The following is a 72,089-nucleotide window of genomic DNA, read 5'->3' on the forward strand; positions in this document are numbered from 1 at the left end:
ATGGATATCCACCCTACATATAATTTTTTATTGGGGAGGCCATGGATTCATTCAGCAGGAGTTGTTCCTTCTTCGTTACATCAAAAATTGAAGTTCGTTGTTGACGGTCAACTGATATGTGTGGGAGCTGAGGAAGAAATCATTGCTTCTGTGACAAGTGATGCTCCGTATATTGAAACAAATGATGATGCTCTCACGTGTTCTTTTCGAGCCTTGGAGTTTGTCAATGCAACTTTTATTGTCGAGGGGGTAAAATTCCACACCCTAGACTATCTGATTGCACTAAAATGGTTGTATGACAGACTTTAGGCATAGGAGCTAAAATTAGAAGAGGTTTGGGTAAGAATCTTTAGGGAAGTTCAGTTCCTGTAACGGTGAAGATGAAAAAAGATCATTTTGGGCTTGGATTTAAGCCCAACTTTCAGCAAAAGAGTAAAGAGATGAAAAGAAGAGGTGAAGATAGAAGAGCAATACTAAAAGGTGAAGAAATTCTATGGGTATGTATGTATTTCCCTCATTTTAAGTTCACATTCAAATCTGGAGGAATGGTTATTGTAGAACAACAATTGGTTGATTCTCTTAAAGAAGAAAAGTTGACAAAAGATCAAGCATGGTTGAGGAAGCTATGGAAGGATTGTTCATCAATATGATCACAAATGACCACAAGACTGGCAAATACTTGCCTGGGATTCGCCCTTGTCTTCCTGGGGAAACACTCAACAATTGGACTGCTGAGGATCTCCCTATAGTTTTTAATATTAACTCAGAGTAATACCCAGAACCAACCTTTATGTTTTAGCCCAAGAATATGAAAAGTTTTTGTTCTTATAAAGGCAGTTATATTAAGTTTACTTAATATCAAATATAAGAAGTTTCTTAAAATTCACAAATGGCAATCATTCTTTATACTTTACATTTTTTACATTATTTACATTCATTATTTCTCATTCTTTATATTTATTTCATAAATTTACTATATCCTTTCGGAAATATGTACGACTTAAATTTGCAGGCGACACAATGTTAATAGCATGATTATTCCTAAATTTAATCATGAGATAAATTTAGAGCGGCCCATATGTTTGGAAGAAATCAATGAGTGTGAGGATGAGGTAGAATATGATATCCCTATCGAACTGTTAAGACTGATAGAAAAAGAAGATAAACAAATCTTATCTCACAAAGAAGAGATTGAGACTGTAAATCTGGGAACCAATGAAGAAATGAAAGAGGTAAAAATTGGTACTACTTTGTCAGCCCATATAAAACGAGAATTGATAAATCTCCTCCAAGAGTTCAAAGATATCTTCGCATGGTCTTACCAAGATATGTCTGGTTTGAGTACAGATATAGTGGTGCACAAACTTCGGATCAGTCCAAAATATAAACATGTTCAACAAAAACTCAGACGAATGAGGCTAAAAATGTTGTTGAAGATTAAAGAGGAAGTGATGAAGCAGATTAATGCAGGTTTCCTACAGGCAGCCAAATATCTAGAATGGGTAGCCAATATATAGTTCTGGTACCAAAGAAGAATGGGAAAGTTCGAATGTGTGTACATTACAGAGATCTTAACAAAGCTAGTCCGAAAAATAGCTTTTCCGTTACCTCATATAGACGCATTAGTGGATAATACTGCAGGACATGCATGATTTTCCTTCATGGATGGCTTTTCAGGGTATAATCAGATAAAAATGAATCCAGAGGACATGGAAAAAACAACATTTGTAACCATGTGGGGCACTTTCTGTTATAAAGTAATGTCATTTGGATTGAAAAATACAGGGGCAACGTATCAGAGAGCAATGATAACTCTGTTCCACGACATGATGCATAAAGAGATTGAAGTATATGTGGATGACATGATTGCCAAGTCCCGAACTGAAGAAGAACATATTCAAAATTTAAGAAAGCTTTTTCAAAGATTGAGAAAGTATCAGTTAAAGCTCAACCCCACTAAATGCACTTTTGGGGTAACATCAAGAAAGCTTTTGGGATTTATAGTCAACCATAAAGGAATCGAGATTGATCCAGATAAAGTAAAACCAATTCAAGATCTTCCACCACCCAATACAAAAAAAGAAGTTCGAGGCTTTTTGGGAAGATTAAATTACATATCTCGATTCATTTCTCAATTAACTGACAAATGTGATCCAGTGTTCAAATTACTTCAAAAGAACAATCCTGAAGTCTAGAATGATGAATGTCAAGAAACATTAGATATTATTAAGAAATATTTATCCAATGCCCCCATTTTAGTATCACCAGTGCCTGAAAGACCGTTAATTCTCTACTTGACAGTCTTTGAAAAATCAATGGGATGTGTACTGGGACAGCATGATGAGTATGGAAGGAAATAAAAAGCCATTTATTATATGAGTAAGAAGTTTACTGATTGTGAAATTCGATACCCACCAATACAAAAATTATGTTGTGTCTTAGTGTGGGTTACTCGAAGACTCGGGCAATACATGTTATATCATACCACTTGATTGATATCCAGACTTGATCCCTTAAAGTTCTTAATGGAATCACCATCTTTGACAGGCAAAATGGCTAGATGGCATATGTTATTATCCGAGTTTGATATTGTATATGTCAACCAAAAAGCAATAAAAGGAAGTGTCATAGCAGACTTTTTGGCCAGTCGTGTATCAGATGATTACCAATCTCTGAGTTTTAATTTTCCAAATGAGGATTTGTTGTGCATATCCACAGATGAAGAAGTCAAAATAAATGATGAATCTTGGAAGCTTTATTTTGATGGAGCATCCAATGCCTTGGGACGAGGAATTGGGGTAGTGTTAATTTCTCCAGAAAATATTTATTATCCTTTTACAAGCAGATTGGAGTTCTTTTGCACCAATAATATGGCAGAATATGAAGATTGTGTCATGGGATTGAAGGCAGCCATAGAAAGAAAAATTAAATTTCTCAAGATATACGGAGATTCATCGTTAGTGGTGTATCAACTACGAGGAGAGTGAGAAACGAAAGATCCAAAATTGCTAGAATACCGAGATTTTATCCTCGAACTAGTTAAAGAATTTGAAAGAGTCACCTTTAATTATCTCCCTTGAGAGGAAAATCAAATGGCAGATGCTTTGGCTACACTAGCTGCTATGTTTCAAGCAAATAAGAAAGTTGATATGATGCCGATTAAAATGCAAGTATATGAAATTACTGCACATTACTACAGTGTGGAAGAAGAGGCAGATAACAATCCATGGTATTATGATATCTTGCAACATATCAAGTATCAAATTTATCCACAAAATATGAGATTAATAAAAAAACACTGAGAAGAATGATGTTGGATACTTTCTTGATGGTGAGACTTTGCATAGAAGAAGCAATGATCAAATGCTATTGAGATGTGTAAATACTAGAGCAGCCAGAAGCATCATTGAGGAAGTACATAGTTGGATATGTGGAACACATGCAAATGGTCTCTCCATGGCTAGAAAAATAATGAGATATGGGTATTATTGGACTACCAAGCATACATATTGCATTGATTATACAAGGAGATGTTATAAATGCTAGGTATATGCAGATAAGATTCATGCACCTCCATCGCCCTTACATGTAATGACAGCACCTTGGCCATTTTCTATGTGGGGAATAGACGTCATTGGGGCAATCACACCAAAAGCATCAAATGGAAATTGTTTCATCATAGTGGAAATTGACTATTTTACCAAGAAGGTTGAAGCTACTTCATATGCCAATATTAAGAGGTCTATAGTTTGTAAATTTATAAAGAAAGAAATAATCTACCGGTATGGGCTACCAGAGAGAATCATTATAGATAATGCTCTGAACCTGAACAATAAAATGATGACTGAACTTTGTGCACAGTTCAAGATCAAGCATGCAAACTCAGTGACCTATCGCCTAAAGATGAATGAGGCAGTTGAATCCGCAAATAAGAACATCAAGATGAACATTACAAAGACTACTGAAACTTACAAGGATTGGCACGAGAAGTTACCTTTTTTCTTATATGCATACCGAACTACTGTGCGAACATCTACTGGGGTAACACCTTTTTCTTTAGTCTATGGGATGAAGTAGTCTTACTGATTGAAGTTGAAATCCCATGACTTCAAATCTTGATAGAGGTAAAATTGGATGAGGTTGAATGGGTCCAATCTCAATTTGATCAATTAAACCTTATTGATGATAAGATATTGAAAGCTATTTGTCATGGGCATATGTATCAGAAACGGATGATGAAGTCTCATGACAAAAATGTACATCTGAGAGAATTCCAAGAGGGTGATCTAGTGCTGAAAAAGATCTTGCCTATACATAAATATTTTCGTGGGAAATGGATGCCTAATTGGGAAGGGCCCTATGTTGTAAAAAAGACCTTTTTTCGGAGGAGCGTTGATCTTGGCAGAAATGGATGGAAAAGTTCTGAGAAACCCAATAAACTCAGATTCTGTCAAGAAATATTATGCTTGAAGAAAAAAGAAGAAAAAAAGAGAAAATATAAAATGAGGGTCAATATGAAAACCCACAAATGATGTCTTACAACCAAATGAAGGATTTGAGTTGAAAACCTGAAAAGACGACTCAAATGCTTATTGATATTAGGCATCTAGCAATTAAACCCTCTCAAGAGTTTGATATTTTGGGAGGAACTTCACATCTACAAATATTCTGGCAACGTCTGAGATCTTCCAGACATAAGCTTACCTCCATGCTCTAAATTATATCTAGTTGATTAGTTTAGAAATACTTATGCTAATAATTTGTTGAGTCATTTGAATATGTTATTTTTATCATTCCTATGGTTGCCATGATTTTGAACAAATTTCCATATATTTATTAATAAATTATGAGTTTATCTTTTCAAGATTCAATTTATTCTTTTATAAACATCTTGTAAATAGATTAACATAATTTTGAAATAAGCAAAAGATTTCTGGCTATCACTTTATTTTAATACTTTTGAGTGTACGGAATCCAAGGTAAGTCTTAATATCAACAATTGCAATCGTTGTTAAAAAATGAAGAAGTTTTCACCATCATATAGTCATTTGGAAGCAAGTAAAACAGAAAAGCAGAAAAGAAATTCTCAGCAAGGAGAAATGAACATGGTGCTTTGAGCAAATATTTCCAATCAAACAGAAAGGTATGAATAATGAAAATGGTGAAACATTGACAGTGGAGCTTTAATGCTGGTAGTTAAAGTATTTCACTTATATTCCCATTGAGCTTTGTTCTTTAATGTCCTTATAACATCATACAAAATCTCTGAACACTACACAAAGACTTCATTGATTGAGAAATCTGGGCAGAAGCTACAAGAAAGAATGAATGTGTTTTACGAACATCCGTTTAGAAACCACAGGAAAGGATAAATGTGTTGTCAAATGTTTTACGAACATGTAATTATGGTGTTAAACCGATGTTGCAATCATATGGTGTTTCCATTTATGGACCCAAAATAAAATTTATCTTCTTCAACCCCAAGGTTAAATAAATATTTCTATCTATAAGAAGGGGAACTGAAATTTCAACAACAAGAAACTAGTGGGGCCAACTAAGGTTGAATGATAGGTTGTTGTTAAACATCTAAACATGATATGGTCTAAATGGATTTATTTAAGATCTGATTAAATGTGGAGACATGAAAGGAATTAGGATAAATCCTTGTGATGCATTTCAAGAGTCAAATCAAAACAGATGTTGCTATCTTAATCTCTGCTGAGTTTGGCATATCTACATTCTCCAAAGATGATAGATTCTCTTTCCAAAGAGGAAAGCTTTATTGGATTTCTACACAAGTCCAAGCAAAGAAAGCCGATGTTATTCATGATAAAATGGGGCAACAAGGTCATAATTCTGACTGCAGCAAGAACTCTGTGAATGAAACATTTCTTCTGAGACTTTCATGCAAATGAAGCAAAGATGATATAGAGTCTCTTCCAAAAAAGAGAATGCCAGCTTAAAATGATTTTGACTAAGTGAAGGAAGACCGAGTTTGCCACTTTGAAATCAAATAAAGATGAACTTAATATTCATGCATCATATTTAGACATTTGCAAAATTAGGGGCATTTTCATTCATTTTATCAATGATGAATATTTGACAGGAATTTCAAAGACTAGCAAATATTTCAGCAAAGATTTGAATCCATCACTGAATGGATCAACATTTTCAGAAGAGTTCATAGTGAGAAGAACTCATCTGAAGAGGAAGAAGAAGTTCATAATGAGAAGAACTTGTTCAACCTTTTGCTCGATTCTATCATAGAATAAGATAAAACAGCACCGACATCGCCAGAAAGAGTTCATAATGAGAAGAACTCATCTGAAGAGGAAGAAGAAGTTCATAATGAGAAGAATTTGTTCAACCTTTTGCTCGATTCTATCACAGAAGGAGATAGATCAGCACCAGTATTTCCAGAAGTAGTTCATAATGAGAAGAACCCATCTGAAGAATAAGAAGAAGTTCATAATGAGAAGAACATGTTCGACTTTAACTTGATTCAGCACTTATAAAGATGAATGAAAGAATAACCTCATTTGGAGATCAACATTTTCAGAGAAAGTTCATAATGAGAAAAACTCATCTGAAAAGGAAGAAGAAGTTCATAATGAGAAGAACTTGTTCAACCTTGCCTTAATTCATCATATATGAAGTTGAATCAACACCTCTTTTGAGGATCATCATTTCCAGAAGGAGTTCATAATGAGAAGAACTCATATGAAGAGGAAGAAAAAGTTCACAATGAGAAGAACTTGTTCAACCTTTTGCTAGATTTCAACACATAAAGAAATGAATTGTCATTCCCAGTGGAAGAGTTCATAATGAGAAGAACTAGTCCAGAGTGGAAGAAAAAGTTCATAATGAGAAGAACTTGTTCAATGTTGTCATCTTAATCAGGAGAAGTCAAATAAAAAAATTATTATCTTTTCATCTTTGCTCTATTCTTGTTAACATAAGAATAAACAAAGAGGGGCAGTTGTAGACAATATATTTTTCCATTTTTTTATTATTATTATTATTATTATTATTATTATTATTATTATTATTAAATAAAAAAAATTTACAGGCCCAACCAAACCTGAGGCCCACTTACAACCAAACCCTAAGGCCCGTTTATAGTTGGCCTAGTAGAAACCCTAAACCTATTCAGGGTTTCTACTAGGGTTTCATCACCCTATCTCCAGCCGTCGTTTCCACTGCCAGCCGCCCCACAACGATGCCGCCACTGCTGCCACGTCCCAACCCTCACTGAGCTTTCCAGAAGCCAGTTGCCCCGCCACATCAATACCCTATGGTGAGTCACCACCATAGTCCGGTGACTCACCAAAAGGCCCTTCTAAGGACCGGTCCATGGCGAACACCGTGGTGGCTATAAAAGCCACCACCCCCTGTGAAATAAAAAGGATAGAGAGAGCAAGAACAAGGAAGCTAGAGAAAATACCCAACAAACAAGCACCCAAAACAGAAAGAGAATAGCAAGAGAAACTTACCGGGGAAGACAACACCTCGATCGGAGTTACCACTCGCCTCCACGCGCCAATAAAAGCCTTCGAAAACCGAAGGTACTTTCGTAGATTTGCTCCGATTGGGAGCTTTTTAAGGGAAACGAACACCGGAATCGTCATCAGGACGTTCTGATCTTCATTTGGGGTGATTTTGAAAAATCCAGCCACCGCGGCAGCGGAATACGGGGGCCGGCTTTCCTCTGGTTGGAGGAATTTAGAGAGAATGCAGACCAGGAAAATAAAACTCATGGCTTTTTTGGGCCGATTTTAGGGTTTAAATACCCTTCCTAAACGATGTCATTTTGGGGAGGGGTATATACGTAATTTCATACTGGGTAAACTATACCCGCAACCATTATTGTTTTGAAAATTTGCATTATAGTCACTGAAATCAAGTTATGATCATTTTAATTCGGTATCTTAATTTTGTTTGCTTTATAATTTAGTCCCTGCTATGCTTTTATATATTTTAGGTAAAATAACCGATTTAGCCACTGTAAATTTAATATTTAATATTTTAATCTCGAATAATTAATTAGGTTAAATTACACTGTTAACCATTATTTCTTATAATATTTCGAATTAGTATCTCTAATTTCAATATTTTATATTTTGACCCTATAATTTTAATTTTATTTGTTTTGATTATTATTCAATTGTAATTTATTTTTTATTACTTTTTATGTTCAATGTGTTTAATTTAATAATTTAATAATTATTTTATTTTTAGGCATAAATATATATATATATATATATATATATATATTAAATAATAATATTTATTTATTTTTTAATGTTAAGAAAGGGACTTTCTTAAAGCAACTAGATATTCTTTTTGATATTTTAAAATATATATATATATATATATATATATAATATTTATTTATTTTTTAATGTTAAAAAAGGGATGTCTTAAAGCAACTAGATGTCCTTTTCTGATATTTTTAAATAAATAAATATCCTACTTTTATAAATTATATATATTTAATTTAATTTTGTTTAAATTATTTTTAAATTATTTTTAGGAAAATGTTTTATTTATTTTTTAATATTAAGAAAGGAGTTGTTTTAAAGCAACTAGATGTCATTTTCTGATATTCTTAAGTAAATAAATATCTTATTTATAAAAATATAAACATATATATATATATATATATATTAAAATATAAAAATTAATATATTTTTCTTGAAATTATGCTAATAAATTTGAAATAACAAGATTATAAATTAAAAATATTTGAATTCTTAAATTTTTAATAATCGAGACAATTTATAATTAATGGGTACCAATTTTGGACGTTATAGAGGTGTTAATCATTCCCTAAACGTAACCGCCCACGAATCCCTTTTATTACTAAAAAAATAAATTTTTGGTTATACGCAGACATGTTTATCTTTTAAATTATGTTTTCCTAAAAATTCTTTTAAAAGATTATTTTCAGGTATTTGACCTACATAATCTAAAAAGGTCGATGGTGACTCCCAAAATATTTTTAAAATAAAAATAATTTATTTATTCTTCTTCTTTTTCACGCCAAGAAAATATTCGTACTCGAACGAAAACCCCTTATGACAGAGATAATGATGATTTGCTTTCGCCGTCAACTGGGAAATGGAAGATGATTAGTGCGAAGAATTGCGACTGTAACGTTAGAGTCGTTGAAGATTTTATGTTGTTATTCTTGGTTTTGACGTATTCTTTTGTCCGCTATCAACGATGTGGGATAGATGTTCAGTCAAAGAAACTATGGTAAATTACGTATATATTTAAGTTTTTATTTTTTTTAAATCATACTTAATATTTAATTTTTTGTTTTATTTTAGTATTTTATCGTTAAAAACTTAAAGCGTTTAGTACATAAACTATCAGTTTTAGTGTGTTTTAGTATCAATAAATTTTCAATTTTCCCCAAAATTTAAGGCTAAATTTTGAAAAAGGATACTAAAATAAAATAAAAATTAAATTTTAAGTATAATTTTAAAAATTAAAAAATTAAATATCAAAATGTAATATACTAATTGTTTAGGCTTAACATTCTCTTTCACTTACATACATGATTATCTGATGAATATAACCCAACCCACCAAATAAGCAGGCCCAATGGAGGCTTTCACAAGTGGGAAATATAAGTCCATCGTTATCCACAAAACCCAGCGTCAGAGAAGTAGTACTAGTGTGCATGGTCCTGTGTGGTTCTCTCTGTATCTCAAATTCGTAATTCTTCCCTCCTGGCAGGCTGGAATGTCGGCTTCTCGCTTCTTTTATTAAATTTTGTGGAGATAAGAGATTCCAAGTTCTGAGTCTTTGGGTTGAATGAGCTCCCATGCCTTTACTAGGTATGCTTTTTTGCTTACCTTACTTCTAGATTTTACTCCTTTGGATGCTTGAAGAAGAAATTAGCAAACATTTACATGTTTAGGTTCAATTTGGATTAATTTTATGGAATTTGTGTGGTCAGGGTGTTGAGAAATATTGGTGTCTTTAATTTTCCCTGCTCTGGCTTGCTTTACAATTTCAATTTTCAAATTTGGTTTTAAATGAGCTGATGAGCATGTTTATTGTTGTTCCGGTGAGTGTTCAAGTTTTGTCAAATCCATGGAAATCCTCCCCATTTCTTTGGAGGAGAAATTTTCATTTTGGGCACTAGGAGAGCCACTGTGGGAAACTCCAGGTTAGAGCTGTTGCAACCCTCGAGCCAAAGTGCTCGATTCTGGAACAGGATGGGCGCAACAATAAGTTACAGCTCGGTGGCGATCAAGCCCTTCATTGACTCGGCCCAAACCTTTGGGGACTGGAGACTCGGATGAAGAATTGGACGAGAGGGAAAAGTTGAGGCGGATGAGGATTTCTAAAGCAAATAAAGGAAACACACACTGGAACAAAGGCAGGAATCACAGTGCAGGTAATTTCCATTAAATTCTGGTTCGTTTTTCTTTCGTGCATTGTTGATTCGTTACAATGTTACCACAAATGTCTTCATTTTTATCTGCCTCAGAGACGCTTCAGCGGATAAGGGAGAGAACAAGCTTGCAATTCAGAATCCTAAGGTGATGTCATGTAAGAAATTTTTATGTTATCACGGGGATTGAACTTTGTGTGTTTTATGTTTGCTTGGGGTAGAATCAATCACATCTATTAAATCATTGTAATCGGACCATTTAGTTCTTTTTTGCATCATAATTTTCATTAGGATGAATGATGTACTAATGACGATTCCGATTGTGGAAACTAGTTAAGCGAAAAAGCCAACAAAGCAAACAATCGAATGCATAGTCTGTTTCAATGGTTCAATCTCTTGAACAAGGAGATCGCCTTACATCAATTGATATTATCTCGTATTTAAGTATGTTTAAATGGAATAACATTATAGTTTATTCACTCATAGAAATTTTGAAATGCAGGTTAAAATGAAGTTGGTTAACTTTGGACATGCGCAGAGGTGGGTGCTTTAAATTTAGCCACTCCTACCATTCAGATATATACATATACATGCTTTCATTTTGACCTTGTTAATGTCTAAACTTATTCTTTTCATGATTATCCTACAGTGAAGAGACGAGAGTGAAAATCGGAGTTGGAGTCCGAATGGGATGGGAAAGGCGTCGAGGGAAGTTAATGTTGCAGGAAACTTGCCACTTTGAGTGGATGAGCTTGATCGGCGAAGCATCTAGAAAAGGCTATTGCGGTGAGGAAGAGCTACAGTGGGATTCGTATAAGATACTAGATGAGCAGTTGACAAAGGAGTGGCCGGGAAGTGTCGAACAAAGGAAATCGATGCCTAGACCGAAAGGTTGCAAGAGAGCACCAAATTCCCTTGAACAAAGAAGGAAAATTGCAGAAGCCATTGGGGCCAAATGGGCTGATCCCGTAAGTGCTTGCACTTTTCTTTTCTTTTTCTCCACATCAGCAGTGAAAATTATGTCATTGATCAGAGGCATATACGGATTGTATTATTCCTATTCCGCTTCATAGATTTTAAACCTTTGCGTCTAAATGCGGGTGTTCGGTTCTTGTTATTTTCTGAATAGGAGTACCGCAAGAGAGTTTGCTCCGGGTTGGCTAAATTTCATGGCATTCCATCTGGGGCTGAAAGAAAACCGAAGAGGAAGCCAACAGCTGGTACACAATCTAAACAGAGCCCTTTGAAAAGGAAAGCTAGCGATATAATCGATTCTTCTGCTAGTGAGCCTATAAGCCCAATCGAGCGGATAAGGATACGAAGATGAAATAAACCACTTTACAAGGATCCTATGGCAAGTTCCAAGCTCAAGATGTTGAAGAACATAAGAGCACAAAGAGCAGCTGAAGAAACAAAGAAAACCGAAGCTGTTGAAAGAGTGAGGTTAGTCTTTTCTTATGTTCCACAAGCATATTATGTTAAATGTATCGATGCCATATCGATAATTCCGTTGAATCATTCCCATGCATCATCTTCCATCATTTTTAGTAGGCTGCTGCTAATTCACTGGATAATTTGGTGCTTGCATATATGACACTGCAGACTTTTAATTGCTGAAGCCGAGGAGGTTGCAAAGGCCCTCGAGGTGGCTGCAATTAAGAGCCCTGTTGCTCGAGCTGCCCTTATTGAAACCAGAAAACTTATAGCCGAAGCAATTCGATCAATTGAATCGATAGAGATTGGGCAAATTGCATCCAACGAGAACATCGGATACGTTTCTGTCGACTCGTTTGAACCGGTTAGCCAAGTGAGGAACAAAATGCAATTAGGAAACATCCGTTCGAACCAAGCTGAACCGAAAGAAGTAAACGGGAATCAATCCCTTTCATTTAGCAAGCATGAGGAGTTTGATCTCCCCAGATTCATTTTCCCAAAGGCAGTGAACGGCGACAGCGATGTACAACGTGCTTCTCTGAATAACCATAGTTCATCAACTTTGGCTTCGAAACTTCGATCAAGTCGGATTCATCTAAGCAACACAACCCGTTGGAAACAAACGGGGCCATCGAACACGAGAAGAGTCCTCCGGTAAATTGGAACCAAAGTTCAGTTGGAGGATGATGGTGTGCCTTCTAAACCAGTCGCTGTAACCAAGAAATGGGTTCGTGGTAAGCTTGTTGAAGTAACTGGAGAAGTTTCATAAGGTCAAATTTTGTTTTTAGTCCCTATACTAGACCTAAGTTGTGTATTTAGTTCATGTTTTTTAACTTGTTCAATAATAATACATACTATATTTTTTAGAAAAAAATTGAAATTTCAATTTTAACTTAAATAATATATGGACACAATGAATAAATTATAAGGAATTAAAAGATTTTATTTTAATGGAATTTATGATTAATATTTAACTCAAGACTAAAAATTTAAAAATGTTTAAATTTAGGGTAAAATATATAAATGGTTCGTTTGTTTTGTTGAGTTTCATGGTTGTTAAAAGTTATAAAATGGTCCTTTAATTACAAGTATTGATTTGTTGAGTTTCTTAATTATTAAAACTTATAAAATAGTTATTCGATTATTCATATATTTTAAGCTCGTCTTTTTTCGTTAAAAATTGACGACATTATGAGTTAGACATTAACATATTGACTGAGATATGATAGTTGTTTAAGATTTTAAGATCATATTTTATTATATCACAGTCAGCAGGTTAACATCCTGTTTAGATTGTTGTCAATCTTTTAACAAAAAAACGAATATGAAACATATGAATAGTCAGATGATTATTTTATAATTTTTAATAGACGATGACTCAAAAATGTAATATCCTATAATTAGATGATCATTTCATAACTTTTAATAATCAAATGAATAAACAAAACAACGCTTTATAATTCAGTTGTATACTTTGCTATTAATTTTAATTATATAAGTTAAATTCATAACTTATATAACATATTATGTAAGAATTAATGAAATAATTTAATTGAATTTAAATGTATAGTTTACTTTAAATGTCACTATCCACGTGTGTATAGCAATGCTGTCACCTGTCGTTTTAGCTACTCGGCAATATCTCATGCTGTGAGGGAATAATACGATGTCGTTTCCGTGTTGGGAAATATCAGATCGTGGCCGGAGTCGGGTTTTTTCACCGATCGTTCCTTCCTCCCCAACCTGCGCCACCTCCAACTCCACTCAGAAAAAGAAAAAAATGTTCTCAAAGCTTTCTCAATCAAATCCCTAAATTATAAACCAATAATCACCGAAAACCCAGATTTTCATTTGTCTCAAGTCCCGAGATATCATCACAGACTCAGTCATTCACTCACTCCTCCACTCGCTCGCTCATTCCTAATCTAACAATGGACCAGTATTCATCCGAAGAAGAAGACGGCAGTCACAAATTAACCCACCAAAACGACACCCCAAGATCCAGTTTCCATGTCGAAGAGGAAGAACCGCAAATGCGACGTCGTCCTAAACTCGCCTTCAACAAAGGTTATCTCTTCGCCCTCGTGCTCCCTCTCCTCATCGTCTTAATCTATTTCTCCGCCGATATCGGCTCTCTCTTCACTTCTGACATCTCCTCCTTCAAATTCAATACGGTGTCGGATCGAACCAGAGAATCTCAGCTCCAAGCTCTCCACTTGTTGAATCAACAGCAAGGCTCTCTTCTTTCTCTGTGGAATCACACTTTCGTTAGCTCTGATAACAACATCACGGCCGTCCAATTTGATGACATCAAGGCCGCATTACTCACTCAGATCACGTTAAACAAACACATCCAGCAAACCCTTTTGTCCCCTTACAAAACGGGGAATACCCTTCAAAACGACACCGCTTTCGATTCCAATTTCGCCGGCCACGGTTTCCAGAGTTGCAGCAAAGTCGATCAGAGATTTTCCGAAAGAAGAACAATCGAATGGAGACCAAAACCCAATAAATTCTTGTTCCCGATTTGCTTGTCGGGTCAGATGAGCAACCATTTGATTTGTTTAGAGAAACACATGTTTTTTGCGGCGGTTTTGAATCGGGCATTGGTGATTCCGAGTTCGAGATTCGATTATCAGTACAACCGAATTCTGGATATCGAGCACATTAACGATTGTATTGGGAAAAAAACTGCTGTACCCTTCGAAGAATTCCTGAAAATGAGGAAGCATCACGCTCACATTGATAAATTCATTTGCTATTTTTCGAGCCCGCAGCCGTGTTACATTGACGAAGAGCATTTGAAGAAGCTAAAGTCTTTGGGAATTTCGATGGGGAAATTGGAGGCTGCTTGGAAGAATGAGGATGTTAAGAATCCGAGTCGAAAGACGGTTAGGAATGTGGAGGAGAAGTTTGGTTATAATGATGATGTTATTGCAATTGGGGATGTATATTTTGCGAATGTGGAGAGAGATTGGGTGTCGCAACCAGGCGGTCCAATTGCGCATAAGTGTAAGGCATTGATAGAGCCGAGTAAGCTTATCTTGTTGACTGCTGAACGGTTCATTCAGACGTATTTGGGCAGTAATTTTATCGCTCTTCATTTCCGGCGACATGGCTTCTTGAAGTTCTGGTATGTTTTTCGATTTTATTGCGAGTTCTTGCCTAGGAAAGTATGAATCTTTACTTCTAAGCAATGGTAATATGCTAGATCATAGAAAGTAGAGCATTAAAATGATGTTTGATAAAGTGTTGTTTTCATATGCGGAGTATTAAGAGTCTATAGGCTTTGATTTCGAACTGTTTGGAAATTCGCTAGAGCACGGAAGAGTCTGACCATAATTATTTAGAATATCCACTCGAGTTGAAAGGGTTGTGCTCATGATTGGTGTTGGTTTGTGTAAACTGCCACTAACATTTCTTTCTTATGTCCCAGCAATGCTAAAAAGCCGAGCTGCTTTTACCCAATTCCTCAAGCTGCGGATTGCATTACTCGAATGGTTGAAAAAGCCAGCACTCCTGTTATATACCTTTCAACAGATGCAGCAGAAAGCGAAACCGGTTTGCTACAATCGATGATTGTGCTGAATGGGAAGATTATACCACTGGTTAAACGGCCTCATCATAATTCAGCTGAAAAATGGGATGCCTTGTTATACAGACACGGCCTCGAGGGTGATCATCAGGTGAGAGCTCGATACTACTTTAGTGTCTGTAGGGAGAACCATATGAGTTGTTCTGTTTTTCAAACTTTCCCGTATTCTATTCTACTCGATGGTTAAAATAGTTAGTCTTCTCCCCATCAAAGACTCTAAGCCCTAAAAAACCCTTATGAGTTCATGATTTTCTAGATTTCGGGTCCAATCTGTTAGTTACATGCAGGTTGACTCAGATACAAAGAGTTCTGTGAATCAATGATCGGGCACCCGAACTGCATTTAACATTACTATCCATATTGATTCTACTTCGTTTAGATCAATCTAAATTTGCTCTTAATCTTCGTATTGAAGGTGGAAGCTATGCTGGATAAGACCATCTGTGCTATGGCAAGTGTGTTCATTGGAGCCCCCGGTTCAACTTTCACGGAGGACATTTTACGGCTCCGGAAAGACTGGGGAACATCATCTTTATGTGATGAATACTTATGCCAGGGTGAAGATCCAAACTTCATCTCAGGTGATGAGTGAAGAATATGCAGAAATATCCCCCTCTCCCTGTCATAACATTATATATAGTATATCATAAGAGCAATTAAGTGATTACTGGTTAATTTTACAACATTCTTAGTGTATTTCATGAATTTAACCCCCTAAACCTGAATTCTTTTATTGACTCTGTAAATTACAACTCCATCAGTTTAAATAGTTGAGGAAACATTGGGCTGAATTTGGTAAATCTTTTCCTGATTTAGTAGATTAAACTTGGATTTTTGGTTGCTTTGATGTAACACCCTTAGAGTGTCATGTAATCAAACTAAAATGGGAAAGTCCAGGAATTTAGTTGGGCAAGAATTTCAGGGACTAAACTGAAAACAAAAGTTATCAAGTTGAAACTTTTTTAATATTTTGAGATAAAGAGACCATCAAACATATGAATTGTCAACATAGTTGAGTCCAAAGTTAATGAAGAAGATAGATACTACTAATAGATCATTTTTTTTTTTTGCATTAAAACAGTTCTACAGAAATTAACCTACAAATAAAATTAAATTAAATTTGAAAATAAATACCAACAAATTGAAGTACTGATATTTTTCACAAAAGATGTCTCTTTTAAGATTCTTAATCGTCTGCTAAATGTCAGTTTAAGAACCATGAACAAACAGGGTGAAGCTTGAGCTTATTTGAAAAGATAATATTTTGCCTGTTGTTCGAAACCTCTGCATATACACATCCTTTTGCTTCCATTCATTTCCAATACTCATAAGTTGTTAAGCATATATAGTTGGAAAATGGTATTAAAGGGGAAAAAGGAATCACAGTGAGGGGCAGATTGTTTTTTTCATCTCATAAACGATGTCGGTTTGGTATCCGACAAGGTATACCCATTAATCCCCACACCTCGTATTTGCATTTCATGCCTCGTCGATACGCATTTTAATGTTGTTGTTCTCAAGAAGAATAAGGCTTGGATTGGTCTAGAAAAGGCGCCCCAGGGCTTCACTCAGATAACAAATCCGGTTTTGTTCAAACAATTGGATTGGTGTTGGTTTAAGCGATTTCAAGAAACAGCTCAACTCGGACAGCCATCCGAGACTTTCTTGAAATCTATAATAACCAAGGATGTTTCCAATGTTCAGATTACATACCTCCAGGTTCTTTTTTCTTCCCCTTTTCAGTGGCTCAGCTCATACATAGCAAACCCCTTTGTAAAACAATCATTTGCTTGTTCCTGCGTTTGGCACCTAGAAGATGCATATGTTGTTCCTTCTTGTATGCACTTGAGAATACCGGATTTTAGTTTCTGATGTCCGCCGATTTGAATGATTGCAGGGATTTAGCTTGATATGCTGAATGAACCCAAATTTGTTCTGTGCGTTTCTAAGTGCTTTTAGTTGTGCTTTTGTTCTTCATACTTCTACCAAGAGTTGCATTTGCAGTAAAATATGGATAGTTAAACAATACTGAATTCGAAGTTCTATAATGTGATATCCCTGACTTTTGGTGTCATTCTTGTTGCAGCCCCCTCGAATTGTCTCGCATATAATGAATGGTTCCCACTATGGTACCAAGGACTCTTCAGGTTACCAATGGCTGAGCTCATATATGCTTAACCTTGAGAAACAAATTTCTATTTCTATTCGAGGAACCTGGTATCGAAACACATTTTATTTTATTCTCTTCAACTAAGATAAATTAAGAAATAATATTATTTTTTTTATTTAAAGGTTGCTATGCGAACAAAAAGAAAGTGCTGTTTGATTCGTACCAGCTTTCCAATGGGAGTAGTCATCATTACAAAAGCCAGACAAGCAAACAAATTGCAACAAGTAAAACAATGAATTACCAAATGTTTAGAAATCTCCATCTACGAAAACCAATACAATTGAACATGATAGACCCACATACATGTGTTTCCGAAGTTGAGAGTCGCACCGATCTTCGGGCTAATTGTAAACCATGTATTTTGGTGTTGCACTAAACTTTTGATATCCCTTTATGACCTTGTTAACCGCATCAAGGAAATCTTTCTCTGTTACTGTTTTTCTTCGAGCCCGAATTGCATACATTCCAGCCTCGGTGCACACACTTCTTATATCAGCTCCTGCGAATAAAAACCAAGAAATGTTGATATAAAACAGAGTGGAGCAAGTCAAGAACAATAAAAAAGGAACTTCCCGAGATTTTACCAGTAGAATTTGGGCAAAGCCGGGCTAAAAGTTCAAATCTAATGTCACGCTCGCAGTTCATTGTTCTTGTGTGAATTTTAAATATCTGTGTCCGACTCTCCAAATCGGGGAGACCAAACTCAACCTTACGATCTAATCGTCCAGGACGTAATAATGCAGGATCTAGCGTGTCCGGCCTGGAATATGAACAAAAATAAAGGACACATCAAATCCATAAACATCTCCTGTGCACATTCAAATCCTTTGTAGAATAAATCAAATTAAACCTTTTGTGAACATTAGACCCGGGTTGGGATGTCTTAAAAGGGGAAAAAGGTGATTTGATGCTTATTTAAAGAGTTCAAATTATATGTAGCAATTTCAACCTGTTCGTTGCCATCAGGACTTTGATGTTTCCACGAGCATCAAAACCATCAAGCTGGTTGACAATTTCGAGCATGGTACGCTGAACCTCATTGTCTCCACCCACACCATCATCAAAACGTGCACCTCCAATTGCATCGACTTCATCAAAGAATACAATGCATGCTTTCTTTGATCGAGCCATCTACAGTATTCAATAACATCAAAATCAAAATGTAATATAGAATAACTTCAAGAGAAAACTTGAACATTGATAGTTATCAGGTTATAACCTGAAACAGTTCTCGAACCATTCTAGCTCCTTCACCGACGTATTTTTGAACGAGCTCACTTCCAATAACACGAATGAAGCAAGCATCAGTTCTGTTTGCAACAGCTCTTGCAAGAAGAGTCTTACCAGTTCCCGGAGGACCGTAGCAAAGAACACCCTTAGGAGGATCAATCCCGAGCTTGACAAATTTCTCAGGATGAAGCATGGGCAGCTCCACAACCTAAAGTAACAAAACTCATCAATACAAAGGCTGCAGCTTTTCAAATTTGTGTGTGACAGTACATGTTAAAAAGAAGTGTCACACGCACTTCCCGCATCTTCTCAATCTGTTCCTTACATCCACCGACATCATTATATGTCACGTCTGGCTTCTCCTCCACAGTCATCATGGTGACACTAGGGTCAATCTTTGGAGGTAAGGGAATCTGTATCTGATATTTGTTTCGATCAACACTGCAAAGGCAGGATAACAATCAGGAGCTAATAAGAAGCTGATAAATAATTAAGGAAAATAATTTACAAGGACAAAGAGCATGATTTGCTTCCATTGAGAAAATAATGAAGGCATTAATGAAAACTCACAAAAAGCATAGAATAAAATGCTACTACTATTTTTTTAGTAACAACTACATGTTATCCTTCCAACAAAATAAGATGAATGTATCATAAGAATAGCCTGAATAGTTATACTTGGTGACAATGATCATTTCCTGGCTACAGTGCTAGATGTTGTAAAGTCCTCAAGGTTGAATCTCTCTTTAAGGGGAAAAATGCCAAAAGAGAAATCAATGGTCGTACAAAACCACGGTAGGCAAGGCCCAGGGGTTTTCCATATGCCCTCAATGGTGGTGGCAACAAGCAAATAATCTAAACAAGAATAACTGCAGTAATGTAACTGCAGTGAGAAATAAACTATTTACATGATATAATACTTTAGCCAAAGTGTACAAGAATAACTGAAAATCTACATCTGTAAACAATATTCAACATGTGATCTTTCAGGAAACTGAAAACTTACCCCACACGCATGCCTTCTTCTATATCGGTTGGGGAAACTTTGTCACCCAGCCCAACAACAAACTGCAATTAGAACCCGTAAGCATATCAGACCAAAAGAATGTTATGTTTATTCTTCTGACAAAGAAACTATGTTAACTCTAGAATGTTTATGTTCAATAACCAGATTGACAAACATTTGTTTGACATTAAAAACATATTTGTTTGAGAAACTATTTTAATGATAAATACCTTGGCAATTTGTTTGACGTTAATAACATATTTGGCATCCTCTGTATTAGGATTAATGATTTTTGTGCATCTAGCCACCTGGATGAAATAAATAATCAACAAAGTAATAAAAAGGGTAACATAAATACACAGTTCCATAGAAAATCATTCTAACAATACCTGGAGCGGTTGCTCCTCCTGCATCATCTGTTTATCAGAGAGAAGATCCCATTGGCTAGGAGCTGCTAATCCAGTGTCCGACTCCTTGATGCCTATTTTGCAAAGTAGGCCAGCATAAAAACATGAATACATTAAAAATAGACCTATATTGCAACAAATTAGAATGGTGGCTAACAAACGATAATTTGTATAATCGAATATTAACTCAATACCCAAACATGAAAAACCATATCTGCCAAACACATTGATGTAACATGTTATGTTAGCAGCTAAAAATCAAGAAGAAAACACTGCAATGGTTAAAGATATTGAATAAATGTAATAATGCTAAATTTTTATGAAATAAGGAAAGAGTTTCCCAGTGAACAATGGCCAGATACCAGGAACTATTGAATCTAGGGACAAGGTGGGAGCAACTAGTTTAGCTTCATAGACCACAACCAGTGCAGAATTTTATGCGATAATATAAACTAGCATGCTACATTAATATAGCTGGTAAGAGTTGCAAAATAGACACTTATCAACATAAAAAAGTTAATCCAAATAATAAATGAAAACATATAAATGCAGCCAACAAATAGCTTCGTAAAACAGCAACACAATCCCTGAGACAAGGGTAAAGCACATACCGCATAAATCATTTACTTTCTTTGCCATTTCCTTAATCTCCTTTTCAACTTGCTTGATGCTCGTTGAATAAGGCCCTAAACCCTGCAAATATGAAACGAAATTTGCAATGTAGTTAAGCAACACTATCAAAGGCCTAAATAAAATACCTGGAGCATAAAAATTAACATGCCCACTTTTTTCAAACACCCTAGAAATTAGAGGTAGATCCTATGATCGCTTCTCAACAGAAAAGATAATATAATAAAAGATAAAAAATGGAAGCAATCTCCTATAGCGGACATGCTGAGAGAAAGATAGCTAAATTACATAGGTTTTGTGGAGTGCGATATCGTCTTCGTCAAGAGGCCGGGGGTTCTTCTCTTCCTTGATGTCATTTCTGGTGCCATTCTTTGGGCTCTCTAGCGGAACCTGTAACTGTTACAAAAAGGGGGTTTTAATCTGGTTCGCCGTCGAATTCGAAACCTCTCAATCGGCCGTCTTTGGTTTGAATCTGTTCGGCTATCTTTATATGCGTATATATATATATATATATATAAGTTAAAGCCAAAGCCGTACCAAACTTGTTGCCAAAGAAATGTGGGCTTTGTATAATTTTATGGTTAAATTATACCATTAGTCACTGAACTTTATATTACATATCGTTTTAACACTAAACTCTTCTTCATTTTTTCACAAAAAATCATCACTTCTACAATTATCTGTCAGTCAATTATCATTCATCACTAATCATTATTCACAACAAGACTATTCACATTCTAGAGCAAGTACAGGAGAATAATGATTCAGTTCAACAAGAGGAATTTTCTTCAAATATGTTCAAAGACATTGTAATAAGACCAAGAACATTTGATCACTCAAACTAATACAAAGCTGAACCAATTTCCAAATTTAGGTTTCGCTTAAGACTTTGGCTTGGATATGGTGCACTGTGGTGGTTACAATGAATCGTCGTGGAGACGAAGGTACAAGTACCGTCCTCCGAAGGCCACCATAGGGTCTTGAAATTGATGGCCATTGACGGAGGAAACGTACATATCTAAAGGTTGATGACGAGTCAAAGAAACAAAAGGGGGGGGAATGGAAATGGGAAAATGGACAAGAATCGAGTCGAGCCTTTGTGGTAAAAAGGGCAATTTGATCAGTGGCGAACAAGGGAGATGATCAGGTAATATTCTTTGATTTATGAGTACGAAAGGAAATAACTAAGAGAATACTGCATGCCTTATTATTTGAGAGAGAAAAAAGTTTAAAAGTACACGTACAGAAGGGTGAAAGAATTTCAATGTGAGGGTATCACCAGTTGGACTATACTGCAACATATTACAAACTGCAGGGACTGAATTGAAACCAAAACTAAAGTTAAGGAATGTATAATTATTTTACAATGAAACCCAAAAATAAAACGTTCGAACATGATTACAATCTCAAAGTCCTCATCACCAAAACAATCAATCAAGAGATCTTTCGTCATTACATGTAGTCATGTGTATCATTAGGGTTGTTGGTTCGCGGAGATGCACCTTGCTCCATCCCTGTTGTTCGCTTACTCATGTTAGCTCGCTGCACGAGCCGAACCAGTGCTTCAACCACTTCCGACATAGGTGGTCGGAACTCAGGCTCGGGCTGCACCAAAGAAAGAAAGTAAAAAAATATCAGTTTACGTCAAAATTGGTGACTTGCAAAGAAGTTCTCGTCTTCCTGTATGTCAGGAAAACGTCGTTTGATACTCAATTAAGGCAAAAACACGAAACACAAGTCGTCTTTCGTTTTTCAGCCAAGACATTACCTGGACACAAAGAGCGATGACATCAGCAAAACGAGAGAGAGATTTAACCGGGTAAAGCCCTTCGAGTGCCGGGTCAACCATCTTGGATAGAGCATCGATGTCGTGGAGTTGAGGTGTTGCCCATCGAACCAAAGATTGCTCTAGTCTGGGCCTTGTGCTGTAATAAAACAGTCACATGATAGTTAGGACTGTGGTTAACTAACAGGAAGCTAACACCATGAATGGACTAAGCGACTTCCGGGCAATTATTCCTCACCTGTCAAAGGGCTTACGTCCGGTGAGAAGCTCCAACATAACCACTCCAAAACTGTAAACATCACTCTTAAGAGAGTACTGGCCGGACATTTTAACCTCCGGTGCACTGTATCCAGACCCTGCATCGTCGCGATTTAATACCTGCATACCAAAGTGAGACGATTTCAGTACAAACGCAAGTAACAATTGAAACCCTTCGGTACGTTGAGTCTTTGACCATGGTCAATATAGGTCACGGAAGTATTTTCATATTCCGGATTTTCATCAGTCACTTTCAGCATTAACACAGTACAAATGTACCTCATCTGCTTTCGGAATAAAGGTTGCCAAGCCCGAGTCAGAAAGGTGAGGATTGAGCTCAGAATCAAGGAAGATGTTTGTTGACTTGATATTTTTATGAACGACGGATGGAGAGCAAACTTCATGCAGGTACCTGAAGCATAAAAAGATCCTTTTAAGAATTCCGAGTCACCATTGCTCATTTGCAATATATAATAATCTCTGCAGGAATGAAAGTTTACTTCCTAGATGACTTTTACAGCAGGACATGGTACGTATTCGATCTTAACTAATATTTCAAGATTCCTAATAGTCAACACGTACTCTACTAGCAACTTACAAATGGTTAATTCGAAACCATAATCAGTCCGACATAACTAATACTGCAGATATTGTTACCCTCATCAGAAACTACCTGACTTTGCAAGGTTCAAACAGGTCCCGTAATACGAATAGGCAAAAATTCTACAACGAATAATAGCTATAATCGCCCATGACTGAATTTCTGACTTACTCTAGTGCACGTGCAGTCCCCAAAGCAATTTTGACTCGCAAGTTCCAAATTAATGGCTTGATGTACTCATCTGGTATATGCAAGAAATCGTGAAGTGAACCGTTTTTGTGGAACTCATAGACAATGAGGTGATGTCCATGTTCCGAACAATATCCAACCAGCTCCGTCACATTTGTGTGATGCAACTGGGAAATATTTGAAACCATCTCCATAAAATCGTCAGACATTCCACTGGGAAGAGCTGATGAATCTATTTTCTTCACAGCCAAAACCTATGGCAGTATGAACACAAGATACCTGCTAGGTGAGTACATAGTATAACATTTCTAAAAGAATTTAAGGAAATAAAATGGCAAACTACGGGGAAAAACTTATGAAGGTCAATGATATCGGTGATTAGAAGATTAAATATGCAGATAAAAAGTTTATTTCTCAAGTTAGAGCATGTAAAAAACTGAAATAGCTATAAAAATTCAAGCAAAGAAAATGCTTCATTTATTATGACTGACTATGGATTTTATATGCAGCAAGATTATACTTTTCCATTGCCAAACTGAGCTCGATAAACTCGTCCAAAAGACCCTTCACCAAGAAAATTTTCAACACTGAAACTGCCTGTAGCCATCTGGAGGTCTGCTATTGAATATGATTTAACATTTGTAGGAGGCGGTACAGCTTTCTTAACAGCAATAGGCTTTTTATTGAACTCTTCTTCATTGAATGATTTGTGACGGTCGACAGGAGGGGGTCGAAGATTTATTGAAAGGGGTGTGTCAAGTGCCTGGCTATCAAATGAAGATGAAGACTTCACGGATTTTATTTCTGCATTACAATTTCAAGCATGATAAACAAAGAGTTAGATCAAGAGAACTATAAAATGTGTTAAAAACCGAAAGACTTTAGCATCTATTCAGTAGACTACAAGAGTTACCTTGCACTTCATTAGAAGCAAGAGGAGCAAGGGGTTGATTATCGAGCTTTTCAATATCTGAGGACGACCTCCTGGATCTTCTCTTCACCAAAAAGAATGCTACAATAGCCCCGACAATGAGGATTGATATCACTATTCCAGCTATGGCTCCACCTCCGATTCCTGAACTGCTACTCCCACTATTGGAACCACCATCTGATTTGGAACCATTGCTACCAGATTTGTGCTTTCTGGTGTTTCTAGTAGTAGGAGTACCAGGTGGAGGTGGGGGTGCAGGCCCCGAGCTCCATGAATTACCGTCCGTCCTGTCATAAAGATTATTCAGGTCAAAATTACAAAGATTTTTCTTTGATACCATATAGAGACCTCAAAAGTTAACGAGGTTGAATGCTTACTTCAAATTGATACTTTTCAATTGAGCAGGCACCCAGCCGGTAAACCGGTTATTGGAAACATCTCTGTGAGACCAAAAAAGAACAACAACTATCACAAACTGCAGTATCATAGGGTCAATTACATAATACGAAAACAATATATGACATCTAGAATTTTCAAAATGTTAAGTTGGTTACCCACAATTTATCAAGGGGAAGATTTGCAAGGACATCGATAGTGCCCGAAAACTGGTTGTTTTCCAAGTACCTACAGAAGGGTAAATAATACATATAGGGAAAAATCCATCATATAAAGCGTTCTACAAAAGATATCCTCTAATACTTACATAGTGCTTATACTGGTAAGATTCTTAAAACTCTCGGGTAGAGAACCGGTCATAGAATTGAAAGAGAGATCCCTGAAGCAAGGAATAAATATAAAATGTAACTAGGTCTTTCGGTTAAAATAGCTTAAAGACGGGCAATTAAACATTGTATAATGTGAACATCTTACAATGTGGAGAGGGAAGAAAGCGATCCGAACATGTCACTCAAGGCATTCTGAAGCTGGTTATGAGCAAGATTCCTGAATTTTCCAGAAATGGGAAAGCAGAAAAGAAAAGAGGGTTAAATGTTTTAAATGTATGAGGACCTCGGATCGAGAGATGAATATTTGGAACATTACTTACAGGTACTGAAGAGAAGGCATCTGACTGATGGAAAAAGGGACGCCTCCGGTAAATTGATTAGATTCAAGATTTCTGCATTCGGATGAACATTATATATAAATCACTTAAAGAAAAGAAAACGAAAAGGAAACAAATGCACAAATGAAATATACAATCGCTGCAAGTTTGGAGGAATATTATATGGTATGTCTCCAACAAGATTGTTATGGCTCAAGTCCCTGCAGGTTTTGTCAAAACATCAGTCTGAATCAGATGATGAACATTGAACAAAACGATACACTATTGAAGATTATAGAATTCTTACAATTCTTTCAATGATGTCAAACTTTGAAGGCTGTAACCCATTGTCCCGGAAAGTCCAAGATTCGACAGTTTACTGAGAAAAAGACATAGAATAACATAATGTAGTTAATATTAGCAAGATGTAGGACAAGATCTCTCAAAGGAAAGCAGAGATAACAGAAGATCACATTTCGGTGACACGTTTGTTTGAGCAAGTAACACCTTTCCAGGACTGCCCACATGGATCACCGTTGCTAGCGGTCCACCCGGTTAGCTGCTGTGGTGAATTTAAAGCACTGTACATAACCCCTAGAGCAGACACTGCACATCAAGCATCCCAACATGCAGAAGGAGTGACACAAGGAGATAATTTCTAATTATAAGTACTTCCATTAAACAACATGACCAGCTAAAGCTAAACCTCCATTAAAGAACACTTGAAGGCACAACATTTAGCTAGAAATATTAGAACAAAAATGAAACCGGGAAATCCGATAACTAATTCATCTCAGTTTCAAGTATCAACCTCTAAACAGAAAACTGATTTATTTGCAGAAAACTGATATGTGAATCAAACCCATCCCTCAATATTTCCATTTCAACATTTTGGAGGATTGATTTTGGCAGCTGCAGGGTAAAATATCATCCCCGATTGGATTGGACCATTAATAGAAAGAGGTTTTATTGATAACTATCAGCAAAACCTAGCCCTAAACAAGATCTACAAAGAGATGGAGCTTATCAAATGTTATGATTCTACAGCACTGATATGTGAATCATTTCGATTGCCGGTATAGGTTCAGCAAGTTATAGCCATTAAGGTAGTCCGGTCAGCGGCAATCAAGAGAAACGCCAAAAAAGGTTGTAAACTTGTCCAGGAACTCATATCCCAGCAGGCAGCAAGTTCATCAATTAAACCGACAACTAAAGAATCTAACTTTCCTCATCCTTTACTTATCTACACAATCTACAAGAACCCGCCTTTGGAAATCAAGGTCAAAACTTTATAAACACCAACGAAAAAGTTAAAATGCCATTGCAATCAAACAAGTCCATTTTAAGCCACGAGCAGCTCAAAACAGATGAGCATAGCAGAAAGCATAAGCCAACCAAAAACCACAGATTCGGTAATGAAAAAGCAGGCAAATGCAAAATCAATGAATCTAAACACAATAAATCAGAAAAAGCAAAACAAAGTAACACTAACCATCTCCTTGATCCGTTTCGCCATTGACAAATCCAGGCTTAAACCCCAGAATGCAGACTGTAAACAGCACCAAAATCAAAGCTTTCCTCCAATTCTTCACCATCTTTCTACAAACTGGTCCCTTCCCAGAAACCAAAACTGGCTTGGTTTAACACCCTTTTTATTCTTATTCTTCTCTCTCGATTATTTTTCTTTTTTCTGTTGTAGATTTTATACTTATTTAGCCATTAGTTCATAAAACCAAGGCAAAATCTGGCAGCACGATTAGCCAGAAGAATCCAAAGCCTCACGCTTTATATGTACATTCCCTGTGACTATAACATTATCATTTTACACCAATATATATATGTATATAGACAATTACAAGCATAAAAAATTCCCAATTTTGTAATTTGGGTTTTTGTTTTTATTCTTTTTTACGTTACTGGAAACTGTTAACAAAATTGAAAAAAGTAGAGAGATGTTTATGGCTTTGGTAGGTGAATTGTTTCCCCCCAAAATTACTGAATTCTGCTATAAGAGTTTCCATTACATTCTTTATAATTATTACACAATATTTTTATTTATGAATTAAAGTTAAATTTAAGATTTTAATAAACGAAAATATTAAAATAGAATAATGGTTATTAATTAGTATGCAATACTAAAATAGCAGTTATACTGATGTAACTTTCACATGATTTTAGGGTTGATATTTTTTAATTATGATTATGATTATGATTATGATTATGATTATACAGCTTTTGAGGTTGGCATCAAATATATGACCCATGCTATATAAGGACAACAAATATGAGATAATGTAACTCAATGCTTTAGAGATTAAATCACGGATTGATGAAGTACGTTTGGTTGATTAATCAAAGTATATTTGGTTAATGAAACATGACTTGTTTTTTTAGAAGTCCTTAATTTCATTAAATGTATAAAATATTTAAATTATGATAAAGTTTACAATTATAATTGTAAATTAAACATAAAAAACTAACACTTAAAATCACTCAATGACCCCATGTAATGAAAATGTTCAAAAATATAATCAAATAAACTCAAACAAATTATAGATATGAACAGATCTGAGTGCATCAACAAACAAACCACAAAAGGGGATGAAATCACTAAAAGACTACCGAGGTAGGAAAGATCAACATAATAATAAATAAACATCATCTTGATCAGTCGTGACAATGTCAAATCAAACACTGAAGAAAAAAGATAAACTAAACCAACGGTCAAATGATCAAAAAACATGTCATAAAGATAGAGAAAAATGTGTCATAAAGGCGGAATAAGACATGTCATGAAGTTAAAATTATTAAAAATAAAAAAACTAAAAAAAACCAAAAATATGATATAATAAAAAAATGACAAATAATGAATATTGACATTCGACGATTAGCGCTAAGATGAATACTATCGTCAAACACAAATATGGGAAAAAAAATACTAACAACAGATAAGAAAAAAAAATTGGTGCAACATTAAAGCTTAAAGGAAAAAGATAACTTGTTTAAAAATTTGGGTGGTACCTTGAGAATATAGTTAATCAAAGTAGTTTATTCCTAATTACGTCGCATGGAATTTAATCGGGTAATTAAGGGCGGGAAGCTAAATTTTCCCGATTCTCTTATACCTTAAAAGTCAACCATATGCCTCCTTTATTTTTCAATATGAAAATTTAACAATTATTTATTTTATCATTTTTTAAATTATTATAATTTAATATAAAATTTATATCCAAGTTTCTTCCTATATATAAATAAAAAATATAAGTTCATATATTTATATATAATAATAATAATAATAATAATATCGATTAAATTAAAATTTAATTTATAAACTAAATTAACATATTAATCATTTGTATTACGTTGATTTAAAAGCAAGTTAAAATGTTGACTTGATGAAAATGTGTCGTTCTCAAAGGGTAGTTGAAAGACAGTGAAATGATGACTGAAGCTTTCAAAATAACAAAATTAAATGAACTAGTTTCAATGTTAAAATCAACCAACCTATACAAATTCTTGCTGTTTAAGCAAAGTGTCGGTTTCCTTGTTCCAATGCCACCCATAATTAATTTAATATACTAAATTTTACTGTTTATGAATATTTTATTTTTGAAAATATTTTTTTTATTAATTTAATGATGATTGTAAATTAATATCGATTCTAAATACTCTTAATCCATTTGATATTAAATGCTTAAATACCATTGACTTATGATATGCTTGAACATAAACTTTTAAGGATAACAATTATTTTTTTAATCACTAAAATAATTTATTATGTATATATTTAAGAGTAAATTTATTACAATAATTTTAATAATTCATTATTGATAGAAGAATAAGATAATTTTTTACGTTATTACAATAATTATTGGTGCATAAATGAATTTGACCTAGTAATTTTTTAAATTTAAGTCATTAATTACGAATTTATTATATATAAATTATTAAACTGTTAATTTTGAAATCAATTATTTAATAAAAAGTTTTAATAATAGTGTTTAACTAGATGATTTTTTTTAGTTTAATCACCGATATCCATTTTTTTTACTATTTTAGATCGGATTTTGTAAAGACACATTATGAGTACGACTCTCGTAATTTAATTTACTCTTTTCACAAACATTAATATAAAAACTTTGACATTATTTAAAAGATTTAATGTCTTAGCTTACTAGATTAATTGATTGTTGATAATTAATTAATTTTTTTAATTTTCATAAAAGACCAAATTCATAATTAAACAATAATTTAAATATTGTATTGAAAATGAAATGTGAAATTGAAGAAAATTACTTGTTGTATTATAAATGGATAGTACAGATTAAAAAAACAAATGACGACAAAATGGTAGGAAAAATGACACAAGCAAAGATGTGTCGCGCTACGCTATGCGCCACGTAGCTTTTATTTTATTACAAAATTTGTCCTTAACTTCAAATACAACGTTTGCAAGCTCATTCCATTTTATGCTGGTGATACGTGGAATTATCCATGATTTCCTCTGTATTCTATTAAATTGTTTGTTATTGTAATATCATCCAATTTTTTCAAAAAAATATGATTTTTGTATTTTCTAAGAATTTAAAAATTAAAAATAGGAATTGCAAAAGCTTAATGCTTGTTATAAAATGTATATTGAATTTGGATATGTAATATATGAGACAGATTTTCATTTTAATTTTTGTTATATATTTTAACAATTTTTAAAAATAATAAAAATAAAAGGTGAAATGAAGAAGCTTGTCGGCTATTATGCGTATGCAAATTGCAAGACGTAAAATAGAATTGTGGGCTTCTCCTAAGAGTTTTAACCAATAAGCCTCGGAAATATGGGCCCAAAATTATAACTCAATCTTCAAGATACAGCAAAGGCATATCTACTCAGCCCATTCCCTTTGAATAAAAGAAACCTAACTCAATTATTTCCCTTTTTCTTTTAACCAAGAAGCGTAGAATGTCGTACGAATCAAATTATATCGGTAGTAAAAAATATTGTTATTATTAAGGCCTCAGGTTCGACTAATATGAATGTTAAGAGTATGAACATTTAATATCAAATGGTTTAGAATTATCTTTAAACATATAATGTCTTGTAATTACTCAAATTTAAAAAAGGCTGGTATGTCAAGTTATTCGGATCACAACTGAAGCTAATTAAGCTGCTTGATTATACGACCAAATACACTCTCAAAAGGATAGGTTCCTAGCTATTTTCAATTTAATTCATATTGGTCTTCGCCATATTCTTAATCTTACTAGAGATGTTCATGGCCCGCGTTATTTATGGATGGCTGATGTAATTACTTAGCCTTTCCTTTTCATTAGAAAAAAAAAGCGTTATGTATTCATGTCACACCCTAAATTAGAGTCTAAAAATTTTCTTAAAATCCTTCCGATGACTAAATTGAAATTTTAACTAAATTTGGGGGCCAAAGTGAAATTTTGATTAAATTCATATCTAAATTCAAAAAGTACCAAAAATGGAGGATTTAAAGTTTGATTTTACCATTTCTCTTTTTAGGGAATTTATAACCCCAAATCTAAAAAGCTTCATCCTTTAGAAAACCTTGTTTTTTTTTTCTCTCTTCAAGCTTTCCTCTTTTAGCAATAAATTTCAATCGTTATTTCATCGCCGATCGTTGTTCCGTTTTCGACACTTCTTACACTATTGTGTTCCTTACGTCGTCCAAAGTCTACAAGTGTCCATCTTATCTCTATTGTCGTTGGCGTGAGGGGTGATACAAATAGAATTTTCGACGTTTCGAAATTTAGCTATTTGTCATTCACCGGTTTAAACCGAACTTGATAAATGTCTCAAAATCCATTAAAAACCCATTCTTTGTATGGGAGGACTATTCCCCTCCCAAATATTTTGGTACAACAATAATTTAAGTACATTTTAATTTAAATGTTAATCAAACAAAGCCTTTCTCTTCTGTTTCTTGACTTAAATATTTAATAGATTTGTACCTTCAATATTTGATCATAATTTTATCCTTGTTGATTGTTAAATAGTTGGACTTTTTTCCTAACATTAACCTTGCAATCATTATAGAACCAGCTGCACGTGAGGCTACATATTCTTGCCTAGTGGTAGGGATGGCAAAGGGCCGGGTTCGGGCCAGATATTGTTTGTCCCGTTCTCGTTCTCGCTTAAAAAATCTGTACCCGTTCCTGGTTAAAAAATCGCGGGGATTTAAACGGGGATCCCCATCTGGTAATCGGGGAAAATCGCGGGGAAACGGGTATCCCCATTTAGCATAAACGATTATTTAAACGGGTATCGGGCCGGGTATATATATTTAAATTAAATACATAAATATTATATATATATATTTAAATTTAAATTAAATTTATTAATATTATACATATAATAATTATTTTTAATATTTATCGGGGCGGGTATCGGGGCGGGGATTACTAAACCCGTCCCCGTCCCCATTTAACATAAACGATTTTTCTCCGTCCCCGTTTAATTCGATTTTTAATTTTTCCCGTCGGGTACAGTTTTTTTTTTTTTTGCCATCCCTACCTAGTGGATCCTTTGAACAAAAATTCCCAGCCACGTGCTTACACGAGAAGAGCTTTACGATATTTCGAAAAAATAATAATTAAATGACCAACTTAGAAATCAAGTAATAGATATGTGACCAGAAAGGTAGTTTAATATATTTTTTAACCGAAGTAACCGACACTTGTTTCTCGTCGATAAAAAGGAAGAAAGATGATCCTGTCAACAAATTTTCTTACAACGTACAGTTCATTTTATTTTCTTACAAGCATTTTCGATTAAACACCGACGTGGTTTAGTAGTTTCGTGCAACCCTTTCTAACTATAATTTTGAGATTGCGATGTTCAAAATCAAATCTTAAATTCCGGCATTGTTCCGTCAGCTTCAAATTACACCTGCCCTACGTTATTATACTTGTCAATTAATGTCAACTTCGTTGTTGGAATAAAATATGGAAAAAAAACATATTGCACCGTAGAAGCTTCCAACCCCCCCCCCCCCCCGAGGAAACAGACGCAAGTTCACCGCCATGGCAGGCATCAGCGAGTTCCCGGACAAGAACGACGATGATGTTTTCAGGTACCTGATCGTGAGACCAGACAAGGGTGGGATTTGGGATCTGTTGAGCTACTCATTGTCGGGTGACATAGACAGTTTGGTGAAGTTCCTGGAAGCCTCCGACCAGGATGCGGTGGTGGTGGCCGGTGGAGAAGCCGCCGACCACCGGTGGGTCATTCTGGTTTCCATCGTTGCACGCAAGATCCTTCACTTTCTCGGCAAGCACATGGAGTTAACCGGTTATGTGGTTGATTTCTTCCTCAATCTTCTTTCTCAGAATGGCTCCATCTTGGGCTTGTTATATAATCTTCTCAAGGGTAAATTGTCTAATTGAATCCCCCGTATTCATATTTGTTTGAAACACAAAAAAACCCATAATTTTTTAGCTACTGAGATGACTGTGAGTTGCAGGAGATGTAGTTATACTGAAAAGAGGCACTGAGACTTTTATTAGTACCATTGGACACAGAGAACCGAGAATGAACCTCCACCAAGGCGAAAAGTTGGTGCAAGATTGCATAATTCTGCTCCAGGGGAGGGAATCACGAATGTTGAATTCGATAACCAAGCAAAGACGGACCTCTGTTTGATGGCATCCAAGCTAGCGTATGAGAACGCCCAGGTTGTAAGGAATGTCGTTGTTAATCGTTGGAAGGTAAGCTACTATACTGCTTTTCTCGGACCTGAATTTGTTTTTTACTATGTTCCGATGATCTTTGATTTGAAATCGATGAGCCTAAACATATGCAGATGAACTTTGTGGACTTCTACCACTGCTGGGACGGTAATAGCACATACTGAATGTTGTGAATGGTGTATTAACTCGAATTCCATTTCATAGATTACCAAAAGGAGAAATCCACTCAAGTTTTTCTGTTATGTGACAAGCCGGAGGATTCGAATCTGATATTGATCAGCATCCATGGCACGGATCTTTTTGATGCCGATGATTGGAGTACTGATTTCGACTACTCTTGGTACGAAATTCTGAATTTAGGAAAGCTTCATATGGGATTTCTAGAGGCATTAGGTTTGGGTAATAGAGAAGATACCACTTCCTTCTATCATCATCTTCAGAAGAGAAGCACAAAGCACAGCTTTTCCGAACTATCCACTGGTATTGGTCTAAAGGGCATCCCACTGGAAATGGTGGAGAAGACCGCGTACTATATGGTGAGAGAAAAGCTCAAGACCTTGTTAGAAGAGCACAAGAATGCTAAATATATATTCACCGGGAATAGCTTAGGAGGAGCTCTGGCGATTTTGTTTCCTACAGTGCTCATTCTGCATGAGGAGACAGTTACTTGAAAAGTTGCTCGGGGTATACACTTTTGGACAGCCGAGGATCGGTAACAGAGGCAGATCGGGAGATTCATGGAAGCTCATTTAGATCACCCGGTCCCCAAGTATTTCAGAGTTGTTTACTGCAATGATTTGGTGCCCAGGTTGCCTTATGATGATAAAACCTTTGTATAAGCATTTCAGGGTGTGCCTTTACTACAACAGATGCTATATCGAGCAGGTATAATCTACACCTATGTCACTTCCATGCTCATTGACAAATGCTGTTTTGTCCACCTACTTTCATCATATCGAGTTAATTTCGTGTTTTATTCTGTTTTTGTTTAAAGTGAGTGGACGAGGAGCCGAATAAGAACTTCTTTGGAATAACACATATAGTCCCCGTGTATCTCACTGCGGTTTGGGAGTTAATGAGAAGTTTGGCCATGGGATACACCTATGCCCCTGAGTACAAGGAAGGATGGTTCTCCATATTTATCAGGGTACTAGGATTGTTAATTCCTGGTATATCAGCACATTGTGCAACAAATTATGTCTACTCCATAAGACTCAAAAAGATTCGTGGTATTCGGATGTCCTCCTACTAGGAATCTTCTCAGTGCGTAAGCCTTTTATCTCTTTTCCATGTATTACTACTAGCTTTGTACTCACCAGTTTCTATCGATCTTCTCTGTCGATCGAACTTATGATAATGGAAGGATTAGTGCATGAAAACTGTGTCAATACCTACATTAGATTGTGTGTTTCTTCGCCAGCTCAGGACCATGAAAAATTCATCAAAGAAAAGAATTCAACTCTTTCAAGTAGCTTATTGTTTTGGGATTTTACTAAATATTGCAACATTTTCTGCAAATGCAAAGAAGAATATTGAAACTTCAAGACAAAGGCAACCGTTCTATATTTTAACTAGCAATGCTCTTATCTCAGCCGGCTTTATCTTCGGTAGAATACCGGTAAACACGATGCTCGCGTTCATTTTCTAGATCGTATGAGCCGATTTAATCGTGTTTAAATCCAAATTTTTAAGCCTCATAACTGATTCTACATGACCTCTTAAAGTGTGCAGCTCCCCAAGTCTGCAAAAGTCGAAGCATCGTTTCAGCAAAAGCTTGTTTCAAAAGATGCTCATTGTTAAGTTGTTAGCAGGTAGCCAATGCAATTGAGGTAAAACTGAAGGTACCTTGCTATTTCAGCGCGCCGCCTGGCCTGATCGGCTATCAAAGAAGATCTCGATCTTCTGCCGTTGAAATCCAAGTCTGCAGCCATCGAGCCCTGCAGGCTCCTCTGAGAAAGAACCCACTTGGCTGCCCGGTCTTCTTTCCCGTAGTCTTTCTTCGAAGTAAATGCAGTCTGTTGCACATAGAAGCCATGAGAAGCCTCTTCAAGGTAAGATTTATACCATAATAAGTTTGAAACAAGGACGAGTACACTGACCTTTCTATCAAATAGGAGGTTCCAGGCTTCTCCGCTCAACGTGTAGCGAATGAAGAACTTGATGATATCGAGGGGAACATAGAAAACTAAACTGTATATCCATATAACACCAGCCCATCCCCATCCAATGCCACTGATATAAGCAAAGCTAATATGTGCATACACTGCTATCAAGGTAGCCACCAGTTGAGCCACCACAAATGCACACATCAAGAGAGCACCAGGCCTCTCGACGAACGACCAACTTCGACTCCGGGTAACGAAGATGAGAGCCTGGCTAATGATGCTAACTTGAAGATATACCGCAGAGGATATTTGCTCGGTATCGTCAGATATAGACTTTACATTGAAGTGAGTCTGCAGGAAAGAAAAGAAAAGTTCAGGGAACGCAATTATCTTCCCCAAATAAACAGTTGAAAGTGAATCAAGAAGTACCTCAAAGAAATCTGTATCAACTACAATCCAGTAAAAGAGGACAGTAACCAAGGCAAGATAGGTTCCGATGACAATGCCGGTTGCGAATATCTCGTTAAGCTTCCAACTGTCCGGACTCGGAGATGGCTTTACTCGATCTTTGGATATAGTCATGATAGTTCCTGATTGAGAATCTGAGGTAAGCTTTCCACTAAGAATACTTAAGAAAAACACCCGAAGGAGTGGGCATCATAGATCGAAAACTTACCGTCGTTAAGGATTGCAATGATCAAAACCATGAAAGGTGGGAAATCATATTCCCATATCAGAGCTAGAAGCACAAAACCAAGCTGCAATTGTGTGATTATTTATGGAACAAACAGATCAGTGTACAAAACCTTAGGATTCCATGAAAGTGAGCAAAACAGTAGGAACTGTGAAAAAAAAGTTAACATACCACTATTCGAATAGTTATCGACACAGCATATATCTGCAAATTCAAGAAGGCTAGTCAGTTATATCAACTAGAAAATCTAGGCTCTTTTCGGAACGAAAGATTCAATACTTTACAGTATAGTTTTTCATCCTTTGGAATATAGCTCTGCTTGTTAACACAGCACTGATTATCACACTTAATCCAGGCTCGGTCAAGACTATATCTGAAGCACTCCTTGCAGCATCTGTAGCATCCGCCACTGCTATTCCGATGTCTGCTTTCTTCAAAGCGGGCGCATCGTTCACACCATCTCCTGTCATTCCCACCACATGCTTCTTTCCTTGTAAAATCTTTACGATCTCGTACTTGTGTTCTTGGAAATCGTACCGAAATGTAGGCGAGTCAGAGGATGAAATCACATAGCAGATAACACATGTATAGCAAAGATCCATACAGGCTAAAACGTTATAATTCTTTTCTGAAAAGAATCATACCTGGGAATACTCCAGCAAAGCCATCGGCCTTTTCAATGAGTTCATCCGTCGGAATAGCTTCGTTCTCATCTTTTTCGCGACCCATAATGATGAAGCAGGATACATGTTTGTCCCCATACCCAGTCTTCTTCCGGTCTCCTTCGCAATAGCCAACTGGTCACCTATATTAGTATGTATAGGATATATCAGTATTTTTTCTGCAAAAATGCTGCTTTTCGGGTTTAAAATCATATTAAGTTCTAGCATGCTAAAGTAATTCATATGTACCTGTAATCATCTTTACACAAACTCCGAGGTTTAAGGCTCGACGAATGGTCTCGGCACTATCATGCCTCGGAGGATCGAATAAAGGCAACAACCCACAAATGTCCAGGGACCTCCTGGACTCTCCTTGGTTCTTTCCGGTACTACCTGAGAAGATGATCATGCCAGTTCATAAACATGTTAGGAAGGAACTTGAATGATTTGGGGAAACTCAAATAATTTTCGTTTATTCAATTTTCAGTACCAATATCAAACCGCAACACATCGGGAACGGTATCATACCTGAAAAGTGACTGCAAGAGACCGCAAGCCCCTCTCGGCAAAACGGTCGATTATAGCATGAACTTTTCCAGCAATCTCGTGTTTCTCTTCACAAAGACTTAGAATCTGATATATAGAAGACGAAGAAGAATGATGAGTGAGAGTGAAGTGAATCTCCTGTGCTCATTGCACCATATTGCCATGAAGGCAGCTCAGACTCGAGAAGAGTTAAAGGAGATGGCTACCTGTTCGGGAGCTCCTTTGCTGGCACGGTACCAATTTCCTTCTGAGTCAATGTACGTAATTGCAGTACGTTTGTCCACTGGATTGAATGGCAGAAAGTGAATTTCTTTGATGTTTGCACGAGCCTCCTTCGGGTCTGCAAGCATGTTAGTAATGGCTGCATCGATTGCATCCTGATTTTCGAGTCTCGAGGCTCTTGCTGCAAGCAGAACAATCATGTCTTTGTCCATATCATCACTAAAAACCTTTAGAACAAAAGGTAAGCCCTTTAGAACAAAAGGTAAGCTTGGCTATTAGCCTGCATCTGAAAATCGAGGCATTGAAAGAATTAGGAGTTCACAGGTTTGAAGTCCAGCTATTGTACCTCGACAAGGTTTCGATCAACAGTTAAGCGATTCAAGGTCAGAGTTCCAGTTTTGTCACTGCATAGTACATCCATTCCGGCCATTTCTTCATTGCAGTCATCCTTTTAGTGATGGCACCCTTGAAAAAACAAACAAAAAAAGAGATTTGCAATCGATTAAGCGTAAGTATTCGGCTTGTTGCCGTGCTATTCGAATGATTTCCGATGTGCATTGACTATTATAGTTGTACCTGTTGAGAGAGTCGATGAGAACCGATTGCCAGAGTAACAGATAATACAGTTGGCATAGCTATAGGAATTCCTCCAATCAAGAGAACCAGAAGGTTGTTAATTCCATATCTGTATGATCGTTGCTGTATCGGGAACATGACGATGATTTCGAGAATCATCCCCACGGCAATAGAGCAGATGCAGAAATTCCCAATGGAAGTGAGTACCTGACAGATATATTGCAACTTATATAAGATTAACTCAGTTACACTAATGATCACGCATATCAGTAATTTTATGCATTAGATTCACCTGCTGAAAGTGTCCGATGACTTCGGTGGAGTCGACTAAGTGTGCTGCTTTTCCGAAGAAAGAGTGAACTCCGGTAGCTATAACCACAGCCTCAATCTCACCGTGCTTACAAGTTGAACCAGAAAACACTTCGTCTCCTGTCCTCTTGGTGACCGGAAGGGATTCTCCGGTAAGAGCTGACTGCAAAACAGATTTTTTTTACATGATATCTCCAGTTATTCAACAGACAGAATAAATGAAAACAATCAAATGAGATAATTATCAAGCCTAGCACTCACCTGGTCGATTTTAAGCGGATCGCCTTCAAGAAGGCGAGCATCTGCAGGGATGATATCGCCGAGTTTGATGCTAATTATATCTCCTGGTACTAAAACTTCAGCATCTTTCTCTTGCCACTGCCCATCTCTGAGAACCTGCATAAAAAAGGATTATGCAAATTAACACATTGTTGTATTGGCGATGAAACCAGCAGATAAGAGAGTTGAACACCTTTGTTTTTGGAGCGAGACGAGCCATAAGCGCGGCTGCGGCATTTCCAGCGTTGTTTTCTTCGATGAAACTGATTGTTGAGTTGATAAGCAACAAACATATGATCCCTACAAAGTCCTGCCAGTCAGGACCCTCGCCCTGGCATATAACAGACCCCATAAAGCTATCAGGGTGACCATTAAGTTGAAATTCGATAAGTACTTGGTGAAAGAGAAAGATATAACGTACACCACCATTGGCAAGGGCAATCGCCATCACTGCGGCAGCTTCCATAACCCATGATAAGGATTCCACATAAAGCTTAGAAACTTCAGAAACTTGTTTTCCTGGATTCGAATAAAAAACGCAGCGATTACTTGTCTAAAAGTATTACTCGAATCATCGAGTATTCAGTTGGCACCGGACCACCAGTTAATGCCTTACCGGCTTCTCCTCGAGCTTATTTGGACCAAATATGTACTCGAACTTCAGCATCTTCAGATGTAAGTCCTCCTTGGGATTTATCAGTTGCTCAAAACTTCATGTAACGGTAAGCGTTCCTATTGAAAACAAATATGATTTAGAAATACTGGAAATCTCCAGTATCTGCTCTGTTAGTAGAAGTATATGAACTAACCAAATCAATCCCTTCTCGGTTGAAGTTCTCGGGATCGAGCAAGGGTTTATCGAGCTCCTCGCTCATGATTCGATCTGTAAAACACATCGGTCCGAGACAGATCAATTTGTAATTCAAACGGCATGTACATTTTCGAACATAAACCCATGCATACTGCAAATTAACTAAGTTAATGTGTATCCTACAATGTTACAGAACATAACAGTATCACATATTAAGACCAAAACCACCATTGGCTGCTGCTCAGACAAAGAACAGACAAACGAAAACGTGACGCTCAGTGTTTCCGGTTAACGACTTACTTTGTATCGGAACGAAGAAGGGTAAAGCCTGCGAAATGACTGAATTCGATGAGCTTCCTCTTCCTTTTCCTGTAGTGGAGGGTTTATTGAGTAGTAGTATGAAGAAGCAAAGGCAGGTAAGTGAAGTGAGATAATAAAGAGACAACAACAACAACAACAACAACAACCCATGTTTTGTTTTCCGTTGACAAGTTGTTGGCAATTGACCGACGTTTCACCTGAACCCAAAATTGGCGCCATATTTGTCAGCAGCTTGGCTATCAACTACCTTTCAAAGCTCGCTGCTTTAAACCTAACCGTCACTGAACAAAATCCAAAGGTCAAATTTTTTCATTAATCCCTATACTATGCTTAAGTTTTGGATTTTGTCCTTATACTCTTTGATCAATTTTGATCCTGTAATTTTCAAATTTTAGTCGTAAATCAAATGGTATACAGACAACATGAATGGTTAAACTGAAAAACATGATTTGGTTTAACATATTTAAAGGTTGTTGTTTAGATTAGAATCAAAATTTTAAAAATATATAAATTAAATTTATAATTTACACATAATATGCGGACTAAATATCAAACTCTTTGTTCAGCATTTCATTAGTTAATTGGTTGCATGTTGATCATATGTGTCGACAGTTGGGGCGTTTCATATGCTAACCGTCAATCAAAATGCTGACAGTTGTAGGTGATGTGTTGGCAAGAGTTTGCTTTGTGTTCTTGTAATATGCATAAGTTATAAATTTAAGTTTTTAGTTCTAATTTTTTTTTCATTTTAAATATCCATACTTTAGTTATTTTATCATTTTATTGTTTTACTAGGGATTAAAATTTTAAAAATTTTAAAAAATAAAAAAGTTAAATTAAATTAAATTAGAATCTATATAGTAAAAGAACTAATGTCAGAGTTTGATCTTCATTTAATTTAAGGGTTTGTATTTGATATGTGGAAAATATATAAATTTGAACAATTTTATATAAAAGTTTTTAATTTATAAAATAAGAAATTATGGATATTTTATTCAGATAAACAAACAAAAATATGTGATATATAATGAAATTCATAATTTCAAAAAAAAATTGGGAAGAGGTTAGTTTTATTAAAATTTGAAAAATATTCAAATTATAATTAAAGTTTATAATCATAAACTAAACTTATAATATTCACATTTTTCTATAATCGTTAACACAAAAAATTGATCACTTAAATCATATAAAGACCATGCAAGAAAAAGATTACTGAATTTGACACTGTCACGACTGATCAAGATGACGTTTATTTGTTATCATGTTGATCTTCCCTACTTTGGACCTCGAATTGGATTTGGATACACGATTTACATTCGTGGATAGTTTTCTCGCATCGTTTGATTCTAATATATGGTTTGTCGGTTGTCTTTGAATAGCTTATCCCATTTTGTGATTCGTTTACTAATACAATCATATTTATTCTTATCTACGTTTTATTCGAGTTTATTTGATTATGTTTGATTATATATTTTAATCTTTTTTTGTTGTCTCCCGGTTCCAAGACTTCGCCTTGACTAATTCGGACCGACCCGCGTCACACACCTGACTTTGGTGGGTGAGTCTTCCGACATATATTTTTGTCTTAACAAAAGGATAAACAAAAAATATCGTCGAAAATGTGCCAAAAGACAGAGAAAAAAGCACCATAAAGATAGGAAAAAAAACACACCTTAAAGGCAAAGTTATTAAAAATTAAAAAATAAGAAGAAAAAAAAAGCAAAGATACGATATAATAAAATACTAAAATAAAGGCTTAATATAAAAAATACCTAAATTATACTTAAAATTGACTTTTGATGCCTAAAAAATTTTTCGTTAAAAATATGCTACTAATGTTTTCTTTTAAAGTTTATGTGCATATCATTAAATTTTGAACATTTCAATTTCATCCCTAAATTATAATCTTTATTCTAAATTATTCCCTAAACTTTTTTAACATTCCAATTTCATCACAAACTATATGTATACAATATATACTAATCACATCCCTTGTTAATAAAATCGTTAGACCAAGCTATTTTATTATATGTTTGAAAAAAAACAAAATTTAGGTTAAACTATTGTTGAAAATAATTACATATTTGGATGAATTTGGAATATTCAAAAGCTTGGGACTAATTTAGAAAGAGGACCATAGTTTATGGATGAAATTATGATATTCAAAAGTTTAAGGATTGATTTAGAATGAGATTCTAGGTATGAAGTTAGAATATTAAAAAATTCAAATACCAACTTAAAATGAAGATTATAATAATTTGTCGGTGTTTGAACCCGAGATCTCTAGATAAAATAACAAGTCCTTTAACAAGATCACTTAACTCGTATATAAAATAAAATTAAAAAGAAATCAAAAGTACAAACACTAAAATAAAATTTTATTAAAATATGGCTATATAATAAAATAAAAACAATAACTTTAATGAGTACGTCTAATTCACATTATTGAATCTAAATTTATAATAATCCACATTTTGATATTTGAAGATATAAAAAGTAGAGAGATCAAATCTTAAAAGACAGAATAGTACAAGGACTGAAAGATCAAAGTTACATTTTCTGAAAAATGAAAAACATTTATATGAATCATTACATCCCCTTCAGCAAATCGAAATGTTTATCTCACAATTTACAATTTTTGCAACCTCAGTTTGTATATAAATTTCCAGATTTAAGGAACATATATGAACAGTTCCCATTTAGTCCTTGCACTCATCGTATATTATTTTTCAAATTGCAGAAACATGAAATCAATGGTTTCCGGTAGCCAGTTTAGCTCTCAATTCCTTTCTCAAGATCTTCCCCGATGGCGCCTTTGGTATGGTTTCAATGAAGAACACACGGTTTATTCTCTTGTAGAACACCACCTGTTTCGAAATGTGCTGCTTGATTTCATCCTCGCTGATCTGCGATTTCTCTGATCTCACCACGAATGCCACCGGAACTTCCCCTGCTGCTTCATCCTTCATGCTGCAATCACATATTACGGTTAAATCGAAGAGCCCGGATTTCGATATAGCGGAGAAATATCGATGTGTTGTTTAAGACTTACGCGACGACAGCGGCATCAATGATATCGGGGTGAGCGATGAGCATTGCTTCGAGCTCGGCGGGTGCAACCTGGAACCCTTTGTATTTGATCAATTCTTCAATCGATCGACGATGAAGAGCTCCTCGTCGTCGTCGATGTAACCAATGTCCCCTGTGTGTAACCAGCCGTCTTTGTCTATGGTCCTAGCTGTGGCCTCATCGTCATTAAGGTATCCTGCAACAAAAATACATTCAGCTAACGTTTGCTCATGACGTTTTTCATTTTTGGTAAATTAAGTAACATACCTTTCATGATTTGGTCTCCTCGGATGCAAATCTCTCCGGCCTGGTTTCGCGGAAGTGATGAACCGGTGTCGGGGTCGACGATTTTCATCTCGGCGTTCCTTACGACGGTACCACATGCCCCGGATTTTATTTCGAAGGGTTCCTTGGCGAATCCCAAGCACATTGCTAGAACTGGTCCAGCTTCTGTCATTCCATAACCCTACAAAACAATAACGTTTTGCTATTAATTTTGAAATCTGGTATGTCGTCATCGTTGATGGATATACATAAAATGTTATCTAAATATGTATAAACTTAAAAAATTGTATTAAAACATTAAAAAATACATAAATAAATCATATATTTTTCAAAGATACAATCACACTTTTCCTTATTCGTCACATTTAATTATTAAAGTGTACGTCAAAGTTAGTGTTGTTCCAAGGTTGTTGAAAATTTTCCCATGTTCCTTTCAGTGGTGCCTAAGCTAAGATACCAAATCAACACGGTGCGGCATATGAGGTTGGCCAGCCACATTCACCAAATTAAGTGAATAATTATAATTTTAATCGCATCAATATAAAATATCATGTCAAAAGTCAACTAATATATAAAAAATAATTTCATCAAATTAAAAGATCTGTCTTTAATATTTTTATTATATTCAAATTTAATTTGACATAATTATTATCAGATTCAATGCCTGTTTAGCATGATAAGTTGTAGAATTGTTCTCAAGAATCTATTTAGGTTAACATTTAATTACAAATGTCAATGATATTAATTTAATTTAATTAATGATATCATTAAAAAAAAAAATATGATAAATCTGAATTTTCAAAGCTAAATAATAATTTGACTAAAAAGGACACGTAAAAACATTTAAACTTGCACACCTGCCCAAATTTGGCACCAGGGAACTTGACTTTTACAGCATCCTCAAGCTCTTGACCCAACGGAGCTGCCCCGGACTTCACCATCCTCACCGACGACAAGTCGTATTTATCGGTCTCCGACGACCTAGCGATCGCCAAAACTATCGGCGGCACGATCGGAGCAATGGTAACTTTGTATTTCTGTATCAGCTCCAACAACAATCCGATGTCGAACTTCTGCATGATCAGAATCGCAGCACCAACACGTAGCCCACAAAGCATGATCGAGTTCAAGGCATAAATACGGAACATAGGCAAAGTACATAAGATCACATCTTCACTGTGGAAATACAAGTTGGGATTTTCACCGTCAACTTGTTGCGCCACGCTCGTGACCAGCCCTTTGTGCGTTAACATCACCCCTTTGGGCAGTCCCGTGGTTCCGGACGAATACGGCAGCACGACGACTTCGTCTGGCTCGATATCGACCACCGGGAGATCGCGTTCGTCGGCTTGTGTTAGCTCGGAGAAACGTAAACAACTCTCCGGGGCGGAGTCGATGCACATGATCTTCACATCGTTGTCTGAGGCGAATTCTTTCACTTTATCGACGTAGCTTGCCAGCGTGATTATGATTTTCGCGGCGGAGGCTTTCGCTTGCTTCACGATCTCCGCCGGTGTGAAAAAGGGATTGGCCGCCGTGGCAATGGCGCCGAGGAACGAGAGGACGAACTCGGGAGTGTTGGGTAACAAAATCATTATCACGTCACCTCGTTCGATGCCGAGCTTGTTAAGCCCCGAGGCGACTCGTCGAGCGGTGAGTTCGACATTTCTAACTGTAAACTTTCCGGTCGTTCCATCGATCAAACAAGTCGAGGCGACGGCGGAGAGGTTCTCGAAACAGTTTATGTAAGAGAGGTGTTAGGGATGTAGATATTGGGAAGCTTTGATCGGAAAATGATTTCGTCTTGTTGTGATTCAGCCTGTGGTGCCATTTGGGATTTGATGGGAATTGAGCTGCAAAGACGAGCTTTGAAAAAAAAAATATTGCATTAGATCAAAGTTGGTGAAGGGGGAGTCCGTGAAAGGACAAGATTGGGATTTCCCTGACTGTTGGATGATGATATTAGCAAGTGTGGTATGAAAAGGTGGAAATTGTGGTCTGTATTCGTTCATCGGAGAACTATAACTTTGTTGTATTTCCGGATATAAATTTTTGGGAAGTAATTAGTTTTCTTTAGTTAAGTTTCTAGAATAAAATTCATATTTATTTATTTTATTACTCAACAAGTAATTATAATCATCTTATGTCTTAACACTATCGGATTAGGACCATTATAAATATTTTTCAACACATTTTAGATAGGGACCGAATTCTCCTTTACCACTAATTAATCTCTTTCTTCTTTCTCATTTTTATTATCTACTCTGTTTTGCAAAGAGACACCGATCAACGGTTGTTCTCTCTTCATTGTGACTCTCCATTTAAATTAAATGAATGAATCGTTAATAATTGAAGAAATTTATTTATCTCTTATAGGGACGGAAGCAAGATTTATGTTGAACTTATAAAATTTCAAAAGAAAATTTTAAAATTCTAAAATTCTAGGGAGTAAATTAATAAAAAATATATAATAATTTTAAATTTTTAAAATGGGTGACCGCCCCCATGCCTAAGTCCACCCATGTTTCTCTTAAATAAAACTTTTATATAGAATAAAAATATTTGATTCATCAATTCGGTCCAAATTTATTAAGATATTTTGTGTGTGCGTGTGTTTTTTTTTTACATAAAATGGTGTGGAGGGTTGGTGAGGGTGGGTATTGGTTGGGGTCCATGTTTGGTTGAGGAAGATGGCAAGTTGACTCAAGCGATCATGACGGCTTTTTAGTTTTTACCTTCCCCTTTCCACTATTCGTCTTTGTTGGACCATCCATTGCACCCTTCACGGCTTCAGCTACCGCCATTTTAGTTATTTGCAATGTTATCAAAATCGGATTGGATCGTCCGATTCAACCGGTTGTCTATCTAGTTCGATCAGTTTTCAAAATCAGTTTTACAATAAATCGTTAAAGAATCGGTGCAACCAGTTGGGAACCGGCAAAACTGGTGTGAACCGGCGGTTCACACGGTTCTTTTTTTTTTAAAATTAAGCTAAACTAAGTCGTTTGTTATGATTTTTTTCAGCCCCAAATTTATTTTCTGATTTTACATCTGGATTAAGCCATTTTCACGAACGTTTGCAAGAGGTGAACCCTATCCCTCCACTTTGGTTTCCTTCATCACCGTTCCGTCTCCGTCATACTCATTCACCGTGTCGTACTCCGTCATCAACAACCTACTCCATCACCAGTGCTTGATATTGATGAGATTGATAATTTTCTTTATCATGAGAATGCAATTTTAGTTGGTCAATCATAAAAAAAAACAATGAAGGATAATCTTTGATTGTTTATTTTAGTTATATAATTATATTTATTATTTAATATGTTTTACACTTTTAATTTTAATTGTTAAGTATGTTTGAGAATTTAAATTTAACTTTGTATTTATTTATCATATTGCTAGGTGATGAGATCTTGATGTTGTGGACTTTCAAGTCCAAGGTGATGCTATGAAGTTTCAAGTTCAAAGTGATGATGGCGGTGGTAGTTCAACTAATGAAGAAGTTTTTCCCAATATTTTGAAATTTGAGGGAATCAATTTCAATGAATCTTATGATGATTGATACTTGTATCAATTATGTACTTTTTTTTATTTAGTTGTTGATGAATTTCATTAGGTCTTGACCTTAAAATTATGTTGTAGTTAATTTGAATCATTTTGTTTCCCTTGATATTATATATTTAACTTATATATGTTATGATTTGTGATATTTTTATCAATATTTTTAAAACCGGACCGGACCTTGAACGGTGAAGGTACTGGTTCACTGGTTCAACCGTGGTTCAATCGGGTTGAACCGGATTTATATAAAATAATACTTTTTTAAAAATTTTACATAATATTCAAAGCAATATTAATATATATATATTATATATATATTTTTTTTAAGTTTACAATATTAAGGTATAAAAAATCACAAGTTATAACATATATAAGTTAAAAAACATAAAATCAAGTGAAACAAAATGATTCAAATCAACTACAACATAATATTTAAGGTAAAACATATTAAATAATAAATATAATTATATAACTATAATCAAAAAATAAATTTGGGGCTGAAAAAAATCATAACAAACGATGTCGTTTGGTTTAATTTTTTTAATAAAAACAATTTCACATGGCTAAGAAACATAGAAGAGCATCTCAAAAGTCTAAAGAGTAAAATTATGAAACAAAACAATCCCACATTACTAATAAACATAGAAGAGCATCCCAACTAACTTCTATAAATACTAGAGGTAATTTGACATTTAAAATCATGGAGCCTTTTGGTGAGCACATAGCGAACTATTCTTTCGCTTCAATTGAGCTTGAATTTCAGGTTTCAATTGAGCTTCTAATTTTTTTTGAGTTCGAGCCTTTTTTAGTTCAAGTTTCAATATTATTTTTCGAGTTTGAGTTGAACTTGATAATTTTTAGCTCGTGAGTTTTTGAGTCGAGTTGAGTTTACTTTTAAAGTTTTCGAGTTCGAGTTGAGTTCAGCAGTACTCGAGTTCGACTTGACTCATTTAACAAATGACGTCGTTTGGTTTAATTTTTTTTAAAGAAAAAAAGAGAACCGACGGTTCACACTGGTTTTCATCCGGTTCACCCCGATTTTGTCGGTTCTCAGTCGGTTCTACCGATTCTTTACCGGTTATGTGCACAACTGGTTTTGGAAGTTAACCGGACTGGACAGGCCACCGGTTCACGGTTCAATCGGTCGAACCGTCCGATCCGGTTCGATTTTAATAACATTGATTTTTATACCTTTTAATATTGTGAACTTAAAAAGAGTGTTATATATATATATATTAATATTGCTTTGAATATTATGTAAAATTTTTTAAAAAAATATTATTTTATATAAAACGATTCAACCGCGGTTTAACGACGGTTGAAGCAGTGAACCAATACCTTCACCGGTTTAAGGTCCGTTCCGATTTTAAAAACATTGGTTATTTGCGTTTTCCCTCAATTACCTATATATAGGCTTAATTCCCAAATCGGTCCTAAATTATATTTTTCTCATCTTAATTCTTCATTTTTTCTTACTCATAAATGATATATAAATTTACTTTCTTCTTAGACTGTCCCAAATGTGATTCCATTAAAAATATAATGTTATAAAATATTGATGTTTGATTAAATAATTATTTTCATTTTTTTTAAGTAGTTTTAAAATAGTTTCTCTACGAATTAAAATTATAATTAATTAACTATCCACGCTTTAAGGTGATATAACGAATTTATTTAACATCGCATAATTAAATTTTAAATAATAAGATTCTCATATAAGTACCTTATTACATAGCACAAAAGCCACCTAAATCATTTAATTATTGAGTCATGTCATCGTTGACTATCATTGAATAACAAATGATTGACTTAAAGTACTAAAATGGGAAACAGAGCAAAGTTAAGTACTTTTTTTTGAAAAAAAAATGTTTTATGAACTTAACGCATATATAATTATACCATCTTTCTGTCTGCCTCATATCTGAAGCCCATTCTCAATACTTAAGGCTCTAAATAAAATCGATTCCTCAAAGAGAAAAAATGGCTCTAAAGCCTTTTCAAATCAATATTCATTAGGCGCACTTTAATTTTTCAAATCCATCCAATTAAAAAAATATAGATTAGATATTGAAAGAAAACGATTAAATATAGATTTAATCCCTCTAATTGTACTTTAAAATTAAGCCCATCTTTAATTTCATTCACAATACAATTAAATTATTATTTGGAAAATTATAATCAATTGAATTCATCTAATTACAATAGTTGTTGATTACATTAACGACCGCTGAATAAGTTTTCTAATTTCTAATATACGTTTAAGTTTTGTATTTTAACAAATATTGTTTTTAAATATTTCTAAAACTGATTATGATATTTACAAATTTTATTAAATATTTCTCTTTGACTAAACAACAATGTGAAAACGAGAATAGGAATGCTATACTGAATTTCTTAATTTAGTTAAGATGATTTCTATTATAATATTGAAATTAAGGTTGAATTTATCGATGTTAAGAAATGGTTGTACATTTGAAAATTTTATATGTTTTAAGTATATTTTTATTGTTGTATTCCTAAATTTTTTTATAATTCTATATTTTTGACATTTCTAATATAATTTCTTATTGACATAAAACTTATGTTAATTTCTAACCAAATCTTACTCGCGTTCTTGATCAAAATTAATATACTAGACGTGATTGACAACTAACCGATATATTATGATTTATAATTATAATATATGCCCCAAAAAAATTTGAATTGAAAAAAGAAATAAAGCCAAGAAGCACTTGGAAACAACGAGGCATCATAGCGAGAACATTGCCTTCCCGAGTATATTTTTTTTTCAACAATATCAAATTCAATCATTGGACATTATCTCTACTATTGGCCAATTACTTAAGGATCCAAAGGCTCAAGATACATGTGGGCCTTAAAAGCCTATTATGGTGTATCCAAAAATAATATTGATATTATCTTTAAGTATTGATGTAGGTACAACGTCTAAAAATGTCCTTAATATTTGATTATACCATTTTAACACACCTATTTTAAAATTATTTTAACTTTCAACGTTTTATTTTAGGGTTAAAAAATCTTAATATTTGACTAAATAATCACTTTAACCCTTGTTCTTTTTTGGAGTATTTAACTCCTTACATTTTTTTTTCTGGGTGAAAGATTCCTATTTTAGACTATCGTTTATTGACTAATAATTTATCCACACAAGAACTTTTTTACCTCAAAATGAAACATTAAAATGAAAATATTCTAAAAAATAACTATTTAATTAAACGCTAGATTTTTTATGATATTAATGTATACCATATGCAACATATGTTATCTGTAACCTTATGCATGTAGCGATATGTTGTACCCTAATTTTGTCCGGCTAATTTGAATATGATCGAGCATTAGTAAACAAATGGAAAGTGTGAAGATCGTTTGTGAGGCATCATAATCAGATGGACACTTAAGATATGGTTATTTTTGACAAAAATACCTTGAATCTTTGCTACGAGTTGAGATGCTAGGAATCTACATATATCATGCTCCATCTTATTAAAGTGTTCGTCTACTTCTTATTTGCATTGCTTTGACTTATGTTCATACTCACTTGTTCATTTGAGGCAAAATGAGCCTCATCGGCTTTAATGACCTCTTTATTCTCTAGATTGCCTTGTTTGGCAATGTTTTCTCCTTTATTCATTTTTTAGAATTCATAATAATGAAAGAATTTTATAAACAAAATGATGCCCTTGCTTCAAGCTCACAATTGAAACAAATCAACATGTTCAATGAATATCGAGTCAATCAAAAAATTATTTTTGGAAATTATAACCCTTTGAAAAGTGTCAAGATCATTGGGTTGGTTTTTTGGTTGGCTTCTTATTTTCCATGGTTTCAATCATCAAGACATCGTTCTTTTTTCAATCTTTACAAGCATCATTACATGCCCCTCTATCTTGGCTCAACATTTCAATCGAATGCAGACAAAATGAAGTAACTAGCATATTCAATTGCTAGACCTTTTAGAACACTTCCATTTCGGTTCTCTAAAATCTTCTATTTGTTCAAATTCATAGACTCCTTTAGCAAGATAGTGCAGAAATATCGGTCTAAAAATCAGATTCTTGTGTGCTAGTGAATTTTACTATAACAAGTGTTTTTCAACTCCCTTAGTCCATTTTCACTGGTAATCCTTATTGACTCAAACACTAGGCATTATTGCCTTTATTCCTTGAAATTTAAAACTTTAAATTCGTTTTCCTTTATTTGGCATAGATTCATCTCACAACGTTTTCGACTTGACAATCACAATGGAACAAACACGAATTGTCAAGTATCTGATTAGTGTCATGCTTTGAATGTAACTTATTAATAAATACAAGGCTTTCGAATTACTCTATAATCAATTGCTTTAGCAAATAGCTTAGATTTATTATATTTACATTTGAATATACTTCATTAACTTTATGGGTATATAGATTCAAATTCTTAAGCTCATTGAGAAAAATCTGTTATAGTCTAGGTGTTGTTGAAAGTCAGAAAATTTTATCCTTAAAGGTCAATTCCCAAGCAATTGGCATGCACTAAATTCATCTACCCCACATCCTATTTATGAAGATTATGGTCATGATTGAACGTCTTCAACAGAAATGTGATCTAATTAATTTTGCAACTTTATACATGAGTTACTTCATTTTGTTAGCTCTTATACATACCTGAAGGCATTGCCTTTGTATTCTTTATAACATAAGGAAAAGGTTCAATATTTACAGGTAAATAAGTATACCTTTTGCGTGTAATCTCTGAAGCATGATCAAGGTCATTGTTTTACAAGGGTTCAATCTTGCCACTTGTCAAAGGCTATATAAGAAACTTATTGTATTCCTTGAACTTTAAAAGGAAATTTGTTTCATTACTCATAGTCTACAAAGGAGTAGTGTTTATTCAATTAAAGAAATTTACGAATATCTAAAAACAATAAATGATGAAAAACAATGCAACAAAACATGAATGTAGCTTAGGTTCATAGAGGGTGAGTAGCGGATTCATGTGTTGATCCTATAAATCCCCTAGTGACCACCTGATGCTCATGCACTTATTTCAATTGAATGATACATCTTGCATTATGATGCCCATTTGGATTATCCATCCACAGTTCGATCAAATATCGAGTTAATGCCCCATTGCTAACAAGCACTTCTATCTCTTTCATCAGTGGTCCACAGTTTCCTGTTGAATGTCCAGATACTCCCATGTGAAACCTTCAAATATTATTATCATCATAAATATGATTAGAAGGGTTATTATTTTCATCAGTATTGAAGTAATATATTAACCTTTAAACAATTGAGGAACAACTCTGATATGGGTATTTGGAACACCTCTAGAACATTTCTTAATTGAGAGACATTCTTTGGTCGATTTGAGCAAATAGTTCGTTCATTTCTTTTATGACTATGAGGATTCTGGAAATGACGTTCATTCACCAAGTCTTCTTTTTTTGTTCTTTGGTTGATTGGATCCTTGGAGGTAACCTTCAGGTTTCATTTGCTAATTGCTATCTTTTTTCTCTCCTTTTCATAAGATCTTCAAAGTCTTTTTTGAATTTGCAAGCATTAATTAAAGAAAGGATCTAAGAGGGTGTTATGAAACATGTATAAATTTCTTCATTTGACATAGGAGATTGAACTTCAGTTACCATGCCTCTCCATCTCAATACATACTCTTTAAGCTTTAGTAGCTTTCTTTTTCAATTTTGGAGATCTTGTTGAATCGGAGCCGATCTTTGACATATTTTTATTGCTCTAGAAATCATTATCCATATTGACCCATGATCTGATCTTGTTCTTTGCTCAATCGATTTTACCATACCCACAACAAATCTAGTGAGACTATCGTGAAAGTAATGTATCAACAAATTATAATAATTTAAATATCCTTTCATATTTTTAGAAAACATCCTCAATGGATCAGATGACAATTGAATTTTGCTTCTAGCTCTCGTGGGAGACATCATCACCTTCATTGTTTTGACAATTCCTTTTAGTCGCTTAACTTTGTCTCTAACAGCTCAGGATTGGTGATTAAGTTAAGGATTAAACTAATTTTTTCTCTAGCTTCTTGTGAGAGACATAATCAACTTTCATTATTTTGACCATTCCTTTCAGTCGCTTAACTTTGTCTCTAAACTTATCAGGATTGGTAAGACTCTTTCTTTCATTCCAACATGTTGCCCCAGGGTAGGTTGTTAACCTGTCATGCCAATCTGATGATTATTGTACCTCAATAGGCACTTCTCTTTGTCAACAACTCTTGTAGCTAACAATTGGGTCATTAGATGAAATTTCTTGCTGGGAATTCAATGATTGATTCTCACATTATGCTGCAGTGCAATCACTCGATCTTGCACTGATTTCATAGATTATCTTGAGACTTCTCTATTGCCTCCAACTTTTATTCATGATGATGATAGAGTAGAAAGATACATGTAAAATGTTTAAATAAATAAATCCAATGCATGTATGTAAAAAATTGTCGCTTTAGAGTAACCATCTTAAACGATTTTCATTGAATATAAAGGTTTCAGTTAATAAACAGCTTTGACTTCTAATTTCTATCTCCTTCAAGAGTCAAGTTAACTTCTAAACATGATCGGGTGATGTGTTGTCAATTTGCTTCAAAAACTCTTACAAAACCCGTTAAGTCGACCAACTTGTCAGCCCGGTTGAAACTATGTTTTATAATATTTTTGATATAACAAATTAAGGCAAAATGTTTTCGGACTTGATCGAATTTCTTCAAAGTTTCAAAATAATTCAAAGTCCATTAAACTATAATTTGAGCACAAAACAGTTTTTTCTAGGTACGTAGTATTGATACTATTCTTACAATACGATACTATATGAATAATACTGATATTGTTCATGGGTACGATACAAAGGTAAGAAGTATCGATACTCTCTAGGTAGTATTGATACTACCAGTTGTTTTCCAAATTGCTCAAATTCCAGAATGCAAAATAGGTACCTATACTCGGAGGTACCGATACTTTACATAGTGGTATCGATACATGAAGCATAGTATCGATACTGGTCAAGCCCAACGGTCTTCAACGACTAATTATTAAATATTACAAAGGTAGTACTGATTGTAATACCCAATTTTTGGATAAGATCATAATGAAGAATTTAAAATTTGGTGGGTTAAATTGAGTAAATTGAAAAGTATGAGGAATGATTTAGGAAATTGTGTTTGAGACTTATTAGTAAGAATGGAAGAATAAAGGGCAATTTAGTTATTTATGGAATGAATTTAATATTCATTAATTAGGTTATTTAATATAAGTGAAGGAGAATAAAGGGATAAGTTCTGTTGGTTCTCTCTTCTTCTTCTTCCTCACGTCCCGAGAAAGTAAGGCTTCATCTAGTTAGTTTTTTCCTTTCATTTTTGGGTTGATTTTGAAACTTAAGTTATGTAGAGTTAAGAAAGGTTTAAGATGAATAAAACTAAGAGATGAATGATTTATTTGAGATTTAATAAAATGGGTTTTAAGTGATTTGATGAATATGTTCAGATATTGAAGTTTAAAGGTTTATTTGTGCCAAAGAGGTAAATAAGAAATTTGGAGCCTTAGAAGTGGTTAAAAACATGTTTGAAATTTGGGTGTGATTTTAGTTTTAAAGGGTTCTTTGGAGTATTGGATGTTATAGGGAGATTTATGGATGTAAGACATTTGGTTTAAATAATGATGAGTTTAAGGTTATAATTGGTGATAAAAGTAAGAGATTTAGGCGAAATGTGGTAAAAATCGAAGTGAATATGAAAATATGGATTAGGTTTCGGTAATGGAAAATAGTACCGATACTATAGGGTTAAATTTGAGGAAAAAGGATGAACCATGAACAATATCGATACTTATGCAAGTAGTATTGATACTGAAGTGGGGTATCGATACCAAGAGAAAAGTATTGATACCATTATTGAAAAATGGACTCCATAATGAGAAAATGGTATCGATACTGAAGGAAGTATCAATACATAGTTAGAATTATCGATACCATATGCGGATACCAATACTTTTTAGCCTAGAATTTTTAGTTAGGATGAACTTTAATAGAATTCAAGATATGTATGATTGTTGTGTAGATCGTAACCAGCTCCTGAATCCAGCAAGCAAAGGGTAAGGATAAGTTGCTGAATAGTTGGACATCCGTAAGGCATAATAGTTAGGCATACCAGATGAGTGCATTATTTTACTTATATGAGATGAGGGTGACTTACGATGAGTCAACCTCGAATGGTTGATTAAAGTATGTTTTACAGTATTTCGTATGCTTTCATAACATTTATGGAATTGATACAAGATTAATTGTAGAGTATAAAAACTCTAAAATGACTAGATGACCATTTATGTTGTAATATGCTAAGTTGATTGAAGCCCATTGTATGTGCGTTGAGAGTCATAGGTGCATTCGACATTCATTGTATGTAATGGTTATCAATCGATTTTAATGCATAACGGTGCATTTTCGTAACAATATTGTGTACTTTGGCTAGATGTGCAATCATGATATTCCATAATAAGTTTGTGAATCACCATTTCGTTATACAATTATGTATAAAAGTTATCGATCGACTTTGTTTAATACATAACGGTTATGGAATTGATACAAGATTAATTGTAGAGTATAAACTGCTCTAAAATGACTAGATGACCATTTATGTTGTGTAATATGCTAAGTTGATTGAATAGCCCATTGTATGTGCGTTGAGAGTCATAGGTGCATTTCGACATTCATTGTATGTAATGGTTATCAATCGATTTTGAGTAATGCATAACGGTGCATTTTCGTAACAATATTGTGTGTACTTTTGGCACTAGATGTGCAATCATGATATTCATAATAAGTTTGTGAATCACCATTTCGTTATACAATTATGTATAAAAGTTATCGATCGACTTTGTTTAATACATAACGGTGCATTTTCGTATCAGTACTTTGTGTACTTTCAGCACTATATGTGCATCTATGGAATTCATAATAAGTTTGTGAATTTCCATTTTGGCACTTCGGTGCAATGTATGTACCTTGCATTCTCATTTGACATATACTGGGAAAATAAAGAATAAATTGGAAAATATTGATTTATAGGTATGATGGGTATACTAAATATAGTTCTCAGGCTATTTGAATGAAGATTGGTTTGCCAAGCTAATTTGATGTATTGATATGATTTATACAATTTTCATTTATATTTTGATATTTTATGATATGCTTATATTTAAGTATAATTCTTTTTGTATTACTATGCCTCACTAAGTAAATACTTACATGTGTTGATTTCACATGTAGGAAATAGCAAAGACTAGCGAAGTAAGGAGTGCATTGGATATCATCAATCTAAGGTTGCCTCATCAGTAACTATTGGACATTCATGTCTATTTTTTATGATTAGCTGGCATGTATTTTGACTTATGAAAATGCTCTGAAATGTATTAAAGTTATAATTTTTGTAATATGTTACAACGAACGTTTTATTATTATTATTATTATTATATTAAAATGTTTTGTTTTATTTTTGAAACGAATTTTTATGGGATTACAAATAAGGAAATGGTTTTAATAGTTATGTGAAACCTGTCACATGTGTACGGAGACGTATTCGAGAAATGGGTGTTACACCGATACTCATTAAAGGAGTACTAATACTCTATGTTTTGGGAAGTTTTATTTTTGCAGAAAATTAATCCCCAATGGCTCTAAAACATCCCCAATGTCTCTAAAACATCCCCAATGTCTATAAACAGCCACAAATTTATTCCAATATATAAAAACAAGTTGATGACACTTGAAGAAGGTTGGACAACACCTATCCAAGCAAACAAACATAAGAGAAAAGCTTTTCATTCTTATTTTCCTTTCTCTTATAAATATTAGTGTGTTTTGAGCTTATTACAAATCTTTTAATTGTTTTCTTGTGAGCTTAAATCTTGTAAACACCCTACTTTTAAGAGGTTTTCTTGTTTACTTCTTTTAACCTTGTAAAAGGGGGATTGGTTCTAGCTTAGCATTTGAAAAGCTAGGGAGTTGTAAAGGTTATCTCTTTGTCTAAGAAAAAGAAAGAACAAATTAGTGATTTTGTTAGAAAATCCTAAGTGAAGAGCTTAGGTGGTGGATGTAGACTTGGTTGAGAAGTTGAACCACTATAAATCATTGTGCAAATTGTTTCATGTTTTTACTCCTTACTCTCTAAACTCAAAAAGCCAATTCACTTCCTCTTGGAAAATTATTCGGTTGATCATTTTGAGCTTCATCGAATCCTAACAATTGGTATCAGAACTTAACTCATTATAAGGTTAATAACAAGAAAGAAGAACCATGAAATAAGCTCAAATTCTTTTGGAGCTTTGGAATAAGCTCGAAGAGATCCCTGGAAACATGAAAGAAGAACAAACAAAGGTGGTGTGCTTAATGGCTCTTGAAGAGCCCAAGGTATCTTCTAACTGTAATGAATCCAATTCATATTCTTTTGATGAGTTACACGATGTATATGATAAATTACTTTTGGAGTTTGAGACCATGAACTCCAAAAACAAGAAAATGATTTCAAAACTTAAAGTTAAAAATGATTTTCTTTTAAAAGAAAAAATTGATTTAGAAAACAAAATGAAATTTTGAAAAATGATTTAGAGCTTTCAAAGAAAATTGAAAAATTTGAAAAAGAAAGTTTTGATTTAAAGGTTAAGATTGAATGCTTAACAAAAGAAAAGGAAATCATTTTAAATAATTCATCTAATTTCATAATGACAAATGTTCACATGTTATTATCATGGTCACAAGGAGCATACTTTTCCTTTAAAGAAAGAAAAACGTTTTAAAATTAACAAGTATGGATTCCTAAGGGAACAAGGAGCATTGAAACTAACGTTCAAGTCCAAAGCAATTTAGATACCAAATCCACATAAATGTCTCTTTTTGGTGTGTGGGATCAATGGTGATGAAAATCAAGATACTCAAATGCTCTAGCCACACTTGATAGGAATGGTAACCACTAAGCTTATTTTGATTATCTTGCATAATTGGTTGCTCATTTGGTTTAAGCATGCATGAGTTTTGATTTTAAATGATTTACATTTTCTATCTCATGTATGTTAAAAAGAATTGTGATGAAGATTTTCTAAAGTTTTAATGATTTTTCATAAATGTTTGTTCATCATAATGAATTTTGGTCAAAATTGGTTTTAATACTTGTTTTTACAAATTTTAATTTTTTGACCTTAATTTAAATGCGTATGCATGTGATTTATTGCAAATGATATCTCTCTAACAATTGTTATCAATTTTCCAAATGCATAACATTTTTGGATAGCTTATTCACATGCACTTAAATACAATAATTGGTATTGCAAAAAGTATATTAGACTTGGATATATTGAATTTCTTGTTCTACTAACTTGTTGTTCATCTTTGTTGAAATTCAATGTCTTTTAAGTGTCAAGTTTTTAAAGTAAATTTTTGTTTAGAATGCTTTTATTGAGGGGGATCTTTGATTTTTCAAATGATTTTATGCTAAAATTTACCACTTACTTTCCATTGTTTTTGAACTTTAAGGTTGAATTATTTTTATATAACAAAAAGGGGGAGAAATATGAGTTTGGAAAATTCAATTTTAAGAATGAAAAAGGGGGAGCTTTAATATTTTCCAAATATTTAGTACCGATATTATTCTTACAGTATTGACACTACATGAACAATACGATACTATTCATGTGGTACCGATACCAAATGTAAGAGAAGAATCGATACTCTCTAGGTAGTATCGATACTGCCAGTTGTTTTCCAAATTACTCAAATTCAAGAATGAAAAAACAGGTATCGATACTACTTTACACAGTGGTATCGATACCATGAAGCATAGTATCGATACTGGTCAAGTGCAACAGTCTTTAACGTCTAGTTTGTTTAAATATTACAAAGGTAATACCGATACTCATTAAAGAATTACCGATACTCCCTATTCTGGGTAGTTTTATTTTGCAGAAAATTAATCCCCAACGGCTAAAAACAACCACAAACTCATTCCAACATATAAAAACAAGTTGAGGGCACTTAAAGAAGGTTGGACAACATATATCCAAGCAATCAAACACAAGAGAAGAGCTTTTCATTCTTATTTTATTTTCTCTTGTAAATATTAGTGTGTTTTGAGCTCATTGTAAATCTTTTAATTGTTTTCTTGTGAGCTTAAATCTTGTAAACACCTTACCTTTAAGAGGTTTTCTTGTTTACTTCTTTTAACCTTGTAAAAGGGGATTGGTTCCAGCTTAACCTTTGAAAAGCTAGGAGTTGTAAAGGTTATCTCTTTGTCTTGGAAAAAGAAAGAACAATTAGTGAATTTGTTAGAAAATCCTGAGGAGCTTAGGTAGTGGATATAGACTTGGTTGAGAAGTCAAACCACTATAAATCCTTGTGCAAATTAGTTTATCTTTTTACTCCTTACTCCCTAAAATAAAAAACCAAATTCACCCCCTCTTGGAAAATTATTCGGTTGATCATTTTGAGCTTCATCGAATCCTAACAGAGCCACATCGCTTGCTTGAGTAATATCCTTCTTCATTGAATTGTCTTTTTCCTTCTTATTGTGTTTCAATCCTTGAGGTTGTAGACAATATTGATCACTCTCCCTCATAAGAGACTCGATGTGATTATGAAGATCTCGTGCAAGGTTTTTTTTATAATCATGTACTAGCTTTGTCAATGTCTTGTTCTTGGCGCTACCGATTTCTAGTTCAACATCTTTCTCATGCTTGTGTCTTTGAAATGAATCTTCTGAGTTGGCTATAAATGTGTTCAACATCTCATTCTTTTCTTGACATATCCCTAAATTGTTTAAGGTTGCATTGCGTTTACCTTATTTAATCTTTAGATCACGAGAGAACTTCTTAGCTTGACCTTCATGCACTTTAACATTATTTTTCATTGTTCAGCTTCATTCTTCAATTCAGAGATTCATTTTTTCCCATTCCTCTAGAGTATCGCCTAATCCAGCACTTTGAAAGGTTTGACTGATTATTTGAAAACCATTTTACATGACTTCTATTTTTTTACTCAAATTATCCCTTTCATTTTACAATTGACGTATTTGGGCTCCTCATTTCAGTAGACCCTCTTCATCTTGGGTGCCCCCACTAACATTTTTATCCTTTAAAACTATTGGCTCTACATTGACCAAACATTCAGATATCGAACCAGGTTGACCTCTTATCTCAAACTCTAATATTCAATGTTTTAATAAGCACTGAATTTGACGCTTAAAGGCAATGCAATTATCGATATAATGTCCTTGAGCTTCTACATGATATTCATAATCGGTATTGACATCATACCACTCTGGATACGAAGGTTGCGAAGGCTTCACATACTACGGGGTCACTTTTTGCGCTTCCAACAGCTTACTGGAATCGACTTCAAACACTAGGCTGGTATGGATGAGATCTTGTTATCCTTTGTTTTTGCATTCTCAAGAACTCAGATAACTACTGGACTTTTGGGGAACATAAATTTACCCTGGTTGAAACTCAACAACTATGTCTGGATAAGATCTCTAACTTTTTTCTTCAATGTATTGCAATTTTCAGTAGTGTGCCATGAACTTCCTATGTGATAGCTACATTTGCCATTAACATTATATCCCTTATGATATGAGGGCTCTTTTGGCTTGGATTGAATCGGGGACAAGGTTCCTCTCGATTAGCAAAGGTAATAGATTCTCAAATACTAGTAAGTCCTGATTACATGACTCATCTTCTTCTCTTTGAACTTTTATAATGGTGACCACTTCCTTGGTACCTCCAGATAACTCGTTGATGCGAACGATGACAATATGTGATTTTTGAATTCTGTAGGATCACCTTACTTTACATTATTCTCTTATGTATATGATATTACAAGATATTTTCTTCGGACTTTTTCCCATCTTGTGTAGAAACCTCTTTTCCTTTGGCCAATGCAACTATTCTATCCATCATCATGTCCATTTGCTTTCTCATTTCTTGTATTTCTTGTTGCTCTTTGTCAGATATTCGATCTTTGGGAACACAACTTTCTACTATTTGCAGAGAGTCCTAACGATGCCACCTCCTAGATACATCATGGTTTACTAGATCACAAAACTCCTTGTCCATTGTGACAACCTTTTAAATGGTGACCAACTCAGAATCGACACCTTTTATGTATGTCATACCCATATGATGCAAGGAAAATACAAGCAAAAAGGAAATAAGTTAGGACAAAGTAGCAAAAGAATTAATGCAAAATATAGATGTAAAGGTAAGTGCAAATGTAAAGATGCAAATACACATATAATGCAACATGTATTGATCCCCAAAATAATTATTCCTAGAAAAATTCGTGAAAAACTGAAAAATGTCTCAGTACTATAGGATGGTGAAAATCAAAGATTACAGATAAATCTGGCTATATCCCCTAGCTGATAAACTTCTGCGAGTAGCTCGAAGATGCATCGTCGCTGTCAGACTCTGACACTTTAAATATCTTCAAAGCTTCTACTTCCTCTCCTAAATCAAAGGTTGTCGATCTGGTTCAGGATCTTTGGCTACTTCAGCGTTGAATTTTCTTTAGTCTAGTATATCCTCTGTAGGTAGGTTGTCACGTTACTTCTGCTATATCCTCGGATAAATCTTTGAGATTCGATCTAACCCAACTATTTTAGGGATCAATACCTTTGCACTATATGTCATGTTCAAGCAAACAATGAAAACACAACAAAGCACGAAACAAGACAAAAAGAAATCATGTCAGTAGAAATAATAACTAAAGTAATGTGAATCATTAAAGACAAAAGAATAATTGAATACAACTTACAGATGCAATATCAAACAAGTACTGTGAATAAAACATGCAAAGGAAATTAAAGCCCTAACCTCATGCGTTCTAGCTCACCTAGGTTATCCACATGGCTCTAGAGGAATAGAGTTACTAGATTCTCTACATGAAGTTCAGTTCTAGAAAAGGTTCCCAAACTGTCCTTACAACCTGCTAAGGTTAATAAGAACTTCGATTCTGGCCCATTCTGGATTATACGAATTGAATTCAGAGGAAGACCAATGTTCTTCTGCGGTGTGGCTTTCCCCCTAATTAAGCGAACCAGGACGAAACTCGGGTTTAGAACTATGATATGCAACAATTCTAAAATATATTCACACAAGTGTAAGCATTAACCAGGGAGGAAAATTTTCAAGTTCTAAACATAATGAAATGTAAATTAAATTCGAACTCGAAATTTCTAAATTCTAAAGGTAAGGTAATCAACTGTGGCTCAACTCTCAATTTGTTTTAGAAAACAGAATATCCCCAGGAGAGTCGCCAAGCTATCACAACGACCCTTCGAGGAAAAGCCGACTTGTTGCAACTAGTTGACATTTACCCGAAGGGCTGGTTGCGACATGATACCAGAACTTTGAAATGGGAAAAAATGTTGTCGATTTAAATGCTTTGATTGTTTTTAAAATGATTACCATGAATTTGAATTATTTGCAATCCGAGCCTTACATTTTTTGAGAAATCTTTCTTGTTTCAGTTGCGAATAAATTATATCCAAATCTAAGCATATTTTTCATGACAGTATAAGCTCTCAAACCGAGTGAAGGATGTTACAATTGGTCTTCGAGTAAAGGATATAACTAGTGCCAAAATATCCTCTTTCTGCTCTTTCTTCTCACACATCTAATCAATGTGATATTAGGATATATGCTTTCCCTCTTTCTAACCTTCTGCTGTCACATTTTGAAGAAAATTATCTGACGTATATGAATCAAAGTGAATTCGAAAAATTGAGGTTTGAGAGGAAACTTCAGGGGTTTCTGCATAAAATTTACCAATTTTTTTAATAAAAAAGTTAAAAGAATTAGCAGTCGACACAAAAATTATGTGTTGAAATTTGAGTACATATTTGTTTTTCTAACTGTCGTTTTAAAAAAACTTTAAAAAATAGTCATTTAGGTCCATTTATTTAAATATTTTTATATAAAAATAGTAAAAGAAAAATATTTTTTATTTTTTAAATAATTAAGTTGATGTTTAATAAACTTAGAGTTAATTGCATCATAAGTCCTCAAACTATTGTTCTCATTCTACATTGGTCCCTGAACTTTAAGTGTTTAAATTTTATCCTTAAACTATGACTATCATTCTAAATTAGTTCTCAAACTTTTGAACAATTTAGTTTCATCCCCATGCTACATCCTTCATTCTAAATTGGTCCTCAAACATTTTCAACATTTCAATTTCATCCCAAATCATATGTATATACTAATTACATTCCATGTTAATAAAACCATCAGGTCAAGTTGTATTATATGTTTGAAAAAAATAAAGTTTAGGTTAAATTTGGTTAAAATTAATACGTATTGGATGAATTTGGGGATGAAATTGAAAGGTTTAAAAGTTTAGGGACCAATTTAGAATAAGAGTTATAATTTGAGGATGCAATTGGAATATTAAAAAGTTTAAGGACTAATTTAGAATGAGTATCATAGTTTTAAGACGAAGTTAAAATATTTAAAAATTTAAGAACCAATTTAAAATGCGAGTCATAATTTAGGAACATATGATGTAATTAACGGATGAACTTGTAATTCCAATTCAATTAAAGATTTTTATAATAATGTAAAACATCATATGTTGGACGTAACATATCTAAAATTTAAAAACAATATCACTAAAAGGAACAATATCGGGTCTCAAATATAAACCAAAAAATACTAAAATAATCCATGCAATGCATCATTTGTCGGTTGATTTTGATCACTATATTGATTGAAATTAAAGAGCGGTTTCTTATATAATATTAAAAAAAATACATAGACACTTTTTTTTTTTCAATTTAAAGTTGAAAATGTGGAAGAATCTTTGTGGTACGAGCCCACGACCTCTTCATAATGAGTACTTTTTGCCTCCTAACTCCTTTACTTTTTGCATTTTATCCCAACTACACAGCAGTCTAAATTGACTAACATCTTCATATTATTTCCCCCTCAAATCCAATATTTTCAAAGTCTTCTGCCATGGTGGGTGATTGCCTTTCATACTTGTTTGAAAATTTCAGCATTCCCCACATTGATCACACGTATCAAATTAGAGTTCCACATTCATACATGTACCAAATTATTATAGGATAATTTAAATCAGAATCATAATTCAAAAGTCATATAATGTCACACAATCACATTCACAATATAAATCATATAAGATTTAATCATCAATCATTAACGGGTTTTTCAAGTAATATCATACTTAGGGTCAAATTATAATTTCTAAAAGTTAAAAGATCTAACTATTAACAATATTAACTTAATGAGTTTTATTATCAAATCATCATCTAGATTAAAAATGAATATACTTTTTTTTTTATAGAATTCGTTAATTTTATTAAAAATAAAAAGTATCCAAATTACAATGAATGTTTACAACCACACTCGTAAATTAAACACATAATAAAGATATTTTTTAAACACTAGAAAACTTACCATTTAAGATCACAATGACCATACAAGGAATAAGTTTAAAAACCTAACTAAATAAACTCGGATAGAAGGTAGATACGAATATATCTGATCACATGGACAAACAAACCACAAAAGGGGATGAATATATTGAAAGGCCACCGGTAAATTACAAATAAAAATTGAGCGACATGCAAATACTGTCCACGAACGTAAATCGTGTATCCAAATCTAATCTTAGGGTCTAAAGCAGGAAAGATTAGCATGATAATAAATAAAACGCCATCTTGATCAGTTGTAAGAATGTCAAATCCAACCCTGAAAAAATGAATAAAGGAAAATAACGGTCAAACGACCGAAAACGTGACATAAAAATAAAGAAAAACGTACCATAAAGGTATAAGAAGATGTGTCATAAATGTATAATTATTTAAAATAGAAAATAAGAAAAAATAAAGATATATTATAATAAAATAAATAAAAAATAATAAATACCGATGGTCGGCGATCAACACTAAAACTAATGTTGTTGTCAATCACAAAGATATAAAGAGAGAAAAAAACTAACGACGACTAAAGAAAAAGAAAAATAAGACAAATCCTAAATCTATCATCTTTATGGCCTCTAAAAATGTGTACAATTAACTTACTTATAATTTTAATGCCTACAATTAACCAATTGATAATTATAGCCTAATTTAAACATACAATCGGGGCTAACTTGAACAATTTATTAATTTGAAATTTTTAGTATCAATACTATAGATTAGATATTAATATTATCTTATACAATATCGATATCTCTTAATATTGAATCTTAGTTTAATATAATATTACTTGTCATTATCGATACTATTATAAAATTTAAATATAATATAGATAGATATATATTCTACATCAGCAAAGAAGATGATAAGCTTTTGGTGTCACAAATAATTGGCGTTGAATATACAAGGATAATGCCAAAAGTGAGTCACTCATCATCAAACAATTGTCGGTAGAGACAAAGATTTTGTTAATCTACTTTTTCGAATGTATTTTGTATGACTAATCTCTGATTAGACGATGAAATTAAGACTAGAAGTTAACCACACACACAATACTTTCTTGTCTTGTCTTGTCTTGATATTACAGCTTGAATTTGGGGAAAATTATTTATCAACATCACATAATTTAGAAACTTATTTGGTTTATTTGGTTGTTCATATTTATTTTCTTATATATTCTCCGGTTATAGTTTTTAGTCTCGCCATAAGTATATTTGGTCGGTTGATCATAATGTTTCATTTTATAAAAAAATTAATGCTAATGAATAAATGAGACATATAAAATCGAGTTGATGATGATTTACATTTTTGTAAAACAAATACATTAATAATGATCAATAAAAAATAAATAAATAGGATTCAAAAATTAGTCCAAAAGGTAGAAGACGATTTCACAAAATCCTCAATCACAAAATCGAATAAAAAATATTACATTAATAAAAATTTTGATAAATCATTTCTAAAAATATACACACAAAACATATCAAAGATAACGATTCAAATAAATAAATAACAAGAAAAAACTTAATTATAAAATAATTGTTTGAATTATATTATTTTTAAAATAGATGTTTAAACTTTTTTGAATCATTTAGATATCTAACGTTGTAAACATTATCACTTTCGGTGCCCAAACTGTAACTGTCGTTAAAAGACATATGTCACATTTTGAGAATTTTAAATTTTTTTTATTTAAAATTAAAAAAAATTATATTAAAAACACAAAATTTTTAAAATACTTAAAAACCCCCAAAACATTAAAACCCCCAAAACATTAAAACCCTCATTTTAACCCATAAATCCACGCCGACTATTGCCCTTTGTCGTTGACGAAGCTTTACCCGACCTCACCTGCCCCCGACGATAGATAACCCTATGGAATCGCGGTCAATCGACGGCCATTTGACATTTGTACCCTGCGAACCATACACAACAAATCACAATCACAACATCAGCGACTGTGCCATGACTGGCAGGGATGACGTCGTTGAGTTAGGGTTAGGGATTTAGGATTTTTAGGGTTTTTTTTGTAATTTAAGAAAAATTAGAGTTTTTTTATAAATATAATAATATTTTTAATTTTTTTTTAAAATTATCAAAACGTGACATGTGTTACTTAACTGAAAAATTAATTACAGTTACGACCCGAATACCTAAAGTAGTAATGTTTGTAAAGTTAGACACCTGAATAATTCGAAAAAATTTGGATACCTATTTGGAAAAAATGATATATTTGGGCACTTATTTTATAATTAAGCCAAAAAAATCCTAAGAGAATACATGTCAAAATATGATTGGAGAAAGTGACTGTCAAGGATGAGGTGAGGCATGTTGGATCATCTATCTCTCCTATAGGCCACACTCACTGCTCTTGATGGCTACGTGGCCAAGGCCACTGCCGACACTAAATTTTCTTAGCCAATAGATTTAAAAAGCATGAATTTAACTCATATCTCATTTTATTTTTGTACTAGTTCGATTCAAACAAATGAACCGCCCCCCACTAAAATAAATCAATTTAATATTTTTTTATTTAATTTTGCAATTAAAACCAATGCTTCTCTTTCTTATATATATATATTGGTCACAGGTCAAGAATACTTCTTCTTCTTGTAAAACTGTTGGATGAACTCTCACCTTTTGAGTTTTGATTTCCTTCTCTTTGTAATTTGTAAACAATCTTCTTCGTAAGAGGTCTGGCAGGGTTAAAACCGACAGCGTTTAGAGTGTTGGTAGGAGGAGGAGGAAAGAAGAAGATCAAAATTAGCAAGAAAAAGAGTAGGGTGAAAGAAAGGTTCATGGATTGGTGGAACAAGATGGTTTTCCCTGTTCGTAGATTTTGGTTCGCCGTTTCTTCCCCTCTCAAAGCTCGCAAAAACGGTGCGTTCTCACCCCCTCCTCCTCATCTCTGCTAAACTAGATTAATAGACCCTTAAAAAAACAGAGAACAAAAAGATACCCATAGTTTTTTTTTGGGGACTAATAATTCCATAACAATTGATGCAGGTGCAGGGCTTTTAAAGCTACACGATGATATACAAACATGTGGATACCAAGATGTGCAGGTGATGTGGGAGATGCTGAGAAGATCCGAGACCGTCCTCATCGCCGACAATCACCGGCGAAAGCAACGACCGTTTTGGCGAGTTTTTGTATCATCTTCATCGGCAAATCATGCTTAATTTTACTATCCCTTTGTGTCTCTCGACACCCTTCTTCTGTTATGATTCTGAATAATAACTTGTTTCCTGTAATACAGTCTTTTGACATAGGCAATCATAGTTTTAGATTTCCGATGGTCGGTCGGCCGGCGTTGCAGTGGCATAGTATACATGGATGTTGCAACCATGTTGATGTATCAATGTTGGAAAAAAATGGATTCGAATGAAGGGTCATTTTGTATGTTTGTGATGCTTTTGTCACGATGATTTGCTTTAAGCTCAAAGTGTTTCCAAATAATGGAAGTGTTGTTTTTATTTAATAACATTAATTGAGTTTTAAGTAAATTGATATTTTTATTATAATAAAATATATAAAGATATGATTTTTTATTTAATTTGTCGCAACTATCCTTCGGGTGATCGTGGTTCATCGGGTCTCGACTTTAGATTTGATGTATGGAGTCGCCACCAATCGTTTAAGGTTAGGTAGATCGAATACTTTTAACTTACCCATTTATTGATTCTACGTCATATTAGAGAATTGTCAGATTCGAGAATTGATTATAATCGATGAAGAATGAGCACCCTCAAATTACCCTTTCGCTACTATTCAATTACTCAATTGTCTTAATTGATAAAATTATAGTTTAAGCCAAAATTTAAAGAAATGATCCAAATTACTTACATTTGAGAATTTGTTATTTAAGACAAAATAAATTAGGATTTAAGAGAAAATGAAAAAAATAAAATAATTTGAATATAATATGCAAACATAAGGTAAAAGGGTTACATGAACTAAAATAAAGGACATATACATAAAAAATAAATAAAATTAAAATAAGAAGTAAATATACACATAACAAATAGGGAAAAGAAACATAAGTATAATAATTTATGAAAAGTGCATGAATGAAACAAAATTAAAAAAGTAAAGAAAATAAGAATTCTTACTATATTAAATAAAAAAATAAAAAAAATTTAAATAAAGAGAAAAAGAACATATGTAGCAAACTCAAACAAATTAAAAATAAAAAATAAAAATAAAGAAGATTCATTAAAGGTATGTCAAGAATCAAAATTAAGTAAAGAAGGTTTAATTTAAACTTATAGTAAAACAACGTGTTTAGTTATGGTAAAAATGAAAGTGTTTAGTTATGGTAAAAATGAAAAGAAAATAAAAGCATATTAAGAAGTAATCAATGAGAATAAAAAGGAAAAATGAAATTAAAAATGAAATTAAAAATGAAATTAAAAATAAATTAAAAATAAGATTATGAGAAGAGAACCAAAATAAATTTTCAAAACAAAAGGGATGACAATTGTAATTATCTCCTACCCATTTAAAATACGTGAATCCCAAAGAGATCCGAATTAGGTCATCGAACCATTTAATTGAATATAAACTTCAAAATTTTAAAATATAAATTCATATTTTTTGCAAAATTCTGGATAAAAAATATTTTCTATTCAAAAGCAACCATCGATTTTTATTGAGAAACCTCAAGAAAAGTTAAATCTATGAAGATTTATCAAAATCCTTTTCCTTATTCCTTATTCTCTCCTCGATGAGGTTTTCAAAAAAAGGTGATCAAGCGATCAAAACAATAAAGAACACAAGCAAAAAAAAAACCTTTAAACAAAAAATTCTCTTTTATTAATATTCTTTTTCAGTCTTTTACAAGAGCGTTCCCAAATTTCCCACTTTTTCTCTATTCTCTTTGTCTATTTTTTTTCTCCCTATTTTTTATACCTTTTCTGTGTCTTCTAAAGTGATGGAAAAAACTTCTATTTATAGTTGAGCATCTTTACATCCAATGATATATATTATTTACATCGATGGTCTAAATTAAAAGCATATCTACCCAATCTCCATATTTAAGGAAATTAAATCAATTCCTATCAATACATTCTATCAATAGGAGATTACATGCGATATGAAAAGAAATCAAAGAGAATATTCTAATTAGAACTAAACATATTAATTTTTACCATTTAAATTAAATTAATCAGACAAAATAAGTGTCTACAACTGCTTTTCTTTGTAACATGCTAATCCAGTTCGACCCGAAGATCGCTGGACCATGATGTCACACAGAACCACCGAAGTAGCTAACCCAAATTTTTCTTTTAAAACGACATTCAAATTACGATAGTAAAATTCATCCATAACAGTAATAAGTAAAAACATATTAAATCTGTTTGAACACAATTTTGAGTTTGAATAAAAAAGAGTTACGACTAAATACATAAGGGTCTATAAATAGTACATGCCCTCTAAGATAACTCAAGACGTACTCTAAATTTCTGTTGAGTTATAACTATTAACGACGATAATGTTCCTCAACTGGTCTCCTATGAACGTACTCACAGAAACACATTCCGAACGTTGTATCTCACTAATAACTGCACTATATTACATGCATTCACTAAATGCGCATGCTAGTGGCACAAATATAAACACAAGAGATGCACTGATCTACTATATTGTGGAAGTCCTCATGGTACAACTGAGGGTTATGCATCTCGGGGCTCACACACCCCTCTAGCCTACCTAAATACCATCGGGTATTTTGGGGTGAGATTCGAATCTACATCGGAAACTTACACCCGACTAACTCACTCTGTCGATTCTTGGCATCTGTGCCCAACTGGCAGTTAAAGTACCTTGGCATTGACTGGGATAACCAACTGACTATCATATTCTGCTAAAGAGACTCGAGTGTCCTGGCTGTTTCTCGAGTGTCAAACAAGGCTAGTTTTATGTCGTCCTAGTTGTTACTATTTTTAACTATTCCAAGTTAACTATTCCATTATAGTTTTATTTCATGGTATTCTGGCATTACAAGATCCCTCAATCCTACCCCTTTAAACCCTTGGGATTCTTTCCTAAAAAGTGTTCGTGGGTACCAATAGTAAGCCCCTCAATATCGGTACTAACCTCTGGGCATCGATACTAGTACTTGGGTATCGATAATACTGATTAATTTTAGGTTGAGAATAAGAGTTGGTATCGATGCCCTGGATGGAGAATCGATACTCTTGATTTGTGGTATCGATACTTGCCAGAGTATTGATACCAATTTTGATTTTGATGTTTTGAAAAATGCCTATGTATCGATACCCCTATTGAAGGTATCAATATTGGTATCGATACTCCCATGAGTATCAATACCAAAATTGTACACTAGAATACCTTAAGTGATTCTTGGTATCGATTTCACTCTATGAGTATTGATACCCATTGAAGAAGTATCTATACTACTGTCCTAATTCCCTTTGTTATTTTATCGTCTGAAGAACAATATTGGTACTGTTCTTCTAATACCGATACTTCTAACCAGAAATACCATGTTTTGAGCATGAAAAATGCTAACTTTCTATCCCCAAACACCCTACTGAGGGTCCCAATTGTTATTAAGGTCTTATGTATGAATATATGGGGTCATAAAGAGTCCATAAACATGTTGGAAACATCAAAATATGCAATCTACCATGAACATGCTTCATAACTCATGCAACCTAACAAAACTCACTTAGTGATCTACATGTTCTAGAGTTGAGTTATAAGTGAGTTACCTTTAGTTCTAAGCTACTGGAAGATACCCCAAGTTACCCAAACACAAGTTTTTCCTTTCCTCTAGCTTTGAATCTTTTTCCAACTTCTCTCACTAAACAAGGATTAAAGAATGAATTATTGACTTGCTTAGGAGGTTAGGAAGACTTTAAGAACAATTTTTAAGGCTTGAACTTCCTAAAAACATATCAAAACACTTAAGTTCCTTAAACCCCCACAAAACCTATTTGTGGTAACCTTGGTGAAATGAGAAGATTAAAGGCTTGGATTGAAGCTTAAGAGGTGGATTTTATGATACTTACCTTAGAATCTCAGAATGGGGATGATTAATTGGTAAAGTTAACACCTTGTTCATGCAAGAGGAAGAAGGAATAAGTTGAAGAAGATAGGAATAAGACAAAGTTTGTGGAGAAAAAGATAGGAGAATGTTTCAGACTCACTATCACCAATCTTGACTGGTTTTCAACATTTTGAAAATAAAAAGGTATAATTACTTCTTTGGTCATTCCACTTTTGATCAACTCTCACAATCCTTATTTTAACAACTATTGGTCAAACTAAGCCCAATTCCACTTCAATTTGGGTTAAGTCTTCCCATAAGATAAATGATTTATTCAAAGCTCATGTCGAGTTAACCCGAAACTCCTAACCTGGGATCCAAGGCATTATAACTCTCTCATCCTAGAAAGAAATTTCATCCTCAAAATTTATCTGGATAGAAAATGTGAGGCTACTAAAGTTTCCCAAGTTGCTTCATCAATGCCATAATTCCTCCATAGCACTTTCACTAAGACAATCATCTTGTTCCTTAGCTCTTTTACATGCCTAGCTATGATTCTGATCAGTTATTCCTCATAGGTCATATTTGGCCTCACCTCAATCTACTCTAGGGATATGACGTGGGAAGGATTGGAATAATATCTCTTAAGCATGGATACATGTAACACATTTCGGATGTGCTCCAACTCTGGTGGCAAGGCTAACTGGTAAG

At 34.0% G+C, this 72,089-nt stretch overlaps 4 protein-coding genes and 3 pseudogenes across 5 annotated transcripts; 3 read left to right on the top strand and 4 right to left on the bottom strand.

Annotated features, from left to right (window-relative positions):
• The first annotated feature begins 10,248 nt into the window (after positions 1–10,248).
• On the top strand, positions 10,249–12,629 carry LOC120179720 (annotated as a pseudogene).
• A 922-nt stretch (positions 12,630–13,551) lies between these two features.
• LOC120179719 (O-fucosyltransferase 36-like) lies at positions 13,552–16,216 on the top strand. The gene is made up of 3 exons (XM_039185249.1): positions 13,552–14,975; positions 15,279–15,528; positions 15,853–16,216. The coding sequence occupies exons 1-3, from the start codon at positions 13,774–13,776 to the stop codon at positions 16,027–16,029; spliced, it is 1,629 nt and encodes a 542-aa protein (XP_039041180.1). The 5' UTR covers positions 13,552–13,773; the 3' UTR covers positions 16,030–16,216.
• A 1,527-nt stretch (positions 16,217–17,743) lies between these two features.
• On the bottom strand, positions 17,744–22,333 carry LOC120179652 (26S proteasome regulatory subunit 7-like). Its single transcript, XM_039185191.1, has 12 exons — positions 22,283–22,333; positions 22,119–22,172; positions 21,169–21,276; positions 20,862–20,943; positions 20,233–20,324; positions 20,074–20,151; positions 19,844–19,905; positions 19,134–19,278; positions 18,827–19,045; positions 18,557–18,738; positions 18,192–18,367; positions 17,744–18,106 (listed from the first exon to the last, which is right to left on the bottom strand). Exons 1-12 carry the CDS (start codon positions 22,331–22,333, stop codon positions 17,949–17,951), a joined length of 1,407 nt encoding a protein of 468 aa, XP_039041122.1. The 3' UTR covers positions 17,744–17,948.
• Positions 22,121–27,382, bottom strand: LOC120179665 (protein STRUBBELIG-RECEPTOR FAMILY 6-like). Of its 2 annotated transcripts, none has more exons than XM_039185201.1 (16): positions 27,180–27,382; positions 26,161–26,293; positions 25,995–26,066; positions 25,843–25,908; positions 25,691–25,762; positions 25,516–25,587; positions 25,349–25,420; positions 25,204–25,269; positions 25,030–25,085; positions 24,628–24,936; positions 24,235–24,518; positions 23,697–23,968; positions 23,204–23,336; positions 22,905–23,044; positions 22,649–22,805; positions 22,121–22,485 (listed from the first exon to the last, which is right to left on the bottom strand). In XM_039185201.1, exons 1-16 carry the CDS (start codon positions 27,280–27,282, stop codon positions 22,333–22,335), a joined length of 2,160 nt encoding a protein of 719 aa, XP_039041132.1. In that variant the 5' UTR covers positions 27,283–27,382; the 3' UTR covers positions 22,121–22,332. The 2 variants fall into 2 exon arrangements, with proteins under 2 accessions (XP_039041132.1, XP_039041131.1); XM_039185200.1 differs by having other exon boundaries at positions 24,628–24,932; positions 25,023–25,085.
• Positions 27,383–32,708: 5,326 nt separating this feature from the next.
• On the top strand, positions 32,709–34,922 carry LOC120179666 (annotated as a pseudogene).
• Positions 34,923–35,008: 86 nt separating this feature from the next.
• LOC120179664 (ATPase 10, plasma membrane-type-like) lies at positions 35,009–39,673 on the bottom strand. The gene is given in 25 exon segments (XM_039185199.1): positions 35,009–35,138; positions 35,243–35,412; positions 35,497–35,853; positions 35,932–36,092; positions 36,179–36,260; positions 36,368–36,400; positions 36,481–36,719; positions 36,841–36,924; positions 36,927–37,001; positions 37,108–37,209; positions 37,212–37,251; positions 37,387–37,491; positions 37,611–37,853; positions 37,973–38,064; positions 38,067–38,091; positions 38,203–38,409; positions 38,495–38,674; positions 38,773–38,907; positions 38,984–39,121; positions 39,212–39,267; positions 39,270–39,309; positions 39,407–39,440; positions 39,442–39,492; positions 39,494–39,522; positions 39,600–39,673. Coding segments are annotated over 25 exon segments (2,841 nt in total). The 5' UTR covers positions 39,666–39,673; the 3' UTR covers positions 35,009–35,041.
• A 2,922-nt stretch (positions 39,674–42,595) lies between these two features.
• On the bottom strand, positions 42,596–45,122 carry LOC120179660 (annotated as a pseudogene).
• Positions 45,123–72,089: the final 26,967 nt, after the last annotated feature.

This window comes from Hibiscus syriacus, unplaced genomic scaffold (genome assembly GCF_006381635.1).
Source record: "Hibiscus syriacus cultivar Baekdansim isolate YM2019G1 unplaced genomic scaffold, ASM638163v2 tig00112443_pilon, whole genome shotgun sequence".
Classification (NCBI taxonomy): Eukaryota; Viridiplantae; Streptophyta; class Magnoliopsida; order Malvales; family Malvaceae; genus Hibiscus; species Hibiscus syriacus.

Excerpts from the sequence above, each read along its gene's own strand:
- LOC120179719 (XM_039185249.1), top strand. The coding sequence starts at position 13,774 with ATGGACCAGTATTCATCCGAAGAAGAAGACGGCAGTCACAAATTAACC. Across the intron at positions 14,976-15,278 it reads CATGGCTTCTTGAAGTTCTG|CAATGCTAAAAAGCCGAGCT; the intron begins GTATGTTTTTCG and ends CTTATGTCCCAG. Across the intron at positions 15,529-15,852 it reads GCCTCGAGGGTGATCATCAG|GTGGAAGCTATGCTGGATAA; the intron begins GTGAGAGCTCGA and ends TTCGTATTGAAG.
- LOC120179665 (XM_039185200.1), bottom strand. The coding sequence starts at position 27,282 with ATGGTGAAGAATTGGAGGAAAGCTTTGATTTTGGTGCTGTTTACAGTC. Across the intron at positions 26,067-26,160 it reads AACAAACGTGTCACCGAAAT|TAAACTGTCGAATCTTGGAC; the intron begins GTGATCTTCTGT and ends TCTTTTTCTCAG. Across the intron at positions 25,763-25,842 it reads CCTCCAAACTTGCAGCGATT|AAATCTTGAATCTAATCAAT; the intron begins GTATATTTCATT and ends ATCCGAATGCAG.
- LOC120179652 (XM_039185191.1), bottom strand. The coding sequence starts at position 22,333 with ATGACGAAAGATCTCTTGATTGATTGTTTTGGTGATGAGGACTTTGAG. Across the intron at positions 19,906-20,073 it reads ACGTCAAACAAATTGCCAAG|TTTGTTGTTGGGCTGGGTGA; the intron begins GTATTTATCATT and ends TTCTAATTGCAG. Across the intron at positions 19,279-19,843 it reads GAAGAAGGCATGCGTGTGGG|TGTTGATCGAAACAAATATC; the intron begins GTAAGTTTTCAG and ends CTGCCTTTGCAG.